This window comes from Taudactylus pleione, unplaced genomic scaffold (genome assembly GCF_031769625.1).
Source record: "Taudactylus pleione unplaced genomic scaffold, aTauple2 ptg000305l, whole genome shotgun sequence".
NCBI lineage: Eukaryota > Metazoa > Chordata > Amphibia > Anura > Myobatrachidae > Taudactylus > Taudactylus pleione.
The window spans coordinates 2389935-2456634 of NW_028284706.1; the positions used below are offsets into that span (position 1 = coordinate 2389935).

The window sequence follows — 66700 nt, forward strand, 5'->3', positions numbered from 1 at the left end:
AGTACTTTTTTCAGGTGCATGAAAGGGAGGGGTCATACCAAGTAGAAAAGAGAGGGGGGTTTAACCCCCTATTGTTCCTCAGCACACTGAATTATACTAGCAACAATATATGAACACTATATGGTAATAGAATTTCAGAGATATTAGTTGCATGCATTTGCAAATACATGGGATGCTGCTAGGCCTCGTCAAGGCTTCTCTGTCACTAGCAGTCTCTCCTATCTCCTCCCTGGCCACCTCCCCAATCACCTTAAGAAATCACAGGCTTAATTTGCAGGAACAGATAGCTACATGTGTAAGTTGTTGATTGCAATGTGAGAGGTGATGGGTTAGAGTCCAGGTATGACTCTTTTGAGAAATGTGTGTGTTTAATAAAGGAGTTTGTAACTAAAGGTGCACATATTATCCTTTACATACAGGAGCCTTCCTACCTGTCAATGTGAGAGGTGCTGGGTTCAAGTCCTGGATATAATTGCTAAGAAATGTGTGATTTAAAATAAAGGACAAGTTAAACTAAATGACAAGTTAAGTGCAGGAATGTGGTATAAGAAGATTGGTGTACAAATCCATGTTCTTGGAGGGTTCTTAATGTATAGATGTGCTATAAATGTTACACATATGTATGTGTATATATGTGTGTGTGTTTCATGTGGGAAGAGGCATTATACTGTAGCATGTGTTTTCACTGTGTGCCAGGGCTCGTTAGAACTTTGCGTCCGACAGGCCGGGGTGGGGAAAGATAATAGGGGGGGCTGTCTATTTCAGGCCATGAACATAACCATCGATTCTCAACCCAGGTGTTACCAGCATACCTCGAGTACTTTTGCCGGTGAGTTTAGCTACCGGAGCATGGTACATACCTGGACCTCCCTGCCACTGATATTTGCTGCACATACACTACAAGTAGCACTTTTTCTGTGCATGGCTGTTCAGATGGACAAATCCTGCTGCAGATGCAACCTCACCAGCGCAACTTCCTCTATTTCATATATTTGTATGAGGAAATACAAACAAACATTGGATCCATGGTGTTGAAAACCTATACATGCTGATGGAATCAGGATTGGGCTAACTTTTCTTATATTTTTTGGACTCAAAATGGGACTATAAACGTGACTATATATAACTTATCTGTTTTTTTTTATATTGTGCTTTCCCTGAGGAAAAAACAGGATTGTTTTTTTCCTTAAGAGCTCAGCGCTTGGATCCGTTTGTTCTTTTAGTATACCTAACTGTTATGTCACAGGCTGTGTTTGAAAATTGACAGGAACTGATTGGTTGGCAGGTTATCACTCTCCAATTTATCACTTTCCAGGGCTTAGTACATCTCCCCCCTGATGAGTTGTATTGCATAATAATTGTGTATCATCACTACAGCTATTGGATTCACACTGTATTTGGCAGTGACATCTGTTTTGTACACAATCCCTGGTTGTACACAGGGACTTGTACCCCTTCATCATCGTACAAGGCAAATCAGATTTGCCATGCCCCTCCCCCATGAGGCCACACCCCTTTTGGGGGGCACACATCTTAGGATCATTATCATTATTATTTATTAACTGCAAATACGCACAAAATTGGCCAATTGTTGCTTTCTGCGCATGCATTGCAGTGCCCAAACTAGCTATTGAGATCGCAGAGGCTACGCAGACCCATCGCAGAGTGGTTGACAGGAAGCACCGTTAGTGCGTGGTGACGGGGGGGTGGTTGGGGAAACGCAGGCGTGCCAGTGCATTCGCATGCCGTTGCAGGGATGTGCATAAGTGATCCACTGCGAAAGTCTACGCAGTCTGAGGTCTCATAGCGTGCGTGGTTGGTAGCAATTTCTGAGTAATGTCAGGGTTTGTGCAACTGTACGTGAGGCTGCGATGGTACTCGATTGTACCAATGGTTTCACTATTCTGTTAAGTATTACGAATGTGGGCAATGTTAAGTAGGCCTCCTTATGTAGTGCTGAGTTTGCATTGCAATCGCGATTGGGCCGGCAGCCTCCCGAAAATCGGATGCCGCTCCCGGACCCCCGTAAAGGCAGACTAGCTTCCGCCCCCCCCCCACACACAGTTACAAACCACCGCAGCAGAGGAGGCCGATAACACGATACGATTCATACTGAAGAGCGTCATTATTGCTCCGCCTCCTACTTCACAACACTCCCAGCTCCTCCCACAAATTCCAGGTAAGATGTCCTGCCGCACTCCCCTATGCCGATCTGGCTGCTCCCTCCCGGAAGGGCAGCCAGAATATTGGCAAGCATGCAATGGATTAGCATGCTATTGCAGTTGAACTGTGTGCGTATGCAATATTGCGATTCGTAGTGAATCAGGCCCTTAGGTATATACTAATTACCCAGGCTTGCTGAAGGTGCCCGGGTCTGGCACCGACCCCCCCCCCCTCCCTCTTACTTCACAGCAGACCAGCACATGCTGCTGTGTGCTGGGATGCAGTGAGCAGCTCTCAGTGCCCCTGAGTTGTAATGCTCCATAAGGCCCCCAGCTCCAAGGTCAATGTGAATGACCGAGGCCCTTAGTCAAGCCATGGTCATAATTGGCATGCAAGAAATGTTTTTATTTGGGTGGATCTAATGTGCATATACTGTAAAAGGCACATGGGGAGAACTGAGGGCATGTGTCTGATATGTAGAGGGACATTTTAATAATACAACATGGTTTTACATTTATTTTATTTCTTTAACATTTTGTGTCAGTTGTGTGAACGAGAACCGATGGTAGAGAGTATAGTGACACATTTACTACTCACAGCCAGCAAAAGAACAATGTATAAGACCACGCAGAAACCACTTGCTGTTACATGTCTAACAAAGTACTCGGGGAAAACAACATTTATATACCTCCAGACAATGTGGAATCCACTTGTATTACGTGGGTCTGATTCAGATATGTACGCTAATGCAATCGAAGTTGCGATCTCATAAACAACTGCTGGGCCTGATTCACTACCGAACTCTATTCTGCTTATACCCAAGCAATGCAGTCGCTAATATCAGCGGTGCTATGTAAATGTTTGCATTCGCACTGCGATTGCAGCCTGAAAAAAGGACGCCCACTTCCCCTTACTCACATCCGTATACTTTGGCAACATAGCGAAACAATCGGTAACATCGGACCCATACGCAGTTATGGAAGCCCAGACCCTACTCAGGAATTGCTTACTTCTGCTCACGCTATGAGACCTCAGGTGGTGTCTGGTATCACAGTGGCTTATTTATGCACGTCCATGCAACTGCATTGAAACGCACTGGCATGCCTGCGTTTCCCCGTCCACAGCCTCCGTCACCACCCACAAACGGCACTTCCTGTCACTCACACCATGGGTCTGCATAGCCTCTGCGATCTCACTTCTGACTAGCGCACCTGCACTGTGATGCATGCGCAGTGTGAATTAAACGACCGATTGCGTGTGTATAAGCAACTGCGATCCTTGCTGAATCAGGCCCGCTGTGCGAAAATATGTTAATGCAGGCAATCGCCTGGAAGTTAATTGAGATGCCCACCAGCAGCTTTGCAGATCAAAGCAAAAGCATACAAACATGCAACAGTGGATGCAGATTCTTTGATAATCGACTATTTGAGTAATCGTTTGGCCACGGGAACTAAAATGCTGGCTCCATATTTCCTGCGTACAGCATCGCAGATGTAGGCCGGTACATGCCCCAAAAACCATCATGACTTGCCCGTGATTTTGTTGCTACTCTGTTACCTCCCACATAATTGTCTCTGTCTATCAGCCACTTGCGAATAAATCCTTACTACAATTCAATCACTGCATCTGCGCATTACGTTTAAGACGCATACACAGTCGGGCGATATTCGCTCATCTGCGTAAATATTGGCATTACGTCCACATCTGAGTCAGGCCCATAGTGTACAGAAGAAACTATTAATTGGATACAATCCCCTGACTCAGTATCGTGCCGTCGTTACAAATGCATAGTGTGTATGCTCAAAATCGTGTAGTCTGGGATCTATGATTGCAATTGAAATTGTATCGGCTGTCACATCGTTTATAACATCTTTCAGCTTTTATGGTGCGTACACACTAGACGATATGCTCCCTGATCGATATCGTCTAGTGTGTCCACGGCAGGGTGTGCTCAATGTCGTTCATGACATTGAGCACACCCGCTGAACGATATCATTAACAATATTGTTCAGTGGCAGGCTCTCTTCCCCCATTCCCCAACATGCAGCAACCGGACGACATCGTCAGGTTGGCCTGCATGTTAACCCGATGAACGATGATGACGAAAGACCAGCGGCATCGTCGTTATAGTTAATCGTTTTTATGTTAAAAATGGACGATAAAGTGGACGACTGAACGATAACGAAATCGTTATCGTTCAGTCGTCCACTTTAATCGCCCAGTGTGTACGCACCTTTAGTCCTGAAGTCTTTAATCTCACCATTAGCTAACCAAAACATTACAACATACTAATTTTTTCTCAGAAACCAGATATTGTAAATAAAAAATATTAATTGAAATAGAGTGTTTAACCAGGACGTTTACAATACCTCAGTGTAATATTTGGCATGCATATTTATAGAGTAACAAGTATGTTTGAAGTCAACATTAATAGAAAATTGGAATTAATATTGGTAGATGGCAATAGAGCTCAAACCAACAAAGCAAAATATTACATTAAGGCTAAGTAAATTAATGATAAAGGTGCCTGGCAGAGCCATAACTAGACTTTTTGGTACCCTGGGCATAGGCAAACGCAGGGGTGGTTTCCGTCTGCCTGGAAACCCCCCTCCCCAGCCCACACCATGACCACAATAGAAACAGTAATATAATAGATTGCTGCATGTTCTTTTCAGTATCACAAATGAAATTATTAGCACCACCTGTGGATCTTTTAACATGTATCAGCCAGTAATAAATAACCTGTGCACCAACTAGAAGATCTGGAAAACATGTACAGGTTGAGTCTCCCATATCCAAAATGCTTGGGACCAGGGGTATTTTGGATATCGGAATATTCCGTATTTTGGAATAATTGCATATAATATTAAAATGTCTTAGGAATAGGGCCCAAATCTAAACCCAGAATGCATTTATGATTTATATACACCTTATACACACAGCCTGCAGGTAATTTTATACAATATTTTCAATAATTTTGTGGCTCAAACAAAGTTTGTGTACATACATGAAATTTATTTATGTGTCATATACACCTTATACACACAGCCTATAGGTCATTTTATACTTTATTTTTAATAATTTTGTGCCTTAAACAAAGTTTGTGTACATTGAACCATCAAAAATCAAAGTTTTCAGTATCTCAGTCATGCTAAAAATATTCCGTATTTCGGAATATTTGGATATGGGATACTCAACCTGTACTTTTAGAGATGCACTGCTATAGAGCCCAATATGTACATATATGTCCAGTTCTTCTGCTGCTCCTCCAGGCTCCCGGTCTTGCTCCAATAGTCTGGAATGGTGTATGTTCAGCTCAGGCAGGATGGGGCTACTGACGCATCTAATGGCTTACTGTGATCACTGGCCCTGTATATGCTTGGAACATACATGCCGACTATCTGGCTGCCCCTTCCGGGAGGGAGCAGCCGGATTGGCATTACTGGGGGGCGTGGCCAACAGAAGGGGGCGGGGCCGGCAGGATGAGAAGTTTTCCGGGCGGGGGCGGAGCCACGCGAGCGCGTCATTTTGGCCATGCCCCCGCTAGACACTGCCGATATTACAGGTAGTGTGAAGCGGGGGGCGGTGCCAAAATTACGCAAATCGCGTCACCGCCCCCTTAGCTGCCGGGAGACTTGCGGTGGGACAGGAGGGGTCGGCGGCAGCCGGGAGACTTGCCTGCCATACCGGGAGGTCGGGAGCGGCACCCGAATTTCGGGAGGCTCCCGACCAAAGCGGGAGGGTAGGCAAGTATGGCTTGGAATTAATACACACAATACACTTTGTATGACGCTTATTAAAGCTGGTTAAGTACTAATTCTGCCCTTTTCATTCACTGGCCACACTCGCTCTAAAATTAAGCATTTGGAAACCCTCCTCTGGAAATCCTGCGTTTGCCACTGCTGGGCCAGAAAGAGAATTGTCCTCCCCCATTTTGCAAATAGGGACATAAGATGTGTGCTCAAAAAAAGAGGCGTGGCCTCATGGGTAGGGGCCATGACAAATCTGATCTGTCCCATACGATGATAAAGGAGTACCAATTAACAGTGCAGCGATGATACACAATAATTATGCAGTACAATGATGCAGTATAACTACTACTACTTTCCGTGCATCCCGTTCTTGTTTGGAAGTGGTAAGCACTAAGCAGCCATTGGCGTCAGCATGCATCACAATCACATAAACTTTATTAGTATGAAATCTCCCGCCCCAGCATTTATAGTAATCACATGGTACAATGATGTCATTAGTGTGTCCGTCACTTTGCTGTGATGTCACCATAGCTCGCCGTCTGCTGGATACACAGCTACTGCTGCTGAGCTGGTGGATGTTCAGCATGGCGGTGGCCAGTGGTGGCGATCAGCGGCCGCTGCTCGGCTTCGGGCAGGCAGTGATCGGTCCCCCCGGCTCCGGAAAGAGCACCTATGTCCGCGCCGTGCATGCCCTGCTTACCAGCATGGGCCGCCCGGCTGCCATCATCAACCTGGACCCGGCCGGGGAAGAAGTGCCCGGGGCCGCTGTTACACTGCGCGAACTTGTTACGCTGGCGGAGGTGATGGCTGAGCTGCACCTAGGACCCAACGGCGCGCTGCTGTACTGCATGGAGTATCTGCAGGGGAACCTGGACTGGCTGCGGGACCGGCTGCTCAGCCTCCGGGGCTCTTACCTCCTGTTTGATTGTCCGGGGCAAGTGGAGCTTTACACCCACCATCCGGCTCTGCCCGATATACTGAGGCAGCTGGAGACCTGGGGTCTGAGGGTGAGGCGCTAACCACCCTATGTTATTATTATTATTAGCTGTCCGCTCCATGGCTGCTAATGGCAAGTGACACAAAAGTGTCTGTTCTCCCCATCTGAGCAAGTGATGCCTTATTAATGTTGCTGTTCTAATTATTGTTATTTTTTAAATAGCGCCACAAGGGGTCTGCAGCACCTCACATTGTACATAAACCAGTATGAACAAAACAAGATAAAGACGTGCTGTACAAAATATTGCAGAATGTTGGCAAGTTATTTTAAATATTGCTGTATCGCCAGTCATAAGCCCCAGATAAGCAGTGGTACTGCCGAACCCAGAGGTTTGGTGCCATTGTTAGGAGTTGGGAGATTATGGTATAAGTCAGGGATGGGGAACCTCAGGCCCGAGGGCCATATAAGGCCTGTGGAATCATTTGGTCTGGACCTTGGAGCTTTTTTCTGCTAGCCTCATCTGGCTAGCATGGTGCCTAGAATAGCACCCTGCAGCCAGAATCTATGCAGCAGTGCCGCCTGAAGCATCTTTAGGATACTTCAGACAGTCACACCGCTGCCCTTACAGCTCCTGGAGCATCCTCAGGATGCTCCGGGCATTGCTGTAATCGCCGGCAATTATGACCCCACATCACACGGAGGGGGCATAGCCTGCACCTGGCCCACGAATAATGTTCTATATATCAAAATGGCCCTCAGCAGAAAAAAGGTTCCCCACCCCTGGTATAAGTAAAGGGGCCTATCCACTAGGTGACCTGAAAGACTGAACATCTAGCGTTCAGACCTTCAGGTCGCCGAGGTGCGGCGCCCGCACTGAACGGCGTTCACTGCAGGAGCACGACCTATCTCTGAACCTGACGAGCATCAGGTTGACGGGCATGTTCAGTAGATAGTCGGGGTCTGCAAGGACCCAGCGTGCACGTGTATCGCTGGTCCTTGCCGGCTATATTACACGACTTTGTAAACAATGCGACCAAAACCTGGTTTTGGTTGGATTGTTCACAAAGTTGTGTAATGGATAGGCACCTTAAGGGGAAGAAAAGGGAATAGGGCCATCTGCTTGTGAGCGCTTAAGGCGCGTATTCACTACGCGATTAAACAGGCTGAACGAAAACGACATTATCGTTCAATCTAATCGTCCGCAAATCGGGCAGTTTAAAGTAAGAAACGACCAGTGATGAGCCGCTGGTCTTTTTTGACATCTATCATTGCCCGAACATGCTGGTCAATCTGACGACATCAGGTTGACCATGTTCGGGGATGATTGATGTACCTACACTGAACGACTGAACGTACAGTGTAGGCACAGCACAGACTGTGAAACGACTGCACAATTACAATGTCGTAACCGTGCAGTCATTCACAGTCTGTAAGCAGATACGCACCTGTACAATTTAAAGGGGAGTGGGAGTCGGGGTTAACAAGTCAGGGCTGGATTAAGGCCTTTAGAGGCCCTAAGCACTTAAAAGATTTTGGTGCCCTATAAGTATTTTATATCTTCCCCCCCCCACCCCACAAAAAAAAACAACCAAGGTCTTTAAATGCTTTATACTCTACTGGGACTGCCTCTGTCTGGACTGCTACCTGTTTATTACCTGTTCACTGTATTTACCGCTTGTCCTGACATATCATCTGTTGCTGTGTGCTGTGGAAAAATAAACCATCACGTTGGTTTCATCTGCTCGGTGTCTGGGTGATTGAGAGAACCCCGTTTCCTCACATTATGGCAGCACAGACGGTGTAATGGTTAGCGTTACTGCCTCACAGCACTGAGGTCGTGGGTTTGATTTCCACCACGGCCCTACCAGTGCGGAGCTTGTATATTCTCCCTGTGCTTGCGTGGGTTTCCTTCGGGTACTCCGGTTTCCTCCCACACTCCAAAAATATACTGGTAGGTTAATTGGCTCCCAACACAAATTAACCCTAGTGTGTATGTGTGTGCGCATGTGATAGGGAATATAGATTGTAAGCCCCACTGGGGCAGGGACAGATGTGAATGGTCTCTGTAAAGCGCTGCAGAATATGTGTGCGCTATATAAATAACTGGTAATAAATAAAATAAATAAATAAATGCCTCCATATTTGGAACCCCACCCCCTCCCCCCCAACTGTCAACACTGTACTGAGTGCTGCTACACTCGCTCTCAGTGGACGACTGATCGGAACGTTCAACATGATCAAGACCAGAATGATCACGTGAGCCTCTGTGGACCGTGTAGCAGTTTGACAGTTACCAGGTTCTAATTTTGTTGTATTCCCAAGATCAGAGGTTTCAAAGCTTCGTATTCAAGGGACCCTAATGGTCCAGGTTTTAAGGACAACCATGCTTGGGCGCAGGTGACTTAAGGCCAGATTCAGAGATGTATGTTCATCCGAGGATGAACACACTTCTCCAATGGTTAGGGGTCTGCGCCTGTGCGGGACCCAACCCGTTCTGCGCATGTGTAGAATGGGTCTTGCAATCTTGCTCGCAGACTCCCCAATGCTAAGGCATTTGGGGGGTGTGCCTGGTCGCTGTTCCCAGAAACGGAGGCATGTCGCTTGTTTTCCGGGAGGGACGACACCAGGGTATGTGTTGGCGGACGCAGATTCCTGGCCTCTGGTGTGAGCAGGCTGCGGGAAGGTTAAGCTCCAGCAGCCCGACCAAAGGAGCGGTCGCAATGGTGATCCCAGCCAGCGACGTCGGCCGCAGTGCTGGGATCACAAGTGCAGCAAAGGTGTCTGACACCTCCTTCTGTATTTGCATCTGAGATGGACTGATTTGCACAACCACTTGTGTGTAGCTCTGCAAATCTGTCCATCTCTGACTCAGGCCCTTAATTAGTATCTCAGTGTTTTGATTTAACCATCTGTGCCGAACCATGGATATCCTTAAAACCTGGAACATTAGGGTACCTTGAGGACAGAGTTTGGGAACTTCTGCCTATCATTAACCTCTTTTATTATTGTATATAGCCCCTCTTTGTGGAAACTGGTTTAACTGCACCATTTGCAGTTTTGCACCATATTGTTCATGGTAAATCTGGCAATGGTAAAAAATCTGTGGTGCCTCCCTTCCCTTGATACCATAAGCATGTGCTTATTTTGGTCAATGGTTACTCCAACCCTGACAGAGGAGATAGACAGTGGGTAAGGAGCACTTCCAAAAGTCTTTTTATTCATCCTGCTTATATGGCAGTGCCCTGCTGAGTGTACTGCTTATTCTGTCACTAAATTAGAGATAATGCCTAGAACTTTTGCACGCACAGGAGCTCCACTTGTATTTGTGCTTTACATTGCATAAGAGTGAAAATTGGTGATGGGCATCGATCACCGTTTATTTTTATATATATATATATATATATATATATATATATTTATACACACATTTTTAAAGATTTATTTTTTTACAATGTTGGATTGATACTGGAGACCTCATGTATTAATAGAATCAATCGAACAATCAATGTGGAAGCAGCAGTATACCTACCTTGTCCTCGGGAGTTTCCTGCTCCAGTGTGCAAGTGTCAGCTTACATTGTTTTATTGTTTATTCTACTGTGCATGCGTAATCCTTTCTTAACACCCTAATATCAAAGACAACAAAACAATATTGATTTTAGCGAATAATGATATTATTTACATCAATATTGTTTTTCTTATCTTTTTCTGCATGAAATGCAGACATGGTGATCTCGCAGCGATCTGCAAGGCGAATGCAGAACTGCCGTCCAGCCGCCCCCCCCCTACCAATGCAAGTCTGCACTAAACTCGATCACTAGTCATACATGTGTTTTAGTTGTCTTCTACAAAAAGATTTAGCATTTTGTTGCAACTTTAAAGTAAATCAATGTTCGTAATTAACATTAAGGGCTCAATCCAGTTGTCTGTGAGGATCTCACGGGTGCGAGTCATCGTGACAACAGCCACACTTGATGACAGCCCGAATTTGCATAAAAATGCTTGCAGCCCCATAGGGATCAGAGCAAAATTCTGCAAATTTGTGCTCTGAGCAGGCCATGAGGGGTACGAGATATGGTGCCACTGCCAACGGCACATCGCACCCTTCACAAACAATTGGATTGACCCCCATAGTGGCTCAAACTTATTACTTTTTGAAAACTACAATTTCTTTCCTGTCCCAGGAGAAAGCACAGGGATTTCTCGATAGGATTTACTACTGTTAATTCTGCGTTCATATCATCATACGTCTTACGTCTGTAAATATCATGATTCACCGCCACTTTTGCTGAAGTAACTCCCCTCACACATTTGCCCACTGTGCTACTTAGGTTCTATCCATTTATGTCACAGATCTGTCCTCTCCCTGCTGTCTCAAATAACTACCCCCACTGGAGCAATGTCACCCACTGCTGGTGGTCTGGGTCACTCCCTGTTGCATTCCCCTTTTTCTTATATCCTCAGTCTACTCCCTGCTGGTAAGGTGGTACTTCTTGGGCATCTATTGCTCCCGTCTTCTTTCTTTCTGTCACTCGGTGGTTTGTGGAGCTGCAGGAGGTGCTGCCAGAGTGTCCACCTGTTGAGAGGCAAGTAAGGCTGTTTCTTTTAGAGAGAATATGGCATCGGGTGGAGGTTGTTTGTGGCAGGACCAAAGCAATGGTTTGCGATTGTGTTTGGCAAAGATGGGCTAAACATCAGTAGGGTATGGGTATATGTGCGCTGAGGTAATTTTTTCATCGTGAGGAGGGAAAGAATGGCATAAAGTTTACTTTTGTAAACTGCATCATTTAAGACAGGGCTTGACAAATTTTTCTAAAATCTAGGAGCCAGGATGAAAGTGTAGGAGCCAGACCACCGTCCCCCCAAAAAATTACAGGAGTGAGTAAGGAGCACAGCTCTGTGTGTTATGCAACTGTTATACACACTATACTAGTCCACAAAATGATCATAGTTGAATGGATACAGTAAAATGGAGGCTCCCTCACTGCGCTGCACAGCTCCTCTGCTCCACCCCGCACCCTCCAGTATTAACGGACCACATTTCACATAAAATAATGGTGCCAGAAATTACACCAAACCACTATCCCTCTGAAGCCGCTCCGCAATCCCTGCCCATGCATAGACCCTATTACCCGGGAGCTCTATGCAGCCGGATATAGGAGACAGTAGACAGCCAGGAGTAGTACAGGAGGATCAGCGTAGACTGGGACAGACAGCAGGGGTCAGAGCAGGCCAGGATGGAGAGGAGTCGTCAGTGCAGGCCGGGACGGACAGAGGCACAGCAGTCACCGCAGGCGACATTCTGCACATGCACTCCTGTGCATGATATGAACACCACAATACTATAGGCACAAATTTCCGCCAGAGCTGTTGATCTGCTTCCTCCCTCACTGCAAAATCTAGTAGCCAGGCAGCAAAATCTGGTAGCCATGGCGACCTAGCCCCTGGGATTTGTCGAGCCCTGATTTAAGATGTTAAACATGAATACCCTTTTGACATCCGTTGCCTTCTTTTTCTCTGGTAACTTTAAAATTTCACGACCAATGTAGGTGGAATTATATAATCATTGTCTCTTATCGTTTTATATTTTTAATGCTTTTTTTTTTCACAAATGTAGATGATCAGAAATAAAATTTAAATTAGACTGTTACCATGGTATCTTGCATCATTTTTTTCTTTCATTTTACAATCTTGTGCCTTGTGCATGCACTGTGTAGGAAGGAAAAAACCTGTTCCCTGGAACTGAATCATGTGAGAACATTTTATTCAGCACAATAATAAAACATGACCTGCTGAATAAATAATACAATCATATTGTCCAGCAGTAATATTACTGTATAAATGATTTACCTGAATTATCCTTTCTCTACACTAGCAGTGGTTTAGTGATGTTGCAGAAGGAGACAGAATTGCTCATTTTGTTTCTCTTTGTGTCTTTTCAGCTGTGTGCAGTGCACCTTGTGGACTCCCATTATTGTACAGACCCAGCCAAGTTCATCTCTGTTCTCTGTACTTCTTTGAGCACCATGCTTCATGTACAGCTGCCACACGTCAACATCCTTTCCAAGATGGATCTTGTGGAGCAGTATGGTCGCCTTGGTGAGACTGGGAACCATTATGGGAGGGTGGTTAGAAGGATTGGTCAGGGAGCCATAGAGACAGTATGACCAAGGACATCATTCAACAGGAGGTTGGTGCAAAAATTGGCTTATATATTGCAAACTGAGAGAAGGGCTAATCAGAAAACCAGCAGAAAGGAATCATGTATTTGTTAGACATAAAGATATGACAAGTTCATGATTTTTACATTAATCATATAAAATTGACAAGTCTCTATTTCTTTGCAGCTTTTAACATTGATTACTACACTGAGGTTATGGATCTTTCCTATCTGGTGAATCATCTGACCTCTGATCCGTTTTTTCGGCGACATCGTAGGCTTCATGAGAAATTAGCAGAGGTCATCCAGGATTATGGGCTGGTGTCATTCATGCCACTCAGCATCAAGGTCAGGAAAGATTGGTGAGAAGTGGAAAGCTTTGCATGCAGGAAAGCACTGCAGTGATATAGTGGGACTAATGTGTCCCAGGCTGTTAATTACAAAAAAAAAAAAAAATTGATAAGTCCGAGCAGAGTACTGCAGGGATTTCAGCAGCACAGTGTTGCAGGTCTTGTATTTTTATACAGGTCAGAAAACTCAGATGACTGAGTATAAAGGTGCATACACATGGGACGATTTTCTCCCCGAGCGAAAATCGTCCTGTGTGTCCCCGGCAGGGGTGTGCTCAGTGTTGTTAACAGCACTGGGCACAACACTGAACGAAATCAATAACTATTGTGGTCAGTGCCGGGCTCCCTCCCTCATCCCCGAAGATGTTCAACCTGACATTATCGGTAGGTTGGACAGGAGGTTCGGGCGATGAACAGCAACTACAAATGGAAGCGCGCATTGGTAGTTGCCGTTCATCGTTTTGGCCCTGAAACTGAACGATTTTTTGAACGATAACGACGTTATCGTTCAGTTGTCCAAATAAAATTGACCCGTGTGTATGCACCATTTGGAGTAAAGGTTACATTGTTTATTTTTAATACACAAAATAAACATGGCAAGATTCTTGCGTGAAATGATCCTCATAGCCATATGTGTGTAACTTTCACTGACTGTTATGCCTTCCAGTATGGCACACTTTCACAATGAGGCATGTGACACAACTGACATTACTGCGCTCCACTTATTAGAGGTTTGGACCCAACAATATTCCTGTATCAGTTTATCAGGATCCTGAGATCGCTGGTTTAAGGCTTCCTGCTTACGTACTAGGCATAGCAGTAGTGATAAGGTGCCACTGTGCTCTGCCACTCCAGGCAATGGGTAAAATCATTCATAAAAGAGGGACATACCCTGTATACAACATAAATGCAGACATGAATAGAGATGGTAGAGGGCGTCTTACAATAGGAAAAAGGTAGTACTGAGATGTGGGAGTGTGGTTCAGAAGGGAGATTGATAGAGTAGAAAGCAACAATGGGATTATTTTAGCTTGGGAAAAAGTTAGGTTCTAATAAACGAGTGGAGTTTGAGAGCATCTAAAGATTTGAAGACTGCAGGAGAGTCTGCTAACATAGTAGGGATCTCTGTAGGTAGGTAGTGGTATAGGAGAAGCCTTGTACTGTAGGTGGGAGTGAGGGGTGGTTGTCAGTAGTGTAAGAACAAATAGGACATGATAGAGTATTTCAAGAAAATATTTGTGATGAATAAAGTGCTGGTGTTGAGAACTTTGTAGGTGAGGGTAATTTTACGGTGAATAAGATTTGCCATAGTATTTAGATTGGATTGATGGGACAGATAGGAGAGGGGAATGCCAGGTAATAGGAGATTATTAGAAGCAGTATGATTACAGAATATATAAGCGTTTTAATTGTATCTTGGGTGAGAAAATGGTATGTTGTAGCAGTATTTGGACAGTACAGGTGATAGGACTGGATGTAAGGAGTAAAGCAGAGCGCTGTATTAAGTGTGACCCCAAGGAAGGGGAGTCTGAGAAAATTGTGGTGTTAATGGTTATGCTATCCATACACTGTGAGATAAAACTCCCCATCAGACAGATCAATTATCTGCTATTACCATACAATGTCAGAAAATTGGTCTGGCTGTCGGATGGTAAATATATAAACTGTCCGATCCAAACGCCAATTATCGCATCTGTTGGGCCTGCTGAATTATTTTTCATGAGCGATAATTGGTGCTCGGTCATGGCCATATATTGTGCATTTATCGGCCTGATAGGGGGACCTGGAGTGAAATCTTTCAAGCAAGGAGGTGACCACGGTGGAGGAGAGGTGTAAAGGGGGGGAGGACTGGTTTAAGGCTTTGTAAGTGAAGGTGAAGAGTATGACATTAGAACACTGTCCCAGTCACAGTGAGGACTCTCTTTACAGATATTGATCACCACACATCTACTAACATGTAATAAATGAATTGCTGTGAAGATACTATCTGCCTGACTACAGTATGTTCTGTCACTTGGTGCACTTAGATGGGAAGGAAATGAAGTAGAAAAGGATATTCTCTCCTATCTTAGACATAGAATTTTTCCTGTGCGGCATCACTATATCTCTTCTGTTAGATATAGCCAATTACCCTTTAGAAGGGAGGGATGATGTGCGACTTGAAATTATGTAAGATTGGTACTTTAATGAGTACAGGGAAGTTTAGCTTAATCATTTTATTCTCTTGTACTCCTATTCTCAGGATGAACAAAGTATGAAGAGAGTTTTGGCAGCTGTGGATAAAGCAAGTGGGTTCTGCTTTGGGGTGGAAAACAGATCACCTGGAAATCTTATGTCTGCTGTAGTGGGGGCAGACTTCCATTTCACATCGTATCCTAATTCTGTGAATAGTGGCCTATTTTTACAAATATATTTCTGTATTATAAAAATATTTATTTATCCGAGTAGGCTATACAACTCAAAAACATCACACCAGTAAAATAATGGGTATATGCACATCGTGTGGTACAGCTTGAAATTTTTATATATCTTTTTTTTTTTTTTTCTTCTTCTATCTTTCTGTACCAAAAATGTGTGTGCATACTGATATTTCAATCTTTTCAGAGTTATTTGTCATTTATTAAGTAGTCCTTCTTTCTTCCATCCAAGTGCATCTCTGATAATGTCTAAAGAAAAAAAAGGGCCACCAAAGAATCAGCCAAAATGTTACTATACAAATATACTTTTGCACACAATGGGGGTCAATCTTATTCCGTGTGAAGGGTGCGATGTTCCGTTGCAACGGACTGGCACATCGCACCCTTCGCAGCTCGACTTGACCCTGAATTCGCTAAACTTTGCTCGCTGCCCTATGGGGCTGCGAGCAAAATTTGGCGAATCCGGGCTGCCATAAAGTGTGGCCACTGCCGCGATGACTCGCACCGACGAGATCATCGTGGCTAATAGGATTGACCCCTATGATTCACTTACTCTGTTTTATCACTTTATCAGATGCACCTGGTCATTAATGCAAATATATAATCAGCCAATCATGTGAAAGCAAATCAGTGCATGAAAGCATACACACATGGTCCAAAGCTAGGTACACACTATAAGGGGTATCTGGGCCAACTCCAGGAGGAGCCGTGTCCTGTGCAGCCATGGAAGCCGACGTCCCTGTAACCTGTGCTGTGTGCACCCGAAAAGGGGGTGTGGCCTAATTGCCATAGGCCACACCCCATAAATGACGCTATTTGGGGGCGTACCTGTATGGCACGCCTCCCGTTTAACGTCAGGCTGGGGGCGAGTGCAGCACTCCGTCAGTAGCTGGACTTTTGGCAGCCGTCTCCCTGCACTGAATGGATGCTGCGCACATGTGCACTGCATCCATTCCTCTTCTCCAACCTCCCGACCACCAGTGGGACACTTCGGCCCACCGGTGGAACAGCGGGGCAGTGTCCGAAAAGCGGAACTGTCCCTCTGAAATTGGGATGGGTGCGCCCTCTATGGGGTGGTACACCCTGTTCGACTGCACTGGTTGAACATGCCTCGAGCCGGCTCTGAGGGGTATATTTACTAAAGTAAAGGCTTTTTAGAAGTGGACATGTTTACCATGCAACCAATCAGATTCTAGCTATTATCTTATAGAAAGAACTAGATAAATGTTAAGTAGAATCTGATTGGATGCTATGGGCAACATCCCCACTTCTAAAAACTAGCACTTTAGTAGATATACGCCTAAGTCCAATCTGACTTCCTAGTTGGAACGAAAATCTGGTAATGTATGGGCGCAAAAGACTATCAAACATTTGTTCCCAAACACTGGAAAACAGACATAAATAGTTGTTCAGACAAATTGAATAAATCCGTTTGAGTTAACCAATTTGTCTGACTGTTTTTGTCTGTTTACCACTGTTTGGGCGTAAATGGTCGTTTGTCATTTGCTCCCATACATTATTAGACTGGACAGATAATCTTAAAGTGTGAACCAAGTTTAGAGGCGCAGACAAAACACCAAAATGGAAAGAAAATGTGATCTAATATCTTATTTACAGAAACGTTTTTGCACGTGAACGCATATTGATCCAGGATATTGGTATGTGTGAAAAGAAACTACCCGGGATGAAGTCCCTAGTCCACGACCCTGCTCTATACCAGGGTCAGGCCGAGACCTGGGATTTAGCTGGGTTTATAGACCTGGAAATTTCCCAAATGTTAATTTTGAAAGGGAATTTTTTTTTTTTTTTATCCTGGAGTGATTGTTGGTGCCACCCATGTTGATTTGATTATCTCAGAAACTGATCTGAGCTTTTCATGCAGTCTTTAGCGTTTAGTGAGCATGGTGTGCATCAACAAAACATCCTGAGAGTGGCAATTCTTTGGATAGAAATGCTTATATAACGAGAGATTAGAATTTAATGACAGACTGGTTCAAGCTGACAGGAAGGCCACTGAAAATGTAAATAGCCATGAGTTACAGTAGTTGTATTCAGAACAGCATCTCTGAACGCAGAGAAAATTATTGCTATTTGTTTCTTTCCTTGAAATACTCAAATTCAGCTATCCACAAATCTAAGTAGTGACTTGGTGTCTTAGAGAAACTTCCCATACTATCCTAGAATCCATCAACACATGTTGGAAATGTATGGCTGCTGTGGAGTATTTGAATTAAAATAAATGTTTTCTTCTAAACTGAGCATCTGGAAGTTAATGTCTTGTAAATGTAGGTAGAGACGACAACCAGTCTGTATTGCAAAAAGCTTCTGCTGAAGTGTGACCCATGTATGCCCAGTAGGTTGCCACCTCGTCTATAGAATGTACCTTTATTATTTATATCACCTTAAGTTCATTCTCCTGGTAAGCCTGCGCAATGACCTCGTTGATCCATTTTTCAAAAGTCTGGGGGGTAGATGTACTAAGCCTTGGAGAGACAAAGTACCAACCAATCGGCTCCAGTCATTTTGCAAACACCGTCTGTAACATAAGTTAGGAGTTGATTGGTTGGTACTTTATCTTGTGCCACTTTATCTCTATCCAAGGCTTAGTACATCTCCTGGATGTGACATGTTCTTAACTAGATTCTCCACGAAACGCAAAAGCGCTGATCCGTTTTCTTTGATTTATTTTCTGTAAAAAGTAACCAAGATGATATGAGTCCTGTTACTTTTTTGCTTCATGAACAAATTGCATAAGTCCAGAAAAACACAAAGTGCTGTCACCCTATATTCTTCAGAGTAGTGCAAGCAAGACGCTTGTCTATTCCATCCTGGATAGAATCTGTGGATGGTAGCAGTATCAAATATTTTTGTTTTACACCAGAGAGAGAATGTCTCCTGAATCTTACAGAAAGAAGAGGAATTGTGGTTTTTAGCTTGTAAGAGGTACCTACTTTTGTTTTTTAGCAACAACCACTCAATCTCCACACCTTCTTAAGCTGGTTATAAACCTATACAATTATCGGGCCGTTCATCCAATATCGAGAGAACGGCTGTTGGATTGTCTAGGTGTGTATGCTGTCCCGATGCAGGAGCGTTAGCCGAACTGCTTTTAACAGTTGAGATCGGGAGGTCGTATCTTATGTACGATTTTATATTTATCGGTTCGACAGCCCGTACACACTGTGCTATGTCTGCACAGTGTGTACGCGGCTGACGGGGTCACACTGGGGGCAGACTGCACGGCTGATCGGGACAGTTTTACCCGATCAGCCTGCAACCCGAAAAAGTGTGTACCCAGCTTAAGACAGAGTATTTGAATTGGGATGGAGAATTGGTCCCTGATGCAGAAGATCTGGTCACTGCAATCCACAGCCACTTTAGCCAAAGCTGTAGTATTGTTGTAGCTTCCACTGCTTTTTGCTGTATCTTCTGTACAGTATGGGTAATTCAAGTAAATTAATGGAACACGTACCCTAGTTAGACGTTCAATTGAATCGATAGAACATATATTCCCTTTGTTCTGGTGTCTCTGTGACAGGATTAGAATTGAGTTACTTTGGGATTTGAGTATGTTTACCATCAAATTTATTTGAGAGAATCATACAGCCCACACCCCTGCCACAATCCAGCTCCGATTAGGCAGTGTTTACTTTACAAGCTGGCAACGCTGGTCTCTGAAGCGATCAGAAGCCTCTGATTGCTTCAGAGGCCAGCATTCCCAGTCATGACGTCACCCGCGTCGCCTGCAGCTTTGGATCTAATTAGATCCAGTCAGCGTCTATGCGGGACGACGTGGACTGGAGCGGTGCCCAGCGGCCATCGTGAAGAAAGGTAAGTACTGCACAGACAGGTGAGTGGGGCCTTTTCCATACTGGGAGGGGGCACGGCATAAGGGGCATTACTGGGGGCACAACATAAGGGGCTTTACTGGGGGCTCTGCATAAGGGGCACTACTAAGGACATTACTGGGGGCTCTGCATAAAGGGCATCTAATACAGGGGAGAATTGCATAACTGGCACTACTATACTGCATTGGTTTTTATTAATAATAAACCTTTCAAAATTGCATATAAGACTTTTTTTTTTTTTTTTTTTGCGGCCCACTTACAGGGGTATTCAATTTGGAGCAAAAAGTTCGGATACGGCGATAAATTATCGCCGATTATGTCATTTTCGCCGATTTCAATTATCCCCGTATTCAATTTCAAAGACTTTTCGCAGGTGCCAAAAGTCTTTGAAAGAAAACGGGGATAACTTTTCACCATGTTTTACATGGTGAAAAAAAGTGCAGAATTGGGGTTTAGGGGTGCAGGCTTAAAAAAAAATAGCCTGCTCCCCTGGGAATGACATTTAAAAATAAACTGTGTCAAAAAAAAGTTTTTTAAAAAAATAGGGACACCCCAAAAATTTATAATTTGGGGTGAAAAAAAAAAAAAAGGGAAAAAAAGTGTTTAAAAATAGGGAAATAGGTTCAGGGCAATTCTGTAAGAATGCGGCAGGTGTTTTCTAGAATAGATTATTAGCGGCAGGTGCATTTTTGCAGAATTTGTAAAAAAAAAAAAAAAAAAAAAACACTTTAGGGACTTAAAAATATGCTAGTACCCATTTTCATGTACCCCAAATTTGATGGGACCGCTTAAAAAAACGAAAAAAATAACCTAAGTGCTCTTCTGCATCACTTCTTCAATGTCGGGAAAAAAACCACCTGCTGCAGATATTTAAAACCCTGACTTTTGCAGGCTTAAACGGGGGTACCCATAGTGATCCCCCATATCTGGATAGCTTTAGGGGGATCCTTCAACTTTTTCCAGATAAATCCCATTTTTTTTTTTTTGCCGATCCTGTTTCGCCGGCTCACGTTTTTGTAACTTTTTAATTGAATACAGGGATAAAGCGGGTGCACTTTATCCCCAGAAAAGCTCCGATGTGGAGCGAAAAGTCCAGCACAGACTTTTCGCTCCAAATTGAATACGGCTATTAGACTTTGAATGTACAACCCGGTTGATATTTTGAGTTTGCCATGCCTGGTCTAGTGTGTACCCAGCTTTAGCCTGCGGGAGAAGGCCCTTTCAATCGCAAATGCATCCAGTTTGCATATGAATCTGCATCGCCAGTTGTTGCATGTGCAGAATGAAAACCTTTAAGATTATTCCAGCTTTGAACATAGCTACATAGTAAATTTAGCCCTTGGACTGTTGTGTTTTTGGCACTGTGCTCTTACTTGACAACTACAAGAATGTTATCCAGATAAAGCCATACTGTGATTCCTTGTTTACTTAGCGCAACCCTAAGAACTATCAGCACTTTAGTGATGGTTCTTGGAGAAGTGCATAGTTTGAACAGGAGACACATGAACTACAGTAGTAATGGGTAAACCCAAAAAGAGAAACTGATGATGTTGGGCTATAATACAACAGTAATGTGCAGATATGCATCTTGATCTATTGAAGTAATAGAAGTGGAAGTGTAGTTAAACCATTCTTTGAGTGTAGGACTGCTATCCATGGTCACAACCATAGAGGATCATACTTCTCATTGAAAATTAAATTTTGTCTATAAAGAAATTTCACTGAGAGACAGTAAATTTTTTGTAGTAACTGAATATTTTTTAGTATTAGATATTGTTTATTTTCTATTGTATAGAAAGGAATTCTGCATTCTCAGGAAAAAACAAAACAAATTAGCACTTTGTGTGACTTTAATGCAGCTGTGATGATAACATTTTACACTTTAGATATCGGACTAGAAGTCATTTACTAAAGCAGGTTGGCAAGTTTAAGATACAAGTCAATACATAAAACACTATCTAAAAAATATTTATAGAGACACCAGGCATAACTATTGTGTGAGGTTTTTTTTTTTTAAACTATACATTGCACTGGAACTATTATATATTCATGGCTGTCCGTCCGCTGCTATGTGGTTATCCTTTTAATTGATCAAAATTGTAATATACTGCTTCTTTACAAGCAAAATCTTCCCACAATTCTGCAACTCAAAATATGTGAACCAATAATGGATATTTCCATCGGGCTAATATAACAATCCCTATTGCTTTCCAGTACAGAGAAATAAATTGATAGTTGGGATTGACAACCTGAACATCAATCTGAACTGCTACAATAGTCTTTGATAATTAGTGGAATATAATTGAATCTCCCAAACTGCTGCAGCATGTCACCATAGGAAATGTATGTAAACCCAATGGTTACGGACATTTCTGAATCAGGCCCAGTGTGGGAAGTAGAAATGCAAAGATAGCAGAATCTCTCAAATACAGGTAAGCGCTTTTCTGAAACGTTTCTCTGATGAAACTAGAAATTTAATGGAGAATTGCATCAATGATGGAAACACCCAGGAAATTATTTCTTTCATTTGTTCAGGAGGCTGAATCGGGGTCTATTTGAGCTTAGGGATGGTCCCTCCTTATCATTGGCTAAAGAATGATTACAAACTTCTTAAACACAATTATGAATTTGGACATTTTCCTCCCTCCAGCTGGTTCTGCAAGAGAACCGAGAAGGGAAATATATTAATTCACTACCTAAGCTATGCTCTAATATAGCTGTTCCATTAAACTACCCCTGAAAAGATGCTTACTCTACAGCTTTTTAGGGATAGGGCTCAGTCTCCTAAGGCTGCAGAAATCATCATGGTAGTGTGATTTACCAGTCTGCACAGTGACGTAACCCAAAAGTGATATACAGGTGCCAATCTTTTGGCAAGCTTAACACAGGTAGAAGAGGGGGCATATTCTCAAACCAACCCCATGCATGTTACCTTTAGCAAATAATGTCCGAGGGAGCTACCTCTTGTCTCCTGCTTGCAGTCCTGGAGGTGTGACACAGTGACCACCCTGACTGGCCAGTGCTAGTAATTCAACAAACGCTACACATAGACTTACCAGCTGAGACACAAGGAAAGACTCTGCCTTCCAGAGGTTTATTTTTCCTTTGCCTACTTCAGAGGTTCCCAACCCCAATTACTGTCCAGGTTTTAAGCATATCCTTGCTTCAGTCCAGATGGTTAAATAAAATTGGCTGAGGTACTAATTAAATCACCTGTGTTCAAGCATGGATATCCTTAAAACCTGGACTGTAATGGTGGAGCTTGGGAGCCTCTGCTCTACTTTGATTGGTAGGGCAGAGGGTCCAAAACGCAGTCCTCAAGGCTCCGTCCATGGTTGAGCACAGGCAACTTAATTAGTACCACAGTCCATTTAATTTAATCACCTGTACTCAACCATGGATATCTCTAAAACCTGAAATGTTGGGGAGCCTTGAGGACTGCGTTTGGGAACCTCTGGGCTAAGCTATTAACACATTCTTGGTAATACCATTTATGTATTTATTATTTTTATTGCCCCTCCCTAACCCCACCCATCACCACTTTGTTATCCTCTGACGCTGAAGGTATGCTCTATCCTAGACATTAAAATTTCTCTCTCTCGCTATATATATATATATAATATATAATTTCCTTTTATTATAGACTTGATTCAGTGGGAGGAGTTTGTTGGAATGAATGTAATAATTGGTTTTGCTAATGTCTTAATAAGGATCTCATAAGGTCTGAAACGTGGATTTAAAAAAAAAAAAAAAGACTAAACATTTGTATTACATTTTTTGTGTCCTGGAAATGCTGGTCTAGCTTTATAGTGTGGGGAATTTTACATTAAATACATGATTATACTGTATATACAACCACTTTGGGGTAAATTTACTAAGATGGGAGTTCTATTTAAGAAGTGATGTTGCCCATAGCAACCAATCAGATACTACTTTTCATATATCTAGCACCTGCTAGAAAATAATACCTGGAATCTAATTGGTTGCTATGGGCAACATCACTTCTTAATAGAACTCCCATCTTAGTAAATTTACCCCTTAGAGCCATGTGAGACTAATACCTCTGCAATATAGACCTTAACATATACTGTTACAGAACACTGGCGTTCCAAGAGAAATATGTTGAAAAGGAGATGCGAACAGTGGAAGAGGAGGCATTGGACTTGTGATCTTCAATCTGCAATGAGGCACACGACTCTCCTAATGAGGAATATACAGTATAGTATAAGTATAGCTGTATGAATCCTCAACCTGGGCACTGGATGAAGAGTAGCCCTATCTTTGGAGCTCCATTTCTTCTATATAGCATGCTCCATTATTTATAAAATAAACATTGAACATCACAAGCTGCTTAACTTGCTAGAGTCACTTGATTGAGTGCTATAGCAGCGCAAGGTCCTGTGAAATCTATGTAACAGAAGGTTTACAATCAAAACTATCAAGGTCTGCTCTGCAGTCATTACCAAACTGCTCTTAAAGGTGTGCCTTTTGTAGCCTGGAGCTGCTCTTACCCTACATTAGTTAGTGGCACATACAAGGGCATTGAAGATCTTGTTCAAGTAATACCCCTTTTACACCGGAGCTAAAACCCGGGTTTTTGAAGGGTTAGCCCGGTCAGCTCCCTGGTGTAAAAGGGGAGAGAGTTGGATCACCGGGTCGAGTGACCCGGCAATCCAACCCAGGTGACTAGCAGGGTTTAACACGGGCGTAGCCCGTGTGAAACCCTGCTGTGAGAACAGCGCACTCCGGGTCACGATGACCTGGAGTGCGCTGCTAGCCGGCCGATTGGCCCAGCTTCAGTGGCGCTTGGAGATGACGTCATCTCCAAGCGTCCACTTTCACTCAGCAAAAGCCGGGTCTTTGCAGACCTGACTGCGGTGTGAGCGGCGCTGACTCTGGAATATCCCGAGTCAGCGCCGGCAAAATTCCGGGACTGATCCGGATAGGAACTTTGTTCCAACTCCGGGTCAGACCCGGAATTTAGGTGGAAAAGGGGTATTACTGTTCATTGAAAAACATTTTTTATATACCATGTATTGTAGATCATTTTCCAGAATTTAGGACTGAACATCATTTACAAAGAGTACAGCAACATTGGCATCAATGATTCTAGTGCCTGACGTACTTTCACAGCATTACTTGGGTTGGGTTTACTATGGAATTTTGCTTGTGAAAATACTTAGTACTTGTTTGAAACAAAGTGTAAGGGATACATTTTGAACCTAAATTATTTCTTTTTGTATGAAATATAAATACAAATGTTTTACTGCATATACATTTTTGAACACACCTTAGCTGCACTGATGTTATTGTGTTTCAAGGTTTCCTTACAGAATCAAAAGTTAAATATAAATCTCCACCTGTGGATCTTTTAAAATGTGTCAGTGAGTAATGAGTACACCTGTGGTCCTGCCAGGAGACCTGGAAAATGTGACCTGTGTGGGGTCCTGAGGATCAAGTTTGAGAAACACTGCAATATATGCATAGGAGAATGCAGGAGACAAACCTATAGGAATTGCATTTGACTGTTTTACTTTAAATTATAAATATCACTGTATTTTATGGCTATAAAGGTTTCTGTGCATTATAGCCTTATTTTTGTTTTTATAATGCAAAGTACATATCCAGGGAAAATGGCACTCCGATTAAAATGTTTTAGCAGTAACCAGCCTGGTAACATCTGGTTACAACCAGAATATTTTTCCTGAACCACTTTAAAAATCAAGTTTAGTGGCACATGTACTTAATCCTTAGCAATCTACCACTTACGTACTTTATTTTGTTATACACAATAGGCAGTGGATATGGGTGAGGTCCTGTCATGCAAGTACAAATTTGTTGTATGATCACATATCTCAAAGCAATTGGATAAGTACATTAGATCAAGTGCTTCCCTTGATATTAGCAGCCGCCTATTCACATGTTGCACATTTCATACTAGCCTTAATCCGATCATTTAATAGAGCCATAGTCTAAATATTTCTAAAGAAGTGTGACTACTACAGGCTGTCAAATCTACTAGTTGCTGTATTGAAAATTAAGGTATTCTGCATATTCTATCCTTTGTCCTATAATAGAATGAGCAAGTTTTATCTGTTGTATGTTTAGCACGAACGTTACATCTTTTGGTTATGTTATCCTGGCAAGAAGCTCCATGAGGACGAGGAGTGGGGGAATATTTGAAACTCCCTATTTAGTTTCTAGAGCCACACCATGTCTCCTCATGAAGTTATATGAATTACTAAATATACATTTTAGGATTATATTATTTTTGCCCTAGAAGTGTTGTTAATGCTTTATTGGTGTTAATTAAGATGAATGTTTTTTTTTATGAGACAAATAGGGGTATTCAATATGGGAGCGAAAACATCGTTTTTGCGTTAATATCGCACTTATGACGTCATTATCGCAGGTTTTAGTTTTACGCCGTATTCAATTTCAAAGACTTTTCGCAGGTTCGAAAAGTCTTTGATAAAAATCGGGGATAACTTTTCACCATTGAATAGGTGTCGAAAAAAAGTGCAGAATTGGGGTTTAGGGGTGCAGGCTTAAAAAAAAAATAGCCTGCACCCTTCAGAATGACCCCTTGAAACCATCTGTGTCAAAAAAAAAAAAAAAAAATCAGGACACCCCAAAAAAAGCACTTTGAATTTTGGGTGCCAAAAAAAAAAATATTGGGGAACAAAGTTAAAAAATAGCGAACTTGACTCTGGGGGGGTCCCCAAGTATGCCCCAGGTGGTTTTTTTCATTGCAGCTCCTTGCCGCAGGTGGGTTTTTCATGATTTTTTCAAGTTTCTTTAGCAACTTTAAAATATGCTGACCCCCATTTTCAAGTACCCCAAATTTGCTGGGCATAGTTATTTTTCCCTCCCAAAAAATCTAAATGCTCTTCTGCACCACTTTCTTCAAAGTCGCACTTATGCACTTGCCACGGCTATTAGAAACCCCGACTTCCTTCAGGAGTTAAAAATGGGGGTACCCATAGTGATCCCCCATGTGTAGACATCTTTAGGGGGGTCCCTAGAATATTTTCCAAAAATTCCCGTTTTTGTTATCCTGTAAGAAAATGTTGTAAAAATTTAGAAAAAAAATGACAAAAGGTCCCCCCCCCCCGCAAAAGCCAAACCAGCCCCAGGCTTGCCAGCCAGTAGTGGTTTCTAAAAATACGGGGAACAAAATGTGTAGGGTTCCACCGTATTTTAGAAACCAACACCAGGCTGCAGGGACTAGTGCTGGTTTTAAATATAGGGGGCAAAAATGACGTGGGGTATCCCCTATATTTAAGACCAGCACCCGACCCAACCGACCGGGGTGTAATGCCACAGCCCGGAGACCCAATCACCGGGGCTCCAGGTCCAAAGCATTACACCCCAAGTCGGTCAGCGCAAGCAGGTGATCTCGGGGGAGTTGGGGACCCCCAAGAAAGTGTCCCCCCTCTCCCGAGCACCACAGGCTTATGCTGAAGCCTGGGGCTCATCCCCATAACCCTGGAGCGGTGGGTATGGGGGTAATAGGGGGGCCAAATAATGTAACACTATTGTACTTTACAGTGGAACTACAAGTGCCAGCATGCCTGCCATTTTGCACTTGTGGAACTACAAGTGCCAGCAGACATGCGGCACCTGTAATCCATGGGATTTTAAAAAAAAAAGAGTTACACGAGCCACGCAACACAGCTATCTGTATGTGTGTTGCCACACATACAGATAGCACCCGAATGCCCGCTATCGGCACTTCACGGGGCATTGCAGTCCCGTCAGCCAATCAGCGGCAGCGCTGACTGTAGAGCGCCCGCTGATTGGCTCCGGCAACTGACAGTTCCCACGTAGTGTGACTCGACCACGTGGGAACTGTCAGTAGCCGGAGCCTATCAGCGGGCGCGCTACAGTCAGCGCTGCCGCTGATTGGCTGACGGGACTGCAATGCCCCGTGAAGTGCCGGCTGCGTCCATTCGGGAGCTATCTGTATGTGTGGCAACACACATACAGATAGCTGTGTTGCGTGGCTCGGGTAACTCATATTTTTTTTTTTCAAATCCCATGGATTACTACGGAGACCAGCGCTGCATGTAGGTGAGTATGAAATCTTCCTTGCAGGGCCAAGTTGTAAGGATCTACTGGAGAAGGGGACAGAAACTTCTGGTATAGGTAAGTATGTGTGAATGGGTAGGTGTATGTAATAAACTTATACTGGGCATGGTGTGTGTGTTTTGTCTTTTTTAACTATTTATTTTACAGTGAAATTACAGGTGCCGCATGTCTGCTGGCACTTGTAGTTCCACAAGTGCAAAACGGCAGGCATGCTGGCACTTGTAGTTCCACTGTAAAGTACAATAGTGTTACATTATTTGGCCCCCTATTACCCCCATACCCACCGCTCCAGGGGTATGGGGATGAGCCCCAGGCTTCAGCATAAGCCTGTGGTGCTCGGGAGAGGGGGGACCCTTTTTTGGGGGGTCCCCAACTCCCCCGAGATCACTGGCTTATGCTGACCGACTTGGGGTGCAATGCTTTGGACCTGGAGCCCCGGTGATTGGGTATCCAGGCTGTGGCATTACACCCCGGTCGGTTGGGTCTGTTGCTGGTCTTAAATATAGGGGGTACCCCATGTCGTTTTTGCCCCCTATATTTAAAACCAGCACTAGTCCCTGCAGCCTGGTGTTGGTTTCTAAAATACGGTGGAACCCTACACATTTTGTTCCCCGTATTTTTAGAAACCACTACTGGCTGGCAAGCCTGACTCTGGTTTTGGCTATTGGGGGGGACCTTATGTCATTTTTTTTTCTAAATTTTAACAAATTTTTTTTACAGGTTAACAAAAACGGGAATTTTCGGGAAATATTCTAGGGACCCCCCTAATGATGTCTACACATGGGGGATCACTATGGTACCCCCATTTTTAACTACTGAAGGAAGTCGAGGTTTCTAATAGCCGCGGCAGGAAAAAACACCTGGCAAAGCTATTTAAAAACCCGACTTTCTTTTGCAGGCAAAAATGGTGTTACCCATAGTGATCCCCCATGTCTGGACATCTTCAGGGGGGGTCCCAGGCATATTTCACGAAAATTCCCGTTTTTTTCCTTAAATGGGGTCAAGGGTCATTTTTAAAAAAACAGGGATAATTTTTCAAATCACTATAGCAAGTGAAAAAAATGCAGAATAGGGGTTTGGGGGTGTAGGCTTATAAAAAATAGCCTGTAGTTTTGGGAATGTCCCCTTAAAAGGAAATGTTAAAAAAAAAAAATGTCCCAAAAAAAATCAGGACACCATTAAAAAAAAAAAAAATTTGGGGGTTAAAAAAAAAAAAAATTAGGTAAAAATATTGCCAAACTAACGAAATTATTTCTGGTGGGGTCCCCAAGTATTGGGCAGGTGTTTTATTCATTGCGCAAAGTAGCGGCAGGTGCATTTTTGCAGAATCTTTTTAAATTACCTTTAGGGACATAAAAATATGCTAGTACCCATTTTCATGTACCCCAAATTTGATGGGACCACTTAAAAAAACGAAAAAAAAAACCTAAGTGCTCTTCTGCATCACTTCTTCAATATCGGGAAAAAAAACCTGCGCGGCTATTTAAAAACCCCGACTTTCCTCTGCAGGCATAAACGGGGGTACCCATAGTGATCCCCGAGGTCTGGACATCTTTAGGGGGCTCCTACAATTATTTCCAGAAAATTCCAGTTTTTTTTCGGCGATCCAAGTAACGCCGGGTCCCATTTTCGACGATTTCAAATTGAATACGGGGATAAGCGGGAGCGTGCGTGATACTTTTTCGCTGGCAAAACCTCCGATGTGTGGCGAAAACCTCGCTGGCGAGGTTAACGTTTCATATTGAATACCCCTCTAAGAGAGAGATTTAATAAAGCTTGGAGAGAGAGAAAATTTGAGGTAAATAGCACCAACCAATCAGCTCCTAACTGTAATTTTTCAAACACAGCCTGTAAAGTGACAGTTAGGATCTGATTGGTTGGTGCTAATTATCTCCAATTTTATCTCTCTCCAAGCTATATTAAATCTCCCCCTAAGGGAGATAATTAGAGGGTAATATACTTGAATGGAATTATTTGTTGTTAGGGCTAATATTGTTTTGAAGGCAATGATTGTAAATGGGTGTACTATATTGAATAGATTATTTATATAGTACTGATGTAGTTAATGTTTTTTGAGAAGGAGTAAATGATGAGAGAATGATATTGCGGACATTATTGTGATGCTCTGCAACATGCATGCATTATGCAACTACTGCATTGACCTCAGCACAAACATCTCCATGCCAAATAACAGCTTTTCAGTACAAAAGCACATGCATGCCATGTTCCTGACTCATTCAAGTTTTACATGCAGTGGTGTGTACAGAACAATGGGGTCGATTCAGACCCGGATGCTAAGCTGCGCTCTCTCACAGCCAAAAGGGTCCGGGTATGAAAATTCCGTGATCGCACTGTCTGGTGTAAGGACACCCTCTATGTCTTAGAGCCCAACGGCAGAGCGAACGCACGCTTGTATAAAGACGCCCACATCTCTTTCTTAACACGTCATCACCAGGAAGTGTATGATTAATCGGAACCATCGAGAGCCATCAGAGCTGCATGCAGCGCTTGAGGTAGACCCTACCCCACTGCAGGCTGAAATACAACCAAGTGAGGTATACAATGACACATCTTTGCTAATTATGCATACCCATAAAACGGCACATTCTGTCACTCAAAGTAGTGTCCAGTCTGTGTACTATGAGCACACAATTCCCGGATGCAGTGACTGGTTCGTGCCTGTGTATTTTGACGCATATGCAAACGTGCGACAATTGCCCATAGTGTGCGTCCGCTGCTTAGCGTCCGGGTCTGAATCAGGCCCAATATCACAAGAATCGGTTATTCTGCATCTGCTGCAGGGTAAACTAGAGATGAGCGGTTCGGTTTTGGCTTGGATCTTCGCACCAAAGTTCGGATCTCAGAATGAGGCAAAACATAATCTTTTACGTACATCTGTGCCGAGATGTCCATGAAAGACCACTTTTTGCCTCGTTCGGAGATCCAAACTGGCGGTAAGATCTGAGCCAAAACCGAACCGCTCATCTCTAGTTTAAATATGCTGAGTATGTGGTTATTGCCGTTTTCCAGCATTTTATTGAGTGCATCAGTGCTGTAGTATAAAGTAGCCTTTACTATGGAAAACACTTAACTCATGTTATGTACAAAATTACCTAATACTATGCACAATTCTTTAGTGTGGTAATCACAAGTAGTTGCAATGAATACTGTAGCTAGCCGCTCATGGAGAAAGTTGCAGTAACATCACTGGGTCTTAATAGTAATCCCAGTGCTGGATTGAGTGGTGTAATCACATGCCATTGGAGTGACAAATCACTTTGCCAACTGACAATCAGAAGGATGAATCCGGATTTGAAAGATGCCAGGAGAATGCTTCCTCCCGAAATGCATTTCGCAAAAATATAATGTTCAGTGGTGGAGAAATAATGGCCTGGGCCCCTTAGTTCCAGTGAAGTGAGATCTTAATACTAAAGCATACAATGGCATTTTGTGCTTCCAACTTTGTTGCAATAGGTTGGTGAAGGCCCTTTCCTGTTTCAGCACAAAGTAAGGTTTATTGAAAAAATGTTTTGCCTAGATTGGTGTGTGACTGACCTGCACAGAGTCTTATGCTGAACATACACTATACAATTATCTGTCAGATATCTGTTCAATCTGGCTGGTTGGAATGAAAACCTGGTAATGTATGGGAGCAAATGACAATTGTCCACTTCCTCTCAAACACTGGAAAACAGACAAAAGTTGTCATTCAGCCAAATTGGTTAAAACACACGAATTTAACCAATTTGAACAATTGTTTTTTGTCCATTTTCCAGTGTTTAAAACCATATGATCAACTGTCATTTGCTCCCATACATTACCAGGTTTTCATTCCAACCAGCCAGATATCTGACAGATAATTGTATAGTGTACGCCCAGCATTAGGGATTTATGTTAAGTGGTAGCTTATCAGTGTGTTTTTTTTTTTCTGCAGACTTTAAAACGGCAATGCTATTGAGCACAAAGCCAGGTGTATTTTGCAATTAATAGTATTGCTGTTTTAAATTTTGAAGGGGGAAAATGCAATAATCTTCTTTGCTTAACCATCATTTAGTTTATAAACTCCCTGATCTCATCCGATTAGACCACCTTTGTAATGAATTGTAATACCAACTGCAAGCCAGGCATGATCGCCCAACATCAGTGCCCAACCTTGCTAATGCTCTTGTGGCTTAATGGATGTAAACCTGGGCACCATATTCCATAAACTAGAGAAAAGTCAGGAGTGGAGGCTGAAGTAGCAGCAAATTGGGTACAAGCTACCTATTCATGCCCATGGAATAAGGTGTTTAAAAAGCACGTGGGTGTGATGTTTGGCTGTCCACATACAATTGGAAAAAGTAGTTTATTAAGATTGATGGTGGGGGAAAAAAAAGTTACTGTTGATTGGCTCTATTAAAGGAGGATCCGATATGTCACACAGTGCATGCAAAACACATTAACGAAAAGTAGATGGGGGGGGGGGGGGGAGATAGACATATTGTGTCAAACACACGCAGGAACATAATCCAATAAGCAATCGGCAAGTGCTGCAACAATCATCCAATTTTCGGGACTGTTAATGCCACTAAATGAGCTCTATATTTTGTTTAGCAACCAGAAGAACACGGGCATGTATGTTCCTATAAGGTCTTTTATTTATATAATACAGATAACAAGGGCATAGTGTGGGTAAAGCTTGGGTGCCAGGGCCATCTAGGGTGCATATTTAGGCCCTCCCTAGTTAATATACCAATGGGGTAGGGAACATCCTGCTGGTATGGTCATGTGACCCACTGCATGGAGGGCTGCTGGTGTTCCAGCAGGTTCAACTCCTGACAACACTGCTGGAAAATCAGGTAAGTAAAATGTTTAATGTGGGGATTTATCTGGTGTGCAAGAGGGGGGTGTCAGACTCTTGTTGTGCAGGGGAGAATATGTGATGGGGACATGCTGAAAAATGTTTGACAAAAGCTGGTACAACTAAGTGGGTGCCCTAGTATACACTTGCATCAGGTGCCATGGCCCCATGCTACACCACTGCAGATAACATACCTGTTTATATAATTTGTCACAACAACACTCACTTTATCATGTGTGGTTAATAAAAACAAAACCATCTGGACTGTGTAAATATTATTACACTTCACCAAAATTCTCTCTCACACTCGCTACCAACTAATATTTTTCTAAAGCTGACACCGGGTAAAAGGCTTCTGTTACTACCGGACTAATATCAAAATACAATCATATGCTTATGTAATTAGTTGTTGTAAAAGTAGCCTTACATGTTGGACAGCAGCCACAGTAGCATTAGGCATTCTTACTATAGACAATAAAAAATAAATATGCTTTAGCTGCTCAACGTGAAAAAAAACATAGTGCCATAGGATTGGTGTCCTTAAACTACAGGGGAGGAGGAGTGCAAGCATAATTCTCGTTTAAAGCATTATTTAGTATGGATTATCATCTGCTCCCAGAACTCATTACCTTACTATGTTGGTCTTCCACCACAATTTACCCGTGCACACAGTAGGGTCCTGCTTTTATTTTATTTACTCTGAATATACTAGTAAGTTTGCATTTGGTGTCCAGATTCATTATTCGATTACTGAGGATTTACTGTATATAACAAGTAGATCCAGTGATTCAACTTTTAAAAGTTTTGATTCTTTTTCATATAATGATTCAATATCTTAATTATTGCGATACTACATTGCAGGGGTGCTCTTTGTGGGACTCATTAGTTTATATATACACTTGTGCCGGAAAAACTGAAACAGCTGTTTCCATTCCCGGTACATGGCACCATACCCCCGCATTAAATGGTATCTTCTGCAATTCGCACTACGCCCATTACTTCTGCAAAACGCACTATAGGCAGATATCGCTACAATCTGTTCTATAATTTGCAGTGAGGATGGCAGAGTATCACAATTTAAGGGGCTTTGTATAAGGCTTGATAGTACTGTAGGTGCCAGAGAGATGGGTCACTCATCACCAAAATCAACAAGAAATTTGGATTTTCACGTACAACAATTTTCAAGTGTGTACCGCGACTACACAACCTCAGGGAAAACATCCATTGTGCGACACCGCTGTGGACAGCGTCAGCTGGCATGCACTGTAACATCTAACAGGAGTGTGACATTGCTGCAGATAACAGCAAAATTTAATGCTGGGGCCACAAGTAAAGTGTCTGAACAGTGCAATGTTCCCTTTCTTCTATGGGGTACAGGAGCCAATGGCCCAATCTGGTCCCATTGCTGACCCTCGGCACAAGGCTCTGTACATTGCCTGGGCTCGTAAACACCGCTACTGGACGCAAGGTGACTGGAAATGTGTAGCCTGGTCTGGCGAGTCGAGGTTTCAACTGTTTCAGGCAGAAGGACGATTATGCATTTGGGGGGAAAAAAACAAAAGGCAATGGACCCTGCATGCCAACAGGGGACAGTCCCAGGGTTGTGGTGGCTGCTATGGTGTGAGCTGTTTCAGCAGGCACACAGGACTTCATCAACAAACATCACTGACCATCAGACATTATGTAACTATCCTTGCGGAACATTTGCATCCACTCATGTCATGTATTCACTCAGACGGGAGAGTGCGCTTTCAGCACGACAATGCGCCATCGCATTGGTCCATAGCTACAAGATTATAGCTGGAGCATTCCTCTAAATTTAGCATTATGAGTTGGCCCTCTTGTTCACCAGATTGTAACCCAACAGAACACACGTGGGAGTTAAACATCTTATCAATCCCCCACTTGCAATATTAGGAAATTGTGGACCATTATTCAGGAGGCATGGTGTACACTATCTACACAATACTTCAGTGAGCTCATGGAGTGAAAGCCCAGACGTGTTGCATCGGTAATTCAATTGATAGGACCACCTAATAGTTACTAGACAGGTGTCTCGGTTTTTCTCGCACGAGTGTATATATTAAATATGGTTTGTCATATGTTCAAATTAGATATAAATATATTAAAGTAAATAAGAATTTATATGGTCACACTGAGTCTTCCATTCGAAGGCTTAAATTTACATTGAAAGGAGATAAAGTGGACTGGCTGCTTTATCTCCAGGTTGAAGTCTAGTTTCTCGCAAGGGCGCGTTTCACAATCAAATCCCACTCCAGGGCCCCCAAGTTACAGGAGAGATCCAGAAATTTTACACCTGAAATTATAAAATATTGTCATTGAATTATCCTCTTCCTTTTGTTGAGTCAGTTTAATCTTTCTTATCCTAATGTCACCTCCTTGGTCTGTCCTCCCTTATTGTTCTGAAGTCTTAATGCGCAAAGATTGGGGTGCAGTAGGTTTCAGGCACGGTGAAGGGCCTGAAATCCAATAAAGATCTAAGGAGAGATTTATTGAATCTGGTAGAGAAACTAATGGGCATATTCAATTGGTGCTAGGTTTAGCGAAGAAAAAACCCTGCACCCAATTTTGGAGTACCGTGGGTATGCCCTCTCCAGATACCCGTGATAGCCAATCAAAAAAAAAAGTGGTCACGGGTTTTTCAGAGCTGAAAACCATGCGCCGCGTTAAAAAAAAAAATTACACTTACCTGCCCAGGGTCTCTGCGGCTCCCGGTGGCCTCCCTTCCACCTTCTCACTGAGGAGGGGGCTGCTGGGAGGCTCCAGGTGCTGCAGGGAAATGTAGTTCTCCCAGCGCCCATTACAGGGGCCATACTTACACTGGACACACACACCGCTGCTTCAGGAGACCGAGTCCCGACGCTGGATGCAGAAGACAGCACTTCGGAAGGTGAGCATTACTGACTAACTGACTAAGCTAATTGGAACTTCCAATTGCTAAAGTAGTCATTAGGAGGGGTGTCGCCAGGGTCCCAGAGCATTTCCCGACCATTTTAGGAAAATTAGTAGTGCTCTGGGAGGTGCGCAAAAAAAAAAAAACCTCCCGGCACTCAAAAACCCAGCTCCTAATTGAATAGCAAAAATCCTGCACCTGCAGGAAAACCCCTGCTATTCTCGCCCCCAATTGAATATGCACCAAAGTCGAGTATCTGCTCATAGCAACCAATCAGCTGCTGTCATTTTTCTAGCACAGCCTGTAAAAAGGAGAGTTATGGTAAAACCCTTGTTAACTCTTTGTCGAAGTCCATAGGGAGACATTGGGGTGTAGGTGGTACTTGGAGGACTGGACACCAACAGCAAAGCTTTTTCTGTCCCAGGACGTTCTGGTCCTTCCTCGTATACCCACAACCTAAAGGAAACTCAGTTTTGTCAACAAGCCCAAGGAAGGAGAAGGAAGACTGGTACACTTAAGAATCACACTCTCACATAGAGAAGGAAACCGGTGACCAAGAGAAGAAACCCATAGAAGCCAGAAGCGTCAGGGCGGGTGCCCTGAGGAACCTATGGACTTCGAAGAAAGAGTTAACCAGGGTAAGTTTTACCATAACTCCTTTTCTTCTTCTGGGTCCATATAGGGCTCCACAGGGTGACATTGGGGATGTCCGAAAGCTGTTGTTCAAGGGCGGGGACTCTCTTGAGCTGAGAGGAGAATGTGGTGTCCGAAGGAAGCATCCCGAGAGGCAAATGGATCAAAGGCATAGAACCTAAGAAAGGTGTGGATGAACGACCATGTGGCCGCCTTGCATAGCTGTTCAACAGACACGCCGCATTGAGCAGCCCACGAGGGACCCACAGAACAAGTAGAATGAGAAGACACAGTATCCAGCACAGGAAGGCCAGCCTGCGTGTAAGCCTGTGAGATAGTCATGCAAAGCCATCTGGCTAGAGTTAGCTGGCCAGTCCTTCTTATGGAATCCATATAGGAAGGGAATCTGTTTTCCTGATGGAACTAGTACAGGCCATGTATATCCTCAGAACATGGACCACATCCAAGGAGGCCTCACCTACCAAGGGGTCTGGTGATTGGAAGGCTCGAACTACAATTTCCTCATTAAGGTGTAAACGAGAGACCACCTTGGGAAGGAAACCAGGACGAGTTCAAAGGATGGCCCTGTCCTGATGAAAGATCAGAAATGGGGAGACCCCTGAAGTGTGAGGAGCCACTGGAGAGACAAAGGGAGGTTGAATACAGAGGGCACCCTGAGGGAAGGTGTGAACATCTGGCAGTGGAGCAATTCTGCGCTGGAACCAGATGGACAGAGCAGAGACATGCACTTTCAGAGTGGCCTGGCGGAATCCAAGATCTAATCGAGCCTGAAGGAAGGGCAGAATTCTAGAAACCCGAAAGACCTGAGGGTCATAGCTTCTGGTAGCACACCACTGGAAGTATGTATGCCACACTAGGTGATAGATCCGGGTGGAGGCTGGCTTACGCGATCTGAGAATGGTCTGAACCACAGAGCTAGAAAAACCTTTAGACTTCAGGAGGAATGTCTCAAGAGCCATGCCGTCAAAGACAGACGAGCCAGGGTCCGGATGCAGACAGGGACCCTGAGACAACAGGTCCGGGCATAGAGGAAGTGGAAATAATTTGTCTATGGAGCAGTGGCGGGCTGGGCCGGGGGGCCATGTGCCCCCCGGGCCGCAGCGTCATGCGGGCCGCGGTGCAGACTCTGTCACTGTGACATAGACTGCACCGCGTGTGTAGCGCTGACCGGACGGAGTTCAGTCAGCGCTACACAGCACAACACACAGCCGCCGGAGCCGGCAGCTGTGTGTTTGCTTTAGCAGCTGATGAGAGTCAGACAGACTCTCATTGGCTGCTGCTCCCACTGCCAGAGCCGGACATCTTCCAGCTCCCACAGTGGGTAATGGGAGTGACACGTCACTCCCATGACGCGTCACTCCCATAATGCAAAGCGGCGGACGGAGGAGCTGATCTTGGCGGCGGGACCAGGAGCGGGTGTCAGGTAAGTGTGTTTTTTTTATTATGTCTCTACTGCGGGGGGGGGGCTACTGTGAGCACTACAAGGGGGGGCCTACTGTGAGCACTACAAGGGGGGGACTACTGTGAGCACTACAAGGGGGGCCTACTGTGAGCACTACAAGGGGAGCCTACTGTGAGCACTACAAGAGGGGGACTACTGGGAGCACTACAGGGGGGGAATACTACTGGGGGCACTACAAGGGGGGGACTCCTGGGAGCACTACAGGGGGGGAATACTACTGGGGGCACTACAAGGGGGGGAATACTACTGGGGGCACTACAAGGGGGGGAATACTACTACTGGGGGCACTACAAGGGAGGACTACTACTACTGGGGGCACTACAAGGGGGGACTACTACTACTGGGGGCACTACAAGGGGGGACTACTACTACTGGGGGCACTACAAGGGGGGGGACTACTACTGGCGGCACTACAAGGTGGGACTACTACTACTGGGGGCACTACAAGGGGGGGGACTACTACTGGCGGTACTACAAGGGGGGGACTACTTATGGGGTCACTACAAGGGCAGGACTACTACTGGGGGCACTACAAGGGGGGTACTACTACTGGGGGGGACTACTACTAGGGGCACTACAAGGGGAAGGGACTACTACTAGGGGCATTGCATAGGGGGAGGGGACTACTACTAGGGGCACTACATAGGGGGGAGGGGACTACCACTGGGGGCACTGCATCGAGGGACCACAGCTGGGGGCACTATATAAAGGGCAATAGTGGGGGTACTGCATAGGGGGAAGACTACAACTGGGGCCACTATTTAAGGGGCACTGCATAAGGGTAACCACTGCTGGGGGCACTATATAAGGGGCTTACTACTGGGGGCACAAGGGGCAGTGCATAGGGGGGATCACTACTGGGGGCACTACTCGAGGCCTGCATAAGGGTGTCCTCCTGTGGCACAGGGTGGCACTGCATATGGGCACTACGACAGGGGGCTGCCCCTAATCTTTATTTTTACCTTACATTAATCCCATATGGACCCGCCTCCTCCCTAGAACACTTGAGGGGGGGCGCCGCAGCACGCACGTTTTCGGGCACCCTGGCTACACGCTACTCCTCTGCCAGGGCCGTCTGCATGCATTTGAACCCCAGGATAAAAGTTGCCAGCCAGCCCCTGCTATGGAGAAACTCTGACGGTCGGAGTACCAATGACGTCTAGGCCAAGCGGAGCTACCAGCAGAACAGTTCTCCCATCCTGCTTGGTTTTTTGAAGGACCCGAGGAAAGAGGGAGACTAGAGGGAAGAGGTACGCCAGGTGGAAGGCCACTGACAAGGCGTCTACGAAGGCTGCTTCGGGGTCTCTTGTCCTGGACCCGTACGCCAGAGTTTTGTGATTGTGTCGTGAGGCCATGAGTTCTACATCCGGTAGGCCCCATTTGTCCACCAGGAGTTGAAAGACTTCTGGGTGTAGGGACCACTCCCCGGCATGCACATCATGGTGGCTAAGGAAATCTGCTTCCCAATTGAGAATCCCCAGAATGAAAACCTCAGAAATAGCCAGGAGGTGGCATTCGGCCCATGTGAGGATGCGTGTCACTTCTGCCATTGCCGACCGACTGCGATTGCCTCCCTGGTGATTGAGGTAGGCCATGGCATTATTGGACTGTATTTCTACTGGTCTGCCCTGGAGAATGTCCTGAGCCAAAGTGTGGGCTCTGTCGATGGCCCAGAGTTCCAGGACGTTGATTGGGAGGACCCTTACTGTGGGAATCCAACGTCCTTGGAAGGAGTTCTGTCCTGTCACTGCGACCCACCCGTGGAGACTTGCATCCGTGGGGAGGAGCACCCAATCCGGTATCAAGAAGAGACCACCCCTGTTCAAGTGGGAAGTCTGTAACCACCTGGAGAGAGACAGGCGAACCTATGGAGAGAGGACCATCATCTGGGATCTGATCAGATGAAGCAGCCCATTCCACCTGGATAGGATCAGGTGTTGTAGGGGTGTGGAGTGGAACTGAGTGAACTCCACCATGTCAAAGGTGGATACCATGGATCCCAAGGTCTGCATTGCTGAGTGAACTGACACTCGGCGACTGTGGAGTAACCTGCACTCTTGGTGCTGCAATGCAGAGATTTTGTCTGCTTTCAGGAAGATTCTCTGAGCTTGAGAATCCAGGAAGGCTCCCAGATGTACCATTATTTGAGAAGGGTTCAGGGGGGACTTTATCCAGTTGATCAGCCAGCCGTGCGTCTGTAGAAAGGCAATGGTTACCTGATGATGGCGGTGAAGGACCTCTAGAGAGCTTGCTAATAGCAAGACATCGTCCAAGTACGGGAGCAGTCTGATCCCCTGACGATGAAGGTGGGCTGACATAACTGCCATGATTTTGGTAAAGTCCCGTGGAGCTGTAGAAAGTCCAAACGGCAGTGCTTGAAATTAGAAATGTTGCTGTAGGACAGCAAACCGGAGATACCGCTGATTAGAGGGCGCTATAGGTACATGTAGGTAAGCATCCTGAATATCCAGACAAACCATAAAGTCCCCAGGCTCCATGGCCGGGATAATAGAGCATAGGGTTTCCATACAAAACCTGGGCACCCTGATAAACTTCTTCAGAGACCTGTAGTTGAGGATAGGCTGAAGAAAATGGCAGAGTAATATCCCGTCCCTCACTGTGATGATGGGACCGGAAATATTACCAGAGTGCAGCAAGGACTGATTGGCCTTATGGAGGAGTAGGGCTTTGCCTGGGTCCAATGTAGGGCCTGTGCAAAAGAACTGCTGGGGGGGCCATCTCAGGAATGAGAGGGCGTACCCTTGAGAGACCACTTCTTGTACCCAGGCGTCTGTGGTGGTCTGACGCCAGAACTGGGCGAACTGAAGAAGTTGGCCTCCCACCCTGGGAGCCCCCAGGGGGAGGCCCGCCCCGTCAGGCTGAAGTCTTGAACTCAGATTTGGTAGCTGGACGTCTAGTAGCCCAGGCCTGTTTGGTGTTAGGCTTGGAGGCCTTTGTGGATGCCGACTGCCGTGGAAATGACTAACCTTTAGCCTTTGCCTGGAGACGAAAGGATGACATCCGAGTCCTCATAGCAGATGCAGAGGGCAAGAAAGCCTTCTTAGAAGCTGCCAAGGTAGTCAATATCTTGTCAAATTCTGGGCCAAACAGGATCTCCCCAGAGTAAGGCAGAGACCCCAAAGCCTTTTTAGAGACCGAGTCTGCCTTCCATGACCAAAGCCAAATGATACCGTGGGCTACCACCGAAGTACAGATGCATTGGAAGCTAGGAGACCAGTAGGAGGCTGCATACCTAATATGAGAGATGTAGGACAGCTGTTCCCGAGAAGCACCAGAAAGAAATGTGTCTTCTAGGGCCTCAACCCAGCTCTCAATGGGCAGATGTATGAAGCTCTAGAAAGTGATAAAGTGCAGAGTGATAAATGAACAGCCACTCAGCTCCTAACTGTCATGTTACAGGCTGTGTTTGAATAATGACAGTCTGTAGCTGATTGGTTGATCATTTATCACCACTTTATCACTTCCCAGAGATTCATACATCTGCCCCAATGGCTTTTGCCACCCAGGCCGTAGCAATGGCAGAATGAGTAATAGCTCCTGTAAGAGACTATGGCCCTCATTCAGAGCCGCTCGCTAGCGGCAGTACGCTCGTTCCGAGCGATGTTCGCACATCTGCGCATGCGTACGGTTTTTAGTACGCATGCGCGAACCAGTCAGTGCGGCTGAAAATTGCTTGTACGCTATATAGCGAGTGCCTGCTATTTTGAGTGACAGAATGAGGCGTATGTGGGTGGTAACAGGGGAAGGTGCTTGAAAACGGGGGAGTGGAATTCGAACGCAGGCGTGCTTAAAGGTCAAAACGGTCGTTTTAAGGGAGTGCATAATTAATACAGCAGCGTCATTGACCACGTCACTTGTTTTTTTTAAACTCAGAACTGCTCGCAAAATAGCGGTTGAAAAAACCAACCACAAGAATAGCGAGCAGTTCATACGCTGTACGATGTACTCGATTAATCTAATAAATAGCGGACATGACGTATGGTGCGAGCGGCCAGGGGGCGTTTTTATCAAATAAACGAGCGTATGTTTTGCTCGCTCGTTCAGACTTAGAGGTGTGAACAGACTGCAATTTGCGAATGGATCATTTGAATAGCCACCCCTTGTTTTTGAACGAAAGACCGCAAATAGCGAACGGCTCTGAATCAGGCCCTATGGCCCTCATTCAGAGCCGCTCGCTAGCGGCAGTACGCTCGTTCCGAGCGATGTTCGCACATCTGCGCATGCGTACGGTTTTTAGTACGCATGCGCGAACCAGTCAGTGCGGCCGAAAATTGCTTGTACGCTATATAGCGAGTGCCTGCTATTTTGAGTGACAGAATGAGGCGTATGTGGGTGGTAACAGGGGAAGGTGCTTGAAAACGGGGGAGTGGAATTCGAACGCAGGCGTGCTTAAAGGTCAAAACGGTCGTTTTAAGGGAGTGCATAATTAATACAGCAGCGTCATTGACCACGTCACTTGTTTTTTTTAAACTCAGAACTGCTCGCAAAATAGCGGTTGAAAAAACCAACCACAAGAATAGCGAGCAGTTCATACGCTGTACGATGTACTCGATTAATCTAATAAATAGCGGACATGACGTATGGTGCGAGCGGCCAGGGGGCGTTTTTATCAAATAAACGAGCGTATGTTTTGCTCGCTCGTTCAGACTTAGAGGTGTGAACAGACTGCAATTTGCGAATGGATCATTTGAATAGCCACCCCTTGTTTTTGAACGAAAGACCGCAAATAGCGAACGGCTCTGAATCAGGCCCTATGGCCCTCATTCAGAGCCGCTCGCTAGCGGCAGTACGCTCGTTCCGAGCGATGTTCGCACATCTGCGCATGCGTACGGTTTTTAGTACGCATGCGCGAACCAGTCAGTGCGGCCGAAAATCGCTTGTACGCTATATAGCGAGTGCCTGCTATTTTGAGTGACAGGAGGAGGCGTATGTGGGTGGTAACAGGGGAAGGTGCTTGAAAACGGGGGAGTGGAATTCGAACGCAGGCGTGCTTAAAGGTCAAAACGGGCGTTTTAAGGGAGTGCATAATTAATACAGCAGCGTCATTGACCACGTCACTTGTTTTTTTTAAACTCAGAACTGCTCGCAAAATAGCGGTTGAAAAAACCAACCACAAGAATAGCGAGCAGTTCATACGCTGTACGATGTACTCGATTAATAAATAGCGGACATGACGTATGGTGCGAGCGGCCAGGGGGCGTTTTTATCAAATAAACGAGCGTATGTTTTGCTCGCTCTCTCAGACTTAGAGGTGTGAACAGACTGCAATTTGCGAACGGATCATTTGAATAGCCACCCCTTGTTTTTGAACGAACGAACGCAAATAGCGAACGGCTCTGAATCAGGCCCTATGTAGCTGTGATTTTCAACCTTTTCAACTCGAGGCACACTACACAAGATTTTAAAATTGCCAAGGCACACTATCTAGCTATGCGTTTTGATTGACTAATGAAAAACAAAAACATTGGCTCCCACATAAAAATATACACACATATTGGCCTCCACAGGAATAACGGCCTCCTCAGGAATAAAACAAACTAAAGGAAAAGTGCGCTGAGCTGATCACCGCGGCACACTTGAAAACCGTTTGTGGCACACTAGTTGACAAACGCTGCTATATAGACTTTAGGCAAGCTTCAATCCTTCTATCTGTGGTCTCCTTCAAGGTGGTTGATGTATGGATAGGTAACCAGGAGTGTCACATGGGAATTTACGGCTGGGGGAACTTCCCATTTAGCGCAGTCAGTAGCTGGAATAGGATAAAAAGAAATCAAGCATTTAGGCAGCTGAAACTTTTTATTTGGTGTATTCCATGCTTCACTCATTAGATCAGAAAGCTGGTCAGAGTGAGGAATCTGGCAAAACTACCTTCTGTCGTTTAAAGAGTGGCTCTTTTGCCTTATGCTCAGTGGTGTATCTAGGGGGGGTCGAGCGGGGCTTGTGCCCTGGGCGACGTGGCAGGCCCAGCAGAGGGGGGTGCCATCCAGGGCATTGTTACCCGCACCGCCCGCTCTCCCAGATGAAATTTACTACTGCTGACTGTAGGGGGAGCTAAAGCATAGATGCGCAGCCCCTCCAAGGCAGTCCTTCTGGCATTCTGCAGCATGCTGCTGATCTTGAGAGGCTGAGAGCTGCTGCCGGCGCCGGGGGACACGGATAGTGAAAGTTCTCCTTCCCCAGCGCTCTGCAGCTTCATCACTGGTAAGTAGTGGGGGGGATGGGGGAGCAGCATGTGTGTATATGCATCAGCGTGTGTATATATGTGTCAGCGTGTCTATCTGTGTCAGCATGTGTGTATATTAGGGGTGAGCGGGTTCGGATTTCTGAAATCCGAACCCCCCCGAGCCCCCCCGATCCGAGTCCGATCCGAGTCAGGCTCGACTTTTCCCGCCTGACCCGGATTCTGAAATCGAGGCAAAACGTCATCATCCCGCCTTCCGAGTCTCGCGGGTTTTGGATCCTATATAAGGTACCCGCGTCGGCGCCATTTTCTCACTCGGCTGTGGACAGTGAAGAGGGAGGGTGGGAGTTAGGGCTGGCTGGGCTGTGTAGTGTAGTGTAGTGCAGTGTAGTGCTGTGCTGTGCTGCGCTGTGCTGCTGTTGTCCATAGGGGCTGTGTCCACTACTTCAAAGTCCATAGGGGCTGGCTGTGTTGTGCTGTGCTGCTGTTGTTAATAGGGGCTGTGTCCACTACTTCAAAGTCCATAGGGGCTGGCTGGACTGTGTTGTGCAGTCAGTTGTCCATAGGGGCTGTGTCCACTCCAAAGTCCTGTGCAGTGTCCCAGTCCTAAAGGGGTGCTGTAGTGTTGTCCAGGGGGTGCTCTGTCCATCAGGGGTGCTCCCCCCAAGTGCTAAAAACAAAATATTTTTTCTGTGTTTGTGAATTGTGTGCGCTGTAGCCGCACGTGCATCAACAAAGTAGTGCCAAGCGTGCGCCTGTGTCATAAGTAAAGGGCCAGCTGGCTTGACCATTAAAGGGTGCTGTAACCCCCAAAGTACACTCCAAACAAAATAAAAAATTGTTTTCTGTGTTTGTGAATTGTGTGCGCAGTAGCCACACGTGCATCAACAAAGTAGTGCCAAGCGTGCGCCTGTGTCATAAGTAAAGGGCCGGCTGGCTTGACCGTTAAAGGGTGCTGTAACCCCCAAAGTACACTCCAAACCAAATAAAAAATTTTTTTCTGTGTTTGTGAATTGTGTGCGCAGTAGCCGCACGTGCATCAACAAAGTAGTGCCAAGCGTGCGCCTGTGTCATAAGTAAAGGGCCGCCTGGCTTGACCGTTAAAGGGTGCTGTAACCCCCAAAGTACACTCCAAACCAAATAAAAAAATATTTTCTGTGTTTGTGAATTGTGTGCGCAGTATCCGCACGTGCATCAACAAAGTAGTGCCAAGCGTGCGCCTGTGTCATAAGTAAAGGGCCAGCTGGCTTGACCGTTAAAGGGTGCTGTAACCCCCAAAGTACACTCCAAACCAAATAAAAAATTTTTTTCTGTGTTTGTGAATTGTGTGCGCAGTAGCCGCACGTGCATCAACAAAGTAGTGCCAAGCGTGCGCCTGTGTCATAAGTAAAGGGCCGCCTGGCTTGACCGTTAAAGGGTGCTGTAACCCCCAAAGTACACTCCAGTCCAAACCAAATAAAAAAATATTTTCTGTGTTTGTGAATTGTGTGCGCAGTAGCCGCACGTGCATCAACAAAGTAGTGCCAAGCGTGCGCCTGTGTCCCATAAGTAAAGGGCCGGCTGGCTCATTTCTTAAAGGGTGGTGTAACCCACAAAGTGCTCTAGTCTCCAACAAAAATAAAAAAATATTTTCTGTGTTTGTGTGCGCCTTAGCCGCATGTATATATCAATATAACATAAATGGAGGACCAAACTTTCTCCGATAAAAATAAAATAGGGAAAGATCAAGAACCACTTCCTCCTAGTGCTGAAGCTGCTGCCACTAGTCATGACATAGACGATAACATGCCATCAACGTCGTCTGCCAAGGCCGATGCCAAATGTCATAGTAGAGGGCACATACAATCCCAAATGACAAAGTTCAGGAAAATGACCTTGAAAAAAACATTTAAATCATCTGAAGAGAAACGTAAACTTGCCAATAAGCCATTTACGACACGGAGTGGCAAGGAACGGCTAAGGTCTTTCCCTATGTTCATGACTAGTGGTTCAGCTTCACATGACGATGGAAGCCCTCCTCCCGCTAAAAAAATCAAACGAGTTAAGCTGGCAAAAGCACAGCGAAGAACTGTGCGTTCTAAGAAGATATCACAAATCCCCAAGGAGAGTCCAAGTGTGGTGGCGGTTGCGATGCCTGACCTTCCCAGCACTGGACGGGAAGAGGTGGCTCTTTCCACCATTTGCACGCCCCCTGCAAGTGCTGAAAGGAGCACCCACAGTCCACTTGCTGATATGCAAATTGAAGATGTCACTATTGAAGTACAACAGGATGAGGATACTGGTGTAGCTGGCACTGAGGAGGAAGTTGGCGAGGAAGATTCTGATGGCGATGTGGTTTGTTTAAATCAGGCTCCGGGGGAGACAGTTGTTGTCCGTGGGATGAAAAAGCCCATCACGGTCATGCCTGGGCAGAAGACCAAACATTCCACCTCTTTGGTCTGGCAATATTTCTATCCAAATCCGGACAACAACTGTCTTGCCATATGTACCATATGTAAAGGTGAAATAAGTAGGGGTAGGGACGTTAACCACCTAGGAACATCCTCCCTTATACGGCACCTGCAGCGCGTTCATAAAAAGTTACTGTCAAGTTCAGAAACTTTGGCTCAGACCGTAAGCAGTCCAGGGTCACCTAAATCCCTTTTTCCTGTTTTATCCAAGGAATCGGTGGATGAGGAGGATGAGGACGACATCTTGCCTACGTAGAACCAGTTTGTGCAGGGACACATTAATTGCCAGCTTGTTTTGTGGGGGCCCAAACGAACCAATCATTTCAGCCACAGTCATGTGGCAGACCCTGGCGCTGAAATGATTGCTTTGTTAAAGTGTGCATGTCCTATTTATACAACATAAGGGTGGGTGGGAGGGCCCAAGGACAATTCCATCTTCCACCCCTTTTTTTTCTTTGCAGTATGTACTGTTTGGGGCCTAGTTTTTCAAACTGCCATCCTGTCTGCCACTGCAGTGTCACTCCTAGATGGACCACGTGTTTGTGCCGCCCACTCGTATCTCTTAGCATAGTCATCCAGCTACCTCGGTGCAACCTTTTGGCCATAAAAACAATATTGTGAGGTGTTCAGAATAGACTGGAAATGAGTGGAAATTAAGGTTATTGAGGTTAATAATAGCATAGGAGCACAAAAACCCACAAATTCTGTGATTTTAGCTGTTTTTATGCTTTTTAAAAAAAAAATACAGATCCAAAACACGAAGAAAGATCCAGATCCAAAACCAAAACACAAAACACGAAAAGTGGCCGGTGCACACCCCTAGTGTATATATGTGTCAGCATGTGTGTATCTGTGTCAGCATGAGTGTATATACGTGTCAGCGTGTGTGTATCTGTGTCAGTGTGTGTGTATCTGTGTCAGCATGTGTATTTACGTGTCAGCGTGTGTATCGGTGTCACCATGTGTGTATCTGTGTCAGCATATGTGTATCTGTGTTACTGTCAGCATGTATGTATCTGTGTCAGCATGTGTGTATCTGTGTCAGCATGTGTGTATCTGTGTTACTGTCAGCATGTATGTATCTGTGTCAGCATGTGTGTATCTGTGTCAGCATGTGTGTGCATGTGTCAGCATGTGTGTATCTGTGTTACTGTCAGCATGTATGTATCTGTGTCAGCATGTGTGTACGTGTCAGCATGTATTTATATGTGTCAGCATGTGTGTATATATATGTGTCAGCATGTATGTATCTGTGTCAGCATGTGTGTATCTGTGTCAGCATGTGTGTATCTGTTACTGTCAGCATGTATGTATCTGTGTCAGCATGTGTGTATATACGTGTCAGCATGTATGTATCGGTGTCAGCATGTGTGTATATGTGTCAGCATGTGTGTATATACGTGTCAGCGTGTGTGTATCTGTGTCAGCATGTGTGTATCTGTGTCAGCGTGTGTGTATCTGTGTCAGTGTGTGTGTATCTGTGTCAGCATGTGTGTATATACGTGTCAGCGTGTGTATCGGTGTCAGCATGTATGTATCTGTGTCAGCATGTGTGTATCTGTGTCAGCATGTGTGTATATATGTGTCAGCATGTGTGTATCTGTGTCAGCATGTGTGTATATACGTGTCAGCGTGTGTATCGGTGTCAGCTTGTGTGTATACGTGTCAGCGTGTGTATCGGTGTCAGCATGTGTGTATCTGTGTCAGCATGTGTGTATATATGTGTTAGCATGTGTGTATCTGTGTCAGCATGTGTGTATATACGTCAGCATGTGTGTATATACGTGTCAGCGTGTGTATCGGTGTCAGCATGTGTGTATCTGTGTCAGCATGTATGTATCTGTGTCAGTGTGTGTGTATCTGTCAGCGTGGGTGTATCTGTGTCAGCATGTATGTATCTGTGTCAGCATGTATGTATCTGTGTCAGCGTGGGTGTAATTGTGTCACCGTGTATCTGTGTCAGTGTGTGTGTATCTGTGTCAGCATATGTGTATCTGTGTTACTGTCAGCATGTATGTATCTGTGTCAGCATGTGTGTACATGTGTCAGCATGTGTGTATCTGTGTCAGCATGTGTGTATCTGTGTTACTGTCAGCATGTATGTATCTGTGTCAGCAAGTGTGTGCATGTGTGTATCTGTGTCAGCATGTGTGTGCATGTGTCAGCATGTATGTATCTGTGTCAGCATGTGTGTATCTGTTACTGTCAGCATGTATGTATCTGTGTCAGCATGTGTGTACATGTGTCAGCATGTATTTATATGTGTCAGTATGTATGTATGTATCTGTGTCAGCATGTGTGTATCTGTGTCAGCATGTGTGTATCTGTTACTGTCAGCATGTGTGTATCTGTGTCAGCATGTGTGTATCGGTGTCAGCATGTATGTATCTGTGTCAGCATGTATGTATATGTGTCAGCATGTGTGTATCTGTGTCAGCATGTGTGTATCTGTGTCAGCGTGTGCGTATCTGTGTCAGCGTGTGTGTATCTGTGTCAGTGTGTGTGTATCTGTGTCAGCATGTGTGTATATACGTGTCAGCGTGTGTATCTGTGTCAGCATGTATGTATCTGTCAGCATGTGTGTATATATGTGTCAGCATGTGTGTATCTGTGTCAGCATGAGTGTATATACGTGTCAGCGTGTGTATCGGTGTCAGCATGTGTGTATCTGTGTCAGCGTGTGTGTATCTGTGTCAGTGTGTGTGTATCTGTGTCAGCATGTGTATTTACGTGTCAGCGTGTGTATCGGTGTCAGCATGTGTGTATCTGTGTCAGCATGTGTGTATATGTGTCAGCATGTGTGTATCTGTGTCAGCATGTGTGTATATGTGTCAGCATGTGTGTATCTGTGTCAGCATGTATGTATCTGTGTCAGTGTGTGTGTATCTGTGTCAGCGTGGGTGTAATTGTGTCACCGTGTGTCTGTGTATCTGTCAGTGTGTGTGTATCTGTGTCAGCGTGTGTGTATCTGTGTTAGTGTGTATCTGTGTCAATGTGTGTGTGTCTGTATGCGTCTGTCAGTGTGTGTGCGTATCTGTCTGTGTGTGTATGTGTATATGTGTCAGTATGTACTGTATGTGTATATGTCAGTGTGTATATGTCAGTGTGTATGTGTCAGTGTGTGTGTATATGTCAGTGTGTGTATGTGTATATGTCAGTGTGTGCAGCGCCGTAGCAGGACGGCAGTGCGCCCTGTGCTGCACTTCCGCCCCTCTCGCTCACCCCCACCCCCCTCCTCCTCCTGAGCGCTTACCTTTTCCTCTCGGAGGTGGGTGGAGAGCGGGGATCTTCGCCGGCATCGCTGGTGTGCGCTGCGCAGCACTGCAGGTCACTTTCTGCAGACCTCTCCTGAGTCGGGCAGTTCGTGGCGGGTGCCGCTAGAGGATTCCGCCCTGTGCGGAGGCACCGGCCGCACCACCCTCCCTACGGCCCTGAGTGTGTGTTTATGTGTCAGTATGTACTGTATGTGTATATGTCTGTGTGTATGTATGTGTATATGTCAGTGTGTGTGTGTATATGTGTCATTGTGAATATATGTCAGTGTGTATATGTCAGTGTGTGTGTGTATATATATATATATATATATATATATGTGTGTGTGTGTATATATATCTGTGTCAGTGTGTCTGTGCTGAGAGAGAACGCGGGGGGAAGGTGGTGGTGTGACTGAGAGACGACGCAGGGAGGGAGCTGATCGCCTGACTGAGAGACGACGCAGGGAGGGAGCTGATCGCCTGACTGAGAGACGACGCAGGGAGGGAGCTGATCGCCTGATTGAGAGACGACGCAGGGGGGAGCTGATCGCCTGATTGAGAGACGACGCAGGGGGGGAGGTGACGGTATGTTGAGAGATGAGGCAGGGGCGAGATGATGGTGTGCTGAGAGTTGACACAGGGTGGCGGTGATGGTGTGCTGTGAGACGACACAGGGGGGAGGCTATGGTGTGGCTGATGGATGATGCAGTGGGATGATGGTGTGGCTGAGAGACGCAGGGGAAAGGAAGTTACACAGGAGCCACGAGACTGGTTGAACCGCTGTTGTATGATGATGACTTTGTTATTATTCCCACACGAACAGGCATCTTCCGGACGATGTGACCTACATGAATAGTGAATACGGACTGAAGACGCCATCGTCCCAGGGAGGATACATTTCTTCAGAGGTTCCACGTTGTGAGAAACCACCGCAGAGGTAAGGTGCATATGGAATGTAAAGGAATGTGCCAAAATATGGGTGTCGTGTCATGTTGGCACGCCCCATATTCAGTAGCCACGCCCCTTCTGGTAGGTGACCACACCCATATTTTTGCCGCGCGCCTTCGGCGTGCAAGATATATTTATAGTATGTGGGGGGGGGGGCGCCAATCTGAAACTTGCCCTGGGCTCCGCAGACCCTAGTTACGCCACTGCTTATGCTACATACACACGTAAAGATTTTCTGTCCAACCATCCAACTAGTTGATTGGTTGGAATGAAAATCTGGTAAGGTATGAAAGCAATTTGCTTCCAAACACCGGAAAATGGTAAAAAACAAATTGAACAAATTGTTTAGATCAAACATTTAACAAACTTGTCTGACGACCATTTTCATCTATTTTCTGGCATTTAGGAGCAAATTGCTGATCATCATTTACTCCCATACGTTACCAGATTGTCATTCCAACCAATCAACTAGTTGGATGGTTGGACAGAATTGCTTTACGTGTGTACCCAGCCTTATGCTGGGCATATACTCTGGACAGATAATTGTAATCTGTCTGATGGGAAGGAAACTCTTGTCCGTTTTCTAGTGTTTGGGAGCAAATTTCTATTGTTATTTGCTCCCATACATTACCAGGTTTTCACTCCAACTAGCCAGATTGGACAGATATCTGACGGATAATTGTATAGTGTATGCCCAGCATTAGGAGTGAGTTCTGTATCTTCTATTTGAAGAATTGATTTTACAGCTCTCCCTAGTGCAGGTATATTCAAATTAGATGGAGGGGGAGTCCGAGAGAGAGAGTCTTCTGCCTCCCCAGACTATAACTCAGAATCCGATAGCTGGGTGGACTGGGAAGTTAATACAACATGCTTAGTAGTTTTACAAGGTGAGGGTCTCTCCTTTTGTAACATTTGTTGAAAGGCTGTAGAGGTAGCCGCCAGCCTCTGCACTGAGGTACTGTAGAAAGTACATCTACCCATGGGGGAGGTACTGGATTTGCAGGGAGTATCTGCTGTGGCCATCTCATAGGGAGAGCTACCACAGGGACCGCTAGGTGGTCCGCAATTTTTGCCAACACCTGTGAAAAGGAAGCCCAGGGGGGTTCCTGAGGAGAGGCTGCAGGGGCCGACTGGCCAGGTGCCATATAACAAGATGCACATAGACCATCTTGAATGGGATCCTCTGGAGTTAAACAGGACTTACAAGAAACCAGAGTAGGAGCAGTAGCCTGCTTGTTACTCTTGTCTTTGCTAGACATAGCTGCAAGGATAGTATGGTACAGTGCAGTGAGCAACACAGATATACAGTATGTGACAGCTCTTACAAATACAAGTAGATGTGAACCCCCTATACCTCAGTATTCCAGGGTTATTGTGAAAGAAAGGGAAAGGTATAAGCTGACAGTTGAAAAATAAACAGACAGCAGCGCTAGCACAAGTCACATACAATGCAGAGTATATAACTGCAGTGGGCACTAAATACAACTACACAGACCGCAGTGGCTTGTAAGAAATAGCGCTATATAACCTGGCTCCTAGGAGAGGTATACAGGGAGACTGGACCCAGTGTTCCCGGAGACTTGTGGCTGTTTGCTGAAAATGGCCACCATGAGTCTTTGAGGTGGCGGAAGGTGAGGGAGGAGCAGCTCAGCGGCAGCAAGGCCACAGTGGAATGGCGCCCTGAGCTGGGGAGGGACCGTAGGGAGAGCGACGCCTCCCCTATGCTGACATCAATCACTGGGTCCCTGGCCTCAGCTATTCCCTGCACCAGTATAAAGTTATACCCTTGTGGTCTAGTGGAGCCACGGACGAACCGGTGTCTACATCAGCGCCTCTGGTCTGTCTCCTGAGACCGGAGTTAAGACTGCGCATAGACGCTCATGGGAACCCGACTCCGCTGTCCCCCCGAGTCCCGGCTGCAGTCTGGGGTCCGAGGAGGTACGCTAGCTAGGTCCCCCCGGAGCCCTGCAAGGAGTACCTAGCCTATGGTTGGAGTCGTGGCGGGGTGAAGGAGCAGCAGTGCAGATGTCCAGAGGACTGTCTAACACTGCTTGCGCTGTTATAGTAAAATAAAATAAAAAGTAAATCATAAAACAAAGCTTGGGCTGCTTAAAAGCAGCCCCTCTGTATAACGGTGATCCAGCTCCTGTCGGACACCAATGAAAACGGAGTTGCCTTCAGGCTGTGGGCGGGGTATAAGGGGAAGGACCGGAGCATCCTGGGACAGAAAAAGCTTTGCTGTTGGTGTCCGGTCCTCCAAATACCACCTACACCCCAATGTCTCCCTGTGGAACACTATGGACCCTGAAGAAGAAACAACAGTTTGAAGCTGATTTTTCCCCTTAGGGAGAAAGAATATCAGTGAAGTCATTTGGCCCTATCTTCTTGTGGTGTTCAATAGTGTGTTGTCTGGTGGTTCTTCTCTCCAGGGAGGCTCTGAAGGCTAGAATTAGTTATGCCTAAGGAAAAGAAAGATCTCTAAAAGCTCATACACACTAAACGATGTGTGTATGAGCCGACCTAGTCAGCGACGGACCCGGTGGGGGTGCCGGCATGGGGGGTTCCATGCTGCATTCGACAGCATGGCATCATTAAAGATATCCCCAAATTAAGCTGCTTGTACAGCCGACTGGGGATATTGTTAACAACCCGCGGGAGTGCACATCGTTGGTCGTTTGGAGGATACATACTAGACTATATGAACGAGATATCGTTGAACGATCGTTATCGTTCACTTTTATCGTCTAGTGTGAACGCGGCGCACCTTTGCTCACTATAAACCAATCTCACTGCTGAACACCGACATCAAGTTTTATGCAAATATCTTTGCAACATGTCTAAATGCCATTATACCTCACTTAGGGCCCGATTCAGAGATGTACGCTAATGCCACTGCAGCTTCGAATTTGTATGAAGCGGCTCTGCTAAGATCTGCAAATGTCTCTACCGTTTGGAGGTTTATTGAGACATCCAACAGTGGCTTCGCAAATCCAAGTGACTGCGTACAAAGACACAGCATCGGTCACAGATCAGACTTCTGAGTAACCCTATGGTAGCATAGAATGGCCTCAAGAACTAAGATGCCGGAGCCATATTTTACTGCATACGGGATCACAGTCGCAGGCCGAGATGTCCTGAAAATGGTCGAGAAATGCCTGCGTATGAGTTGCTACCCCACTCCCCCTTTGCCTCCCAAACACAGTCCCTGCCTGTCAATCACTTTGAGATTTCTCACTACAAGCGACAACGAATGTTCACTCAGACGCATACGAAGATTACCAATAATTGCTCAACTGCGTTAACATTGGCATTGCATCCATCTCTGAACCGGGCCATTAATCCATAATGACTAATGCTGGGCATACACTATACAATTGTCTGTAAGATATCTGTCCAATCTGGCTGGTTGGAATGAAAACCTGGTAATATATAGGAGCAAATGACAGTCTATTATATGGTCTGAAACTTTGGAAAACGGACAAAATACAATTGTTCAAATTGGTTAAATTCATGTGTTTTAACCAATTTGTCTGAACGACCATTTTTGTCTGTTCTCCAGTGTTTGTGAGCAAATGGCCAATTGTCATTTACTCCCATACATTACCATGTTTTCTTCCAACCAGCCAGATTGGACAGATCTCTGTATAGTGTATGCCCAGCATAAGTAGGCTTAGCCAAAGGCGACTGACCCGTGATCATACCAGGTGGGTAGACAGTCTCACCCTAGTACTCTCCCTTGATGTTCCACAATTATAACTTCTCCTGGCGCACCTCCACAATTAAATACCTAGGGATTTATATTAGTAGTCATTATGACTCTCTATGCCGAAAAATTTCCCTTACTACTTAAATTCAAAGCTGAATCTTCTAAATTTATTCTAGTCTGACTAGATTGGATAGTGGTTCTTTAGAATCTCCTGCCCCATATGCTCTACCTCTTCCAGTCCCTTGCTGGCAAGGTGCCGAGGCCTACTTTAACCCTTAAACTTCTTCAAGCTCAGTCGAGCCGCCATCAACAGCAGGAGATGGTTTCAAAGGTGTCAGGCTTTATTATTTGACTGTAGCTTTGTTTGCAAGATCATAGGACCTGCGATGGATCTCCTCCTCAGTGAAATAGAATGCCTAAAAGATTACAGGTGGTATCTTGCCCCCAATTAAATTGAAGAAAATGTATGTCACTCCATTGCACCTTTGCTGGAGGGGTTGAAGCCATGTGGCTTCATTCCTCTACAGGTGGTGGTCATGCCCCAAATTTACCCCATTCTTGTAAGAGACTGCTTGCTCATTAGTGCAATGCTCAAGGTATCTATTCCAATATCGCCTTGAATGGCCAATTGAAGGGTTGGATAAGCACGCAAACAAAACTTTATATACACATTCTGAACACTGCTGGGTGCTTCATTGATGGCCATTGGAAGTGCCAGAAACCCCCATCCCACTTGCATTTAATAAAATGTGACACTTAGCTCAACAGAGACTCTCCCAAGACTTCTCCAATTTTTTACTTAAGGTCTCCGTGGACAAATAGGGGCTGATTCGGAGTCAGACGCAGTGGAACAATGATATTTCTTCTGTGCATGCCTCGAAGTTTCATATAATTGAAAAATGTTGAAACAGGGATCAAGAGTCCAGCTATTGCATTAGTAATAGTTGGGACAAAATGAAGTCCTTTGCCAAATACATTATGCCCTGCTTCAGTTACATGGATATTATCTTAGATAAGCTGAAAACTAAATGGTTTTTCCCCTTGGTGGTTGCATGTTGTTGCCTGTGTTTTGGGTAGGGCCTCCTCCTGGTATAATTTTGATTTCCCCTGTGCAAGGTGTGCATGCTTAGTACGCATTGTGTGTGTCCCTGCATCAGAGGATACATTGGAGCCACTATCTAGTTTTGAAATCATGTGACAATTTGGAATTAGCTGTCCTTCTGTGAGGTCTGATTTGGTAACTTTAAGTACACATTCTTCACAAAGGCACCAGTTTAGAAATATATTGTTGCTACTGCAGATACAATATTGAATTATTTATTTTGTCCATGTATACCTTGTATTATATCATACCGCAAGAAAATCACCTTGTGATTGTCGAAGTCGAATGATTGCATGCGACCGCAATTCAACTGTTATCGGACGATTTGGTCGTCCGCTGCCCGATTTATGTTGGTACAATCCACGATGTAACATTGCATGCGCACGCACCCAGTGTGTGCACGTATCCACACAACGGATAAATAGTATTCGCACAACACTAAATAGTGAATAATATACAACACTCTCACACTGACAAACACAATATTCATGCAGGGTTTAGTTAGTAAGAAGAACCAGCTTCTGTATACATGTCTGACAAAAGTAATTAAAAAAACAATACACCAGGATACTGTGAGTGTTTTACATATAAATAAATATCACAGACTCACATGCATAAACACCGCACATTACTCACAGCTGCGCTGTTTCACTCTACAAATAAACGCACCACGCATATTAGCAACTTTATGCAATATTCTCTTACACTTACACATAAACAAATTACGTGAAAGGTTCCCTAGTATTAAAGTGTAATATTCAAGGTTTATTCAGTGATTATTAATGTTGTGTAATAAAGGTTATTTGATATCTAAGGCTTAGTACATGGTAAGCAGACCGTGTCTGGTGTTGTACTGATCCACTGTGTCTCCACAGAGTTCCGGTACCATCGGTGAGAAGATCGGAAACCTGCGTCTGCAAACTATGGACTATAGAGAGTTAAAACATTAAAAATGTACTCTATAATGTTAGCAGCTTAGATTTGCATGCAGGGGGAAAAAGGATACAAAGGGCGGTTGGAGGCCGTTGTGTCCATTTGAAATTGTCCAATAAATGATCCTGTAACCAAGACACCTTTAAAGAAGAACCAATGGAATCATGCCAAACTTATCTATTGTATTTCCAAATCCCTGAAAGAGTATATATGTGCGCTCGCTGACCCCAGTCGGGAGTCTTCTTGCTGATGCTGTTGACGGAGGTTTCTTGCTGATGCCGATATCTGGGCCAGAGCGTGTGCGTATATAACAACTGTACCTTGGGTCTGTATGATTTATTTGTGCTAATTGTCTTTAGATCACAGCGTTTAACCATCTGTTTTTATGTTGAATAATAACTTTTTGAGCTTTGGAAACACATTCAAAGTCTGAAGGCATTTATTTTACTGTGCGACTCATTACGCTAAATAGCGACAATTCTAGAAGGTATAGGCAGGATTGTACCAAGGTTTAATCAGGATATAACATGATGTAATATTAAAGCCCAGGTTTCTTACAAAACAAACCACATTATATGCTGTGCTCCTAAATAAAGACAGCAGGAATTGTTGGAAGACAATTAGACAATTGTTTTTCATAGTGCGATACTGTATACACATTTATTTACAACGCAGGTTACTGACAATATGTGCATCTACTTGTTATCCTTCCAAGCACACACTGCCAAATTCTGCCTTATGTCCAGGGTAGGAAGTTCACATGTACGGCTGTTCCAATCACCCAATATCCTACAAAATAACCAAGAAGAATCTTTGTCCGTTGTTGCAGTGAAGACCAAGCCCAAAGTAGGCGAAGGACTGGGTTAGAGGCAGTGTTACCTTTCTCAAGCCCCCATATCCATGGCTCATTCTTCTGTAGCATATGAGAACAGAACCAAAAGAGCACAGGACTGGAAGAAAATAGAAGCCTGGTGAGAACCTGTATAGAAGAGAAAGAGATTAGGAGCAGAGCAAAACTCATCCCTCTTGTTACCATGTTCTTGGCGGGTTGTAGTAGAATCTATCTGCTTTCATATTATATTGCGCCATGAGAAATGGGTAAAACAGAAAGGAGGTCAGTACTGATATTATTCCATGCAAACACAAGATTACTTGCAATTGTTTTTGGAGGTTAGCTTTCAGCTTCACACTACCTAAAGCCCTGCCCTCGGCCTGACTTGTGTATACTTTGGATCTCACACTATTTTGAGGTTGTTCAAAACTAGCAAATCCATGTAGGATGCATAAACTATCTTCCCTCCACAATCCCCCTCCAAAATTAAGTATTTGTAGTTATTTAGTGTGCAGTCTCAGAGGCATGGGAGGCCTCTAATAACAATTACACAGCTGTACTACTGGCCTAATTAGCCTTGTCTAATGCCCCGCCCCTTCCTCCTCCTCCACGTATTAAATGGGCTAGAAGGAACATACATCTTTTCCGGGGGCTTATGTGGTCATTGTCTCCCCCTTCAAGCCTCACTGCACTTTATGGTGGAACTTGCGCCTTTGCCATTCAACCTCATTTATATTCCAGCAACAATGGGGGAGAGGGGATGAACACACACACACACACACACACACACACACACACGCACACACACACATTTATTTATATTAAAACAAATGCTCTGAGACACTAGCAATTAAACATCTACCATTTTTTTTAATACACTATTAACAGTATAATTTGTCAGTCCCCTCCTAAACCATGACCTTCACCTGTTTTACCTGCACATGCATACAGAGGATTCCAAACCCAGTTAGGGCTGTAAGATGAGCCACGTAGACAAAGACTTGATGTCCATTGTATCCATTAGAGTGCTTGGTCTGCACTTCCCAGAGATCCAGAGTTCTGCATAGGTCTAAATTAGAAACAACATATTCCAATATTGCACAGACGCCCAGAAATATAACAGGTGCAGCTAGCAGGAAGTTAGGCAGTTGATGTAGCTGTAAGTAGTGAAAAAGTCCAACATTCCAATATTCACTCTGTATTTGGGAATATGCCACTGGAAAACGGAATGAGCACCAGTTGGGAAAAGGCGCCCTGCGTACACGGTATCCTTTGTCCACTGCCAGTTTTAGAAGCTCTTGGGGTACTGGCTCTTCTCCATGGGGCACCATGCAAAATCTAACATAACAGTAACTTTGAAAGAGGACAAAGGGTAAAATCACCAAGAGCGTTCCAAACAGTTTCTTAATCAGTAGTCCCGAATTGCTTCTCCTCTGCACAATTGCCTTTAATCCGGAATGCAACAAGAAGCCAGCATTAACCAGTCCATTGGAACGTGTAGCAGAGGCAAATGAGAATAAAACACAACCAGCAAGGATCCTAGACTTCTGCAGCTGCCACAACCCGCTGAAGGTAGCTAGTGCAAACAGAGTCTCAGAATAGGTAACAGTCATAAAAATGGAAGCTGGACTCATGCAGAAGAGAAGTGCAGCAAGGAATGAGGAGCGCCGTGACTTCAGGGTCACACACCCAAGAAAGTACAAAGAGCTGGCAGCCACTGTAGAGCAGAAGCAATTTAGAAGGGCGGAGGAAAGCAGCAGTCGACTGCGCAGGTTGAGCACTCCTGCCAGTGGTAGAAATGGTCCACGTGCTAGGCCTGTGATAATAAGAGGGAGTAGGGGGAAGAAAGCCATATTGTGCTCATACACATATCCATGTTCAGCAATAAAGAGGAAATGCTCTGCATCCCACCTTCCTAAACCCCCGAAAAAAAGCTCTACTGCCCGGTCTCCAAGAGCACTTGGCACAAGTCTTGGTGGAGAAAAGGCATCAGCGGCATGATCTGGTATCAGCAGATTGAACACTACCTAGTGGGTAATGAGACAAATACAAACACATTATGGATTAAGTGTATGCTCTTGTGTGCCGGCAACAAATGTATAGATTCCTCTCACCTGCATTAGGAGGGTTCCTCCACGACAGCACAGTGAGAAGCGTATGATCTCCTGCAGATATGGGTCACGGCTCTTCCACATTTCACAAATGGTCACGTAGTCATTCGTAAGTCAGGGTCTGTTGGAAAAATTATTGCCAGGACACCTTGGAAATATACTTCAGATTAAGCTAAATTACCCTTCACCACAATTCATCTTTGTTGGGGAGGAGGAATAGGACAGGTTATTGGATAGGGAAAATATAAGGGTTTTCTTTTGGTAACATTTAAATAGATGGATTTTATGTTACATCCAGTAGCCAGGGAAAACCAGACAAATATAGTTTTCCAAATATTTTACCTTGGACATTCCAGGAATTGCCCTTAAGTGTATTCGCCCAGTCCTCTAATGTAAAACAATACCAAGTATGGTGTACTTTTTTTCACCTATAGGGAAAGAAAAAAGGATGTTTTATTTAAACTTCTAATTTTATTAAAAAATAATTTGTTAAAAAAAAGTGAGACATCTTTGTCAGTCACCAGAGACCCCAGTAGGTTACCCCTTTTTAAGAATAGTTCTAATGTACTTTACAAACACTACAATTTTCAATTATACTGGATCTACAATAATCTCCACCACTCACATTTTATAGCGGTTACTTATAAACAAGCAAAATATTGCAGTAACTTACATATAGAATAGAAGCAGAGCAGGATGATAAACTATATTCAGATTACAAATAAAACATGATGTACATTATTCACTTATGCTGCTTTATTACTGACTGGAAAGCACAGCAGGTGCCTATCATGTATCAGAGCTTCTCTAAACTTTGGTTCCAATAATATATTATTATTACCTGTTCAGCCACAGGCCCCATAAAAATATGAGTGTTTTAAGGAAAAAAAATTTTAAGGATTTACACAACCACGGACACTAGAAGAATCATTGGTGTAACACTCACTCATGCTTGTCTTGGACTATTACTTAGACTTAGTAGAGAATACTACAGATAGGAATCGCGAGGAGTATTGGGAAGACGTGTAAAACACTGCGCTGGGTATACTGGTTTCCTAGGAACACAGGACGGGTGCAGGCTCAGCCCAGGAGAGGCGTCTTTATTACCTTTACAGTACATCGGTTATTTAGCTGCATCTCCGCAGCATGCACGTTGCCATCACTGCTAGCACCAGTGGAGGGCGCTCCAATAGCAGAAATAAAGCCTCCAGTCACACTGACGGATTTCATCGCAGTGCAACACCCGGATGAGGGCAACTTCTCACATGAGCAGACTGGCTCTTTCACTAAAGTGTTATACTCCCTGCACCCTGCCCAACCACCATACATAATTCCGAGGCTGATTCTTGCACGCAGATACTCACCTCTGACACAACATGTACTTCCTGATCCGTCACTTCCAACCACTAATACCCATTTCCGCTCGCCGGCTAGACTGCGCCGCCATTTTTACTGAGGGCATTTCGGTAACTTCAAGTTACTATTCTAAATTAACGCTGTTTATTCGTTAACATGCCCCTCCCCCATCATCATCATAATAGTGCGCTAGATCGTGTTTGCTTCCAGGTTGTTCCGGCGGATAAATCATGCTGACCACTAAGTTACCCGTAATATTTCTCAAATGAATGCACCGGTCTGTACCGGCCTTTCCCAAGCCTTACACACAATAGTAGTTGGAGCAAGGTAGTGTGTCTATGTAGATTATTACCAGTGCTCTTTATACACCCTACGTACAAGAGACAGCCCATGGCGTATGTTTATTCATTATTGTGATATGTCCTCGAAAATACCGAATCCTTATCCTCTCATTAAGGACCCTTTCACACTTAAAATCCCAGGTAATTCACTTTTACCCGGTCATTTGCTAATCAAACCGGGATTTCTCTGTGTGAAAGGGTCATCCCAGGACTAAATTCCCCGGTCTCCAACCCCGGTTTTTTTGCAGGGTCGTAGACCCAGGAATTAAGGCCCTGATTCAGAGCCGGACGCTCTGACAGAACGCTCGCTCTGAATCAGGGCGTCTTTTTTTTTATGGAGTGGCCTCACAGGATGATGGTCGCGATGGTCTTGACCCTTGTGGTAGTGTCTCGTTGCCGCAAGCCCCAGAGAGCTTTCGGTTCAAACAGAGCCGAAAGCTCTCCCACTGACATCACTTATGATGTCAGTGGGGCCGCCCCCAGACGGTAGGCGTTCTCATGGGAATACCTCCGTCTGGGCAGCCACCCCCTCCCCCACCAAAGGGGGAGTGCTGTCACTCAACATCGACAGCACGCCCCCTTTGGTGCGAGACCTGGAGCAACAGATTGCTCGTCGCTATCCGGGTCGTGCGCATGCGCTCTGGGCCACCATCAAACCGGGCGAGCGCTTGCGACCGGGTCTGAATCAGGCCCTAAGTCCCAGGTTATCCCTTGGACACAGGGAAATATCCCAGGTTGTTCAGCAATGTATCGGGTAAAGTGAATTACCTGGTATTTTCATTTTCTTGTGTGAAAGCGGTATCAGAAAATAGCGTAAAAGCTGGGTTTATTGCCATTTTCTGTCTGAAAGTGGTATAATCTTATTCCCCTAAATCCCAGGTTCTCAAACTCAGTCCTCAGGACCCCCAACAGTGCATCAAGTTAAATAATTACCTCCACCTGGGGATCTTTTAAAATGTGTCCGTGAGTAATGACTCTGTGGCCCTGCTAGTAGACCTACATAATGTGAACTGTGTGGGGTCCTGAGGACCGAGTTTGAGAACTACTGCCCTAAATGTATTCTGAGTCACTAGGGTCCCAGCAATTAGTAAGGTGATGGAATATGCGATCACTGTATTTCCCGCTAGTGATGAACATTGGAAGCCCGGCATCGAATGGTTGCCAGGCTTCGGACTTCATATCCAGCTATGCAAAAGCATTGCAACCATTAAATAGTAGGGTTGGCCAACCATCGGTTTTCCTGAACATCGATAGTTCACAGCCGATGTCAACTAGTTTTGCCATTGATGGAGTAGCAGCAATTTTTTTTTTTTTTTTGGGTAGGATGTTTAGTCCTATCCCCAGTGGCAACTAAGCCCCACCCCCATTTTTAATTGACCCACCGTGCCCGCAGCAGAGGTGACCATGGAGGGGGTGCAAACCACAGATGGTTCACCATAGATTGTTTTTGTGCCATCGATCGTAATCTCCGATAGACCCATCCATGGTAACCATCAATGAATACCCCACCGATAGCCTTCCCTTTTAAATAGTATAACCATGCGATTGTTATACTTAAGGTCGAAAATGGGGGAACAGCCTCTGTGAAAGGGGCTAAGTCTCACAGCACCCCTGTCTACGTGGGGGGGGGGGGGTTTAACCCAGCAACTCTCCAAGATGCTGGGGTTCCCCCTACACTGAGAATGAATGCCATGTGCACGGCCTTTACTCCCCGCAGATTAGCAGCAGTGTATGCTTCTCCCTCCCTCCCCCCCCCCCCCTCCCGTCAGCCATCGAATAGGCATCAGAAAGCTGCATCCGATGGCTGGCACCTTTAAATTCCCAGTTTTCAATAGAAAAAGTACTTCCGTCGAATCAGAAACATTGATGGTTGCTAACCATCAACTTCCGATGTCCATACCTAGTTCCTGCTTTGAACCTCCGCTGCACTACTGTAGCAGACAGCACAGGGAGTTATCCTTAAGGATCCCTCTCCCGAAAAAAAATCTGCAGATGGTAGCTCATAAGCTACTATAGGCAAATGCCAACTGGAGGACTTTCGTTGTCAGGGCCAAGCTCTAGCATACAAAGGTAAAACTGACATGAGGCTGCACAGCTGTCAGAACAGGAGAATCTGCAGCACACATTGGAGATTGTAGCGTCAAGAGATCCATAATATTTGTATGTACCCCATAAAACAGATTTTCATGGGCTATACCGCAAATATTCTTTAATAAATATGCCCGTGACTTTAACTGACTGTTCACAATATATAAATGTAATGGTTTTCTATTAAAGTGTGGTAACATTTCAACCTTATTGTTCTATATGGGGCTCGAATTATTTCAGTGGACAGTTAAAATAACATATTGCTGTGATATTTTGAGAATTTAAAATAGTAATTTACAAACACTCAGCGCTCTTGCAAAAGCAAACACAAAAAAGGGTCACCAGTGCAGCTATGACACAACAGTGAGAAGTGAAGCGTAAAATAACGTAGTTTGAAAAAAAAAAAATGACTGCACATGCACTTAACCAGATCCATTCTATTTACATGCAGTTCTATAATAAAATTCACACAAATACAGTGCATCCGGATTCACAGCACTTCACTTTTTCCACATTTTGTTATGTTACAGCCTTATTCCAAACTGGAATAATTTATTTTTTGTCCTCAAAATTCTACACACAATACCCATAACAACAACAACGTGTAAAAAGTTTAAGAATTTTGCAAATTTAATAAAATACAAAAAACACAAACTAAGAAATCACATGTACATAAGTATTCACAGCCTTTGCTCAATACTTTGTTGATGCACCTTTGGCAGAAATTACAGCCTCAAGTCTTTTTGAATATGATGCCACAAGCTTGGCACACCTATCTTTGGGCAGTTTCGCCCATTCCTTTTTGCAGCACCTCTCAAGCTCCCTGAGGTTGGATGGGAAGCGTCGGTGCACAGCCAATTTTCCCTCTTTCCTTATGTGCTTTTCCTTTCTTTACTTATATTGTTATCTACTCTATACTCAAAAGCACCTAACCCCTGACTTTTGCCATCCTGCTACTGTTGCAGCAATGTTTATATACCATGTACTTGTCTTGTACTGCAGGTCACCGTTTTCTTGATCTGCTCAACTGTTTATGTACTGTGTTTATGTAAGGCGTTGCGGAACCCTTGTGCCGCCATATTTATTAAGGATAATAATAATAGTCTCTCCAGAGATGTTCAATTCGATTCAAGTCTGGGCCACTCAAGGACATTCACAGAGTTGTCTAGAAGCCACTCCTTTCATATCTTGGCTGTATGCTTCGGGTCGTTGTCCTGCTGAAAGATGAACCGGCGCCCCAGTCTGAGGTCAAGAGCACTCTGGAGCAGGTTTTCATCCAGGATGTCTCTGTACATTGCTGCATTCATCTTTACATCCTGACTAGTCTCCCAGTTCCAGCCACTGAAAATCATCCCCACAGCATAATGCTGCCACCACCATGCTTCACTGTAGGGATGGCATTGGCCTGGTAATGAGCAGTGCCTGATTTCCTCCAAACAGAACGCCTGGCATTCACGCCAAAGAGTTCAATCTTTGTCTCATTAGACCAGAGAATTTTGTTTTTCATGGTCTGAGAGTCCTTCAGATTTATTCTGGCAAACTCCAGGCGGGCTGCTATGTGCTTTTTTTTTACTAAGGAGTGGCTTCCGTCTGGCCACTACCATACAGGCCTTATTGGTGGATTGCTGCAGAGATGGTTGTCCTTCTGGAAGGTTCTCCTCTCTCCACAAAGGAATGCTGTAGCTCTGACAAAGTGACCATCGGGTTCTTGGTCACATCCCTGACTAGGGCCCTTATCCCCCGATCACTGAGTTTAGACGGCCGGCCAACTCTAGTAAGAGTCCTGGTGGTTACAAACTTCTTCCATTTACGGATGATGGAGGCCACTGTGCTCATTGGGACTTTCAAAGCAGCAGATATTTTTCTGTACCCTTCCCCAGATTTGTGCCTCGAGACAATTCCTTGAACTTCATGCTTGGTTTGTGCTCTGACATGCTGTCAAGTGTATGCCTTTCAAAATCATGTCCAATCAACTGAATTTACCACAGGTGGACTCCAATTAAGCTGTAGGAACATCTCAAGGATGATCAGTGGACGTTGTCATTATGGGGTATTGTGTAGAATTTTGAGGACAAAAATTAATTTATTCCATTTTGTAATAAGGCTGTAATATAACAAAATGTGGAAAAAGTGAAGCGCTGTGAATACTTTCCGGATGCACGGCATCTTCAACATCTGTGGACATCACCTATGTTCAATGCCTGCCTAACACCAGAGCATAAAACCAATGTGACAGATGTACTAAGCTCTGGAAAGTGATACATTAGAGTGTGATACATTACCAATCAGCTCTTGTCATTTTCAAACACAGCCTGTAACATGACAGAGCTGAGTGGCTGGTAGTTTATCACTTTCCAGAGCTTAACACATCTCCCCCAGTGTGTCAAGCCAAACCATTCCAGAAAAACACAATATAACTACGGCAGGAGGCAAAACCCCAATTATCGTCATTTACATTTTCTGCATCTACCCCAGAACACTCAAGTGCCCAACACCAATACAAGACATATAGGGCAATACCAGTCACACACGCACCTGTCCCTTTGGAATCCTGACCCAGGTGACCTGCGGTCAGTCCGTACAGTAGCAGCCAGCCACAATCATTGCTCATCCTCTACTCTCAGATGAAAAAGGGAGTTTTATAGCTTTATAGAGCCCTCAATTGACTTACATGACTACTGTGTGCATAACCAAGTTATTTATAATATAGATGATATAAAAAGCCAAATTGAGGACAGAAAAAAACTGGCCACAACAACTAGCAAATGTTCCCAAATATCCATACTTTATCAATAAATTTGCTCAAAATATTGGGCATGTTGACAAATGTAGTGAGACCAACAGATTTATCAAACCTTCTAAACAGCACAAGTGAAGGTGTTGTCCATAACAACCAGATTCTAGCTATCTTTTTATAGCATGTACTCAAATGATAGATAAAATCTTATTATTTTTTTTGCTATAGGAAACGCCTCCACTCATCATCTTTAAGGGGTAGTTAGAATGGGAAGATGTGTGCAAACCCATTGCTGATTAACTGAAAAAGTGTGACAGACTATCTGCCACCACCTCCTATCCTCCCCGCGGGAGCCAACAAGAAAAAGGTGTGTGGAGAGAATGGGGTTTATAGCTTAGCAGGGGCAACTCGATGACCATCTCAACAGTCAAAATCCCAACAAATTTTAGTGAGTATTCTAACCCACCTCACCCCACCCACAGCCTAACCCTAATACTCATTGGGGGGGTATTCAATATGTGAGCGAAAAGCCCATGCTCGACTTTTCGTTCCATATCGGAGGTATTCCGGGGATAAAGTATCAGGCGCGTGCCCGCTTTATCCCCGTATTCTATTAGAAATCAGCGAAAACGGGAGCCGGCGGAAAGGGAAGTATCGCCAAAAAATGGGAATTTTCAGGAAATATTCCAGGGACCCCCTAAAGATGTCTAGACATGGGGGATCACTATGGGTACCCCCATTTTTACCTGCTGAAGGAAGCCGGTTTCAGCAGGTAACCATACAGTCTGTCACAATACCGGCAGGTGCATTTTTGCAGCTATGAAGAAGTGGTGAAGAATAGCACTTTTATTTTTTATATTAGTAAAAATAACTAAGATCTATTCCTATCAAATTTGGGGTACATGAAAATGGGGGTAAGCATATTTTTAAGTCCCTAAAATTATAATTAAAAATTCTGCAAAAATGCACCTGCCGCTACTCCTGCCATGAAGAAAACACCTGCCGCATGTAAGGGAACCCCTCTGGAATAAATTTTTGAACTGTGTTCCCTAT

General features: G+C 44.7%; 2 protein-coding genes across 7 annotated transcripts; one reads left to right on the plus strand and one right to left on the minus strand.

Moving 5' to 3' along the window:
* The first annotated feature begins 6427 nt into the window (after window positions 1–6427).
* GPN2 (GPN-loop GTPase 2) lies at window positions 6428–25196 on the plus strand. 2 transcript variants are annotated; one of them, XM_088442126.1, is made up of 5 exons: window positions 6428–6922; window positions 12794–12950; window positions 13199–13359; window positions 15604–15731; window positions 23723–25196. In XM_088442126.1, the coding sequence occupies exons 1-5, from the start codon at window positions 6491–6493 to the stop codon at window positions 23793–23795; spliced, it is 951 nt and encodes a 316-aa protein (XP_088298252.1). In that variant the 5' UTR covers window positions 6428–6490; the 3' UTR covers window positions 23796–25196. The 2 variants fall into 2 exon arrangements, with proteins under 2 accessions (XP_088298252.1, XP_088298253.1); XM_088442127.1 differs by lacking the exon at window positions 23723–25196 and having other exon boundaries at window positions 13199–13373; window positions 15604–15704.
* A 30382-nt stretch (window positions 25197–55578) lies between these two features.
* Window positions 55579–60585, minus strand: PIGV (phosphatidylinositol glycan anchor biosynthesis class V). 5 transcript variants are annotated; one of them, XM_088442132.1, is made up of 6 exons: window positions 60490–60585; window positions 59468–59553; window positions 59129–59246; window positions 57941–59041; window positions 57062–57161; window positions 55579–56971 (listed from the first exon to the last, which is right to left on the minus strand). In XM_088442132.1, exons 3-6 carry the CDS (start codon window positions 59207–59209, stop codon window positions 56919–56921), a joined length of 1335 nt encoding a protein of 444 aa, XP_088298258.1. In that variant the 5' UTR covers window positions 59210–59246; window positions 59468–59553; window positions 60490–60585; the 3' UTR covers window positions 55579–56918. The 5 variants fall into 5 exon arrangements, with proteins under 5 accessions (XP_088298258.1, XP_088298254.1, XP_088298255.1 ...); XM_088442128.1 differs by having other exon boundaries at window positions 55582–57161; XM_088442129.1 differs by lacking the exon at window positions 60490–60585 and adding an exon at window positions 60233–60480 and having other exon boundaries at window positions 55582–57161.
* Window positions 60586–66700: the final 6115 nt, after the last annotated feature.

Bases quoted from the DNA above. Each gene is read 5' to 3' on its own strand.
- GPN2 (XM_088442126.1), top strand. From the start codon at position 6,491: ATGTTCAGCATGGCGGTGGCCAGTGGTGGCGATCAGCGGCCGCTGCTC. The intron at 6,923-12,793 runs GTGAGGCGCTAA...GTGTCTTTTCAG, and splicing joins TGGAGACCTGGGGTCTGAGG to CTGTGTGCAGTGCACCTTGT. The intron at 13,360-15,603 runs GTCAGGAAAGAT...TCCTATTCTCAG, and splicing joins TCATGCCACTCAGCATCAAG to GATGAACAAAGTATGAAGAG.
- PIGV (XM_088442128.1), bottom strand. From the start codon at position 59,209: ATGTGGAAGAGCCGTGACCCATATCTGCAGGAGATCATACGCTTCTCA. The intron at 59,042-59,128 runs GTGAGAGGAATC...ATTACCCACTAG, and splicing joins GAGGAACCCTCCTAATGCAG to GTAGTGTTCAATCTGCTGAT. The intron at 57,162-57,940 runs GTGAAGGTCATG...TCTTCTATACAG, and splicing joins TGCATGTGCAGGTAAAACAG to GTTCTCACCAGGCTTCTATT.